The following is a 72089-nucleotide window of genomic DNA, read 5'->3' as shown; positions in this document are numbered from 1 at the left end:
ACAGGGTAGTTGGGGTGATTAAACGAGGCCATATACAGGGAGAACCGGTACTGAGTCAGTGTTCCGGGGTACAGGGTAGTTGGGGTGATGAAACTAGGCCATATACAGGGAGAACCGGTACTGAGTCAGTGTTCCGGGGTACAGGGTAGTTGGGGTGATTAAACGAGGCCATATACAGGGAGAACCGGTACTGAGTCAGTGTTCCCGGGTACGGGGAAGTCGGGGTGATGAAACGAGGCCATATACAGGGAGATCCGGTACTGAGTCAGTGTTCCGGGGTACGAGGTAGTCGGGGTGATGAAACTAGGCCATATACAGGGAGAACCGGTACTGAGTCAGTGTTCCGGGGTACAGGGTAGTTGGGGTGATTAAACGAGGCCATATACAGGGAGAACCGGTACTGAGTCAGTGTTCCGGGGTACGAGGTAGTTGGGGTGATTAAACGAGTCCATATACAGGGAGAACCGGTACTGAGTCAGTGTTCCAGGGTACGAGGTAGTTGGGGTGATTAAACGAGGCCATATACAGGGAGAATCGGTACTGAGTCAGTGTTCCGGGGTACAGGGTAGTTGGGGTGATTAAACGAGGCCATATACAGGGAGAACCGGTACTGAGTCAGTGTTCCGGGGTACGAGGTAGTTGGGGTGATTAAACGAGGCCATATACAGGGAGAACCGGTACTGAGTCAGTGTTCCGGGGTACAGGGAAGTTGGGGTGATGAATCGAGGCCATATACAGGGAGAACCGGTACTGAGTCAGTGTTCCGGGGTACGAGGTAGTCGGGGTGATTAAACGAGGCCATATACAGGGAGAACCGGTAATGAGTCAGTGTTCCGGGGTACGAGGTAGTCGGGGTGATTAAACGAGGCCATATACAGGGAGAACCGGTAATGAGTCAGTGTCCCGGGGTACAGGGTAGTTAGGGTGATGAAACGAGGCCATATACAGGGAGATCCGGTACTGAGTCAGTGTTCCGGGGTACGAGGTAGTCGGGGTGATTAAACAAGGCCATATACAGGGAGAACCGGTAATGACTCAGTGTTCCGGGGTACGAGGTAGTCGGGGTGATTAAACGAGGCCATATACAGGGAGAACCGGTAATAAGTCAGTGTCCCGGGGTACAGGGTAGTTGGGGTGATTAAACGAGGCCATATACAGGGAGAACCGGTACTAAGTCAGTGTTCCGGGGTACAGGGTAGTTGGGGTGATTAAACGAGGCCGTATACAGGGAGAACCGGTACTGAGTCAGTGTTCCGGGGTACAGGGTAGTTGGGGTGATTAAACGAGGCCATATACAGGGAGAACCGGTACTGAGTCAGTGTTCCGGGGTACAGGGTAGTTGGGGTGATTAAACGAGGCCATATACAGGGAGAACCGGTACTGAGTCAGTTTTCCGGGGTACGAGGTAGTTGGGGTGATTAAACGAGTCCATATACAGGGAGAACCGGTACTGAGTCAGTGTTCCAGGGTACGAGGTAGTTGGGGTGATTAAACGAGGCCATATACAGGGAGAATCGGTACTGAGTCAGTGTTCCGGGGTACAGGGTAGTTGGGGTGATTAAACGAGGCCATATACAGGGAGAACCGGTACTGAGTCAGTGTTCCGGGGTACGAGGTAGTTGGGGTGATTAAACGAGGCCATATACAGGGAGAACCGGTACTGAGTCAGTGTTCCGGGGTACAGGGAAGTTGGGGTGATTAAACAAGGCCATATACAGGGAGAACCGGTACCGAGTCAGTGTTCCAGGGTACGAGGTAGTTGGGGTGATTAAACGAGGCCATATACAGGGAGAACCGGTACTGAGTCAGTGTTCCGGGGTACAGGGTAGTTGGGGTGATTAAACGAGGCCATATACAGGGAGAACCGGTACTGAGTCAGTGTTCCGGGGTATGAGGTAGTTGGGGTGATTAAACGAGGACATATACAGGGAGAACCGGTAATGAGTCAGTGTCCCGGGGTACAGGGTAGTTGGGGTGATGAAACGAGGCCATATACAGGGAGAACCGGTACTGAGTCAGTGTTCCGGGGTACGAGGTAGTTGGGGTGATTAAACGAGGCCATATACAGGGAGAACCGGTACTGAGTCAGTGTTCCGGGGTACAGAGTAGTTGGGGTGATTAAACAAGGCCATATACAGGGAGAACCGGTAATGAGTCAGTGTTCCAGGGTACAGGGTAGTTGGGGTGATTAAACGAGGCCATATACAGGGAGAACCGGTACTGAGTCAGTGTTCCGGGGTACGAGGTAGTTGGGGTGATTAAACGAGGCCATATACAGGGAGAACCGGTACTGAGTCAGTGTTCCGGGGTACAGGGTAGTTGGGGTGATTAAACGAGGCCATATACAGGGAGAACCGGTACTGAGTCAGTGTTCCGGGGTATGAGGTAGTTGGGGTGATTAAACGAGGCCATATACAGGGAGAACCGGTACTGAGTCAGTGTTCCGGGGTACGGGGTAGTTGGGGTGATGAAACGAGGCCATATGCAGGGAGATCCGGTACTGAGTCAGTGTTCCGGGGTACGAGGTAGTCGGGGTGATTAAACGAGGCCATATACAGGGAGAACCGGTAATAAGTCAGTGTTCCGGGGTACAGGGTAGTTGGGGTGATTAAACGAGGCCATATACAGGGAGAACCGGTACTGAGTCAGTGTTCCGGGGTACAGGGTAGTTGGGGTGATGAAACTAGGCCATATACAGGGAGAACCGGTACTGAGTCAGTGTTCCGGGGTACAGGGTAGTTGGGGTGATTAAACGAGGCCATATACAGGGAGAACCGGTACTGAGTCAGTGTTCCCGGGTACGGGGAAGTCGGGGTGATGAAACGAGGCCATATACAGGGAGATCCGGTACTGAGTCAGTGTTCCGGGGTACGAGGTAGTCGGGGTGATGAAACTAGGCCATATACAGGGAGAACCGGTACTGAGTCAGTGTTCCGGGGTACAGGGTAGTTGGGGTGATTAAACGAGGCCATATACAGGGAGAACCGGTACTGAGTCAGTGTTCCGGGGTACGAGGTAGTTGGGGTGATTAAACGAGTCCATATACAGGGAGAACCGGTACTGAGTCAGTGTTCCAGGGTACGAGGTAGTTGGGGTGATTAAACGAGGCCATATACAGGGAGAATCGGTACTGAGTCAGTGTTCCGGGGTACAGGGTAGTTGGGGTGATTAAACGAGGCCATATACAGGGAGAACCGGTACTGAGTCAGTGTTCCGGGGTACGAGGTAGTTGGGGTGATTAAACGAGGCCATATACAGGGAGAACCGGTACTGAGTCAGTGTTCCGGGGTACAGGGAAGTTGGGGTGATGAATCGAGGCCATATACAGGGAGAACCGGTACTGAGTCAGTGTTCCGGGGTACGAGGTAGTCGGGGTGATTAAACGAGGCCATATACAGGGAGAACCGGTAATGAGTCAGTGTTCCGGGGTACGAGGTAGTCGGGGTGATTAAACGAGGCCATATACAGGGAGAACCGGTAATGAGTCAGTGTCCCGGGGTACAGGGTAGTTAGGGTGATGAAACGAGGCCATATACAGGGAGATCCGGTACTGAGTCAGTGTTCCGGGGTACGAGGTAGTCGGGGTGATTAAACAAGGCCATATACAGGGAGAACCGGTAATGACTCAGTGTTCCGGGGTACGAGGTAGTCGGGGTGATTAAACGAGGCCATATACAGGGAGAACCGGTAATAAGTCAGTGTCCCGGGGTACAGGGTAGTTGGGGTGATTAAACGAGGCCATATACAGGGAGAACCGGTACTAAGTCAGTGTTCCGGGGTACAGGGTAGTTGGGGTGATTAAACGAGGCCGTATACAGGGAGAACCGGTACTGAGTCAGTGTTCCGGGGTACAGGGTAGTTGGGGTGATTAAACGAGGCCATATACAGGGAGAACCGGTACTGAGTCAGTGTTCCGGGGTACAGGGTAGTTGGGGTGATTAAACGAGGCCATATACAGGGAGAACCGGTACTGAGTCAGTTTTCCGGGGTACGAGGTAGTTGGGGTGATTAAACGAGTCCATATACAGGGAGAACCGGTACTGAGTCAGTGTTCCAGGGTACGAGGTAGTTGGGGTGATTAAACGAGGCCATATACAGGGAGAATCGGTACTGAGTCAGTGTTCCGGGGTACAGGGTAGTTGGGGTGATTAAACGAGGCCATATACAGGGAGAACCGGTACTGAGTCAGTGTTCCGGGGTACGAGGTAGTTGGGGTGATTAAACGAGGCCATATACAGGGAGAACCGGTACTGAGTCAGTGTTCCGGGGTACAGGGAAGTTGGGGTGATGAATCGAGGCCATATACAGGGAGAACCGGTACTGAGTCAGTGTTCCGGGGTACGAGGTAGTCGGGGTGATTAAACGAGGCCATATACAGGGAGAACCGGTAATGAGTCAGTGTTCCGGGGTACGAGGTAGTCGGGGTGATTAAACGAGGCCATATACAGGGAGAACCGGTAATGAGTCAGTGTCCCGGGGTACAGGGTAGTTAGGGTGATGAAACGAGGCCATATACAGGGAGATCCGGTACTGAGTCAGTGTTCCGGGGTACGAGGTAGTCGGGGTGATTAAACAAGGCCATATACAGGGAGAACCGGTAATGAGTAAGTGTTCCGGGGTACGAGGTAGTAAGGGTGATTAAACGAGGCCATATACAGGGAGAACCGGTAATGAGTCAGTGTCCCGGGGTACAGGGTAGTTGGGGTGATTAAACGAGGCCATATACAGGGCGAACCGGTACTGAGTCAGTGTTCCGCGGTAGTTGGGGTGATTAAACGAGGCCATATACAGGGAGAACCGGTACTGAGTCAGTGTTCCAGGGTACGAGGTAGTTGGGGTGATTAAACGAGGCCATATACAGGGAGAATCGGTACTGAGTCAGTGTTCCGGGTACAGGGTAGTTGGGGTGATTAAACGAGGCCATATACAGGGAGAACCGGTACTGAGTCAGTGTTCCGGGGTACGAGGTAGTTGGGGTGATTAAACGAGGCCATATACAGGGAGAACCGGTACCGAGTCAGTGTTCCGGGGTACAGGGAAGTTGGGGTGATGAAACGAGGCCATATACAGGGAGAACCGGTACTGAGTCAGTGTTCCGGGGTACGAGGTAGTCGGGGTGATTAAACGAGGCCATATACAGGGAGAACCGGTAATGAGTCAGTGTTCCGGGGTACGAGGTAGTCGGGGTGATTAAACGAGGCCATATACAGGGAGAACCGGTAATGAGTCAGTGTCCCGGGGTACAGGGTAGTTGGGGTGATGAAACGAGGCCATATACAGGGAGAACCGGTACTGAGTCAGTGTTCCGGGGTACGAGGTAGTTGGGGTGATTAAACGAGGCCATATACAGGGAGAACCGGTACTGAGTCAGTGTTCCGGGGTACAGGGTAGTTGGGGTGATTAAACAAGGCCATATACAGGGAGAACCGGTAATGAGTCAGTGTTCCAGGGTACAGGGTAGTTGGGGTGATTAAACGAGGCCATATACAGGGAGAACCGGTACTGAGTCAGTGTTCCGGGGTACGAGGTAGTTGGGGTGATTAAACGAGGCCATATACAGGGAGAACCGGTACTGAGTCAGTGTTCCGGGGTACAGGGTAGTTGGGGTGATTAAACGAGGCCATATACAGGGAGAACCGGTACTGAGTCAGTGTTCCGGGGTACGAGGTAGTTGGGGTGATTAAACGAGGCCATATACAGGGAGAACCGGTACTGAGTCAGTGTTCCGGGGTACGGGGTAGTTGGGGTGATGAAACGAGGCCATATGCAGGGAGATCCGGTACTGAGTCAGTGTTCCGGGGTACGAGGTAGTCGGGGTGATTAAACGAGGCCATATACAGGGAGAACCGGTAATGAGTCAGTGTTCCGGGGTACAGGGTAGTTGGGGTGATTAAACGAGGCCATATACAGGGAGAACCGGTACTGAGTCAGTGTTCCGGGGTACAGGGTAGTTGGGGTGATGAAACTAGGCCATATACAGGGAGAACCGGTACTGAGTCAGTGTTCCGGGGTACAGGGTAGTTGGGGTGATTAAACGAGGCCATATACAGGGAGAACCGGTACTGAGTCAGTGTTCCCGGGTACGGGGAAGTCGGGGTGATGAAACGAGGCCATATACAGGGAGATCCGGTACTGAGTCAGTGTTCCGGGGTACGAGGTAGTCGGGGTGATGAAACTAGGCCATATACAGGGAGAACCGGTACTGAGTCAGTGTTCCGGGGTACGAGGTAGTTGGGGTGATTAAACGAGGCCATATACAGGGAGAACCGGTACTGAGTCAGTGTTCCGGGGAACAGGGAAGTTGGGGTGATGAAACGAGGCCATATACAGGGAGATCCAGTACTGAGTCAGTGTTCCGGGGTACGAGGTAGTCGGGGTGATTAAACGAGGCCATATACAGGGAGAACCGGTACTAAGTCAGTGTCCCGGGGTACGAGGTAGTTGGGGTGATTAAACGAGGCCATATACAGGGAGAACCGGTACTGAGTCAGTGTTCCGGGGTACGAGGTAGTTGGGGTGATTAAACGAGGCCATATACAGCGAAAACCGGTAATGAGTCAGTGTTCCGGGGTACGAGGTAGTTGGGGTGATTAAACGAGGCCATATACAGGGAGAACCGGTACTGAGTCAGTGTTCCGGGGTACGGGGTAGTTGGGGTGATTAAACGAGGCCATATACAGGGAGAACCGGTACTGAATCAGTGTTCCGGGGTACAGGGTAGTTGGGGTGATGAAACGAGGCCATATACAGGGAGAACCGGTACTGAGTCTGTGTTCCGGGGTACAGGGTAGTTGGGGTGATTAAACGAGGCCATATACAGGGAGAACCGGTACTGAGTCAGTGTCCCGGGGTACAGGGTAGTTGGGGTGATTAAACGAGGCCATATACAGGGCGAACCGGTACTGAGTCAGTGTTCCGCGGTAGTTGGGGTGATTAAACGAGGCCATATACAGGGAGAACCGGTACTGAGTCAGTGTTCCAGGGTACGAGGTAGTTGGGGTGATTAAACGAGGCCATATACAGGGAGAATCGGTACTGAGTCAGTGTTCCGGGTACAGGGTAGTTGGGGTGATTAAACGAGGCCATATACAGGGAGAACCGGTACTGAGTCAGTGTTCCGGGGTACAGGGAAGTTGGGGTGATGAAACGAGGCCATATACAGGGAGAACCGGTACTGAGTCAGTGTTCCGGGGTACGAGGTAGTCGGGGTGATTAAACGAGGCCATATACAGGGAGAACCGGTAATGAGTCAGTGTTCCGGGGTACGAGGTAGTCGGGGTGATTAAACGAGGCCATATACAGGGAGAACCGGTAATGAGTCAGTGTCCCGGGGTACAGGGTAGTTGGGGTGATGAAACGAGGCCATATACAGGGAGAACCGGTACTGAGTCAGTGTTCCGGGGTACGAGGTAGTTGGGGTGATTAAACGAGGCCATATACAGGGAGAACCGGTACTGAGTCAGTGTTCCGGGGTACAGGGTAGTTGGGGTGATTAAACAAGGCCATATACAGGGAGAACCGGTAATGAGTCAGTGTTCCAGGGTACAGGGTAGTTGGGGTGATTAAACGAGGCCATATACAGGGAGAACCGGTACTGAGTCAGTGTTCCGGGGTACGAGGTAGTTGGGGTGATTAAACGAGGCCATATACAGGGAGAACCGGTACTGAGTCAGTGTTCCGGGGTACAGGGTAGTTGGGGTGATTAAACGAGGCCATATACAGGGAGAACCGGTACTGAGTCAGTGTTCCGGGGTACAGGGTAGTTGGGGTGATTAAACGAGGCCATATACAGGGAGAACCGGTACTGAGTCAGTGTTCCGGGGTACGAGGTAGTTGGGGTGATTAAACAAGGCCATATACAGGGAGAACCGGTACTGAGTCAGTGTTCCGGGGTACGGGGTAGTTGGGGTGATGAAACGAGGCCATATGCAGGGAGATCCGGTACTGAGTCAGTGTTCCGGGGTACGAGGTAGTCGGGGTGATTAAACGAGGCCATATACAGGGAGAACCGGTAATGAGTCAGTGTTCCGGGGTACAGGGTAGTTGGGGTGATTAAACGAGGCCATATACAGGGAGAACAGGTACTGAGTCAGTGTTCCGGGGTACAGGGTAGTTGGGGTGATGAAACTAGGCCATATACAGGGAGAACCGGTACTGAGTCAGTGTTCCGGGGTACAGGGTAGTTGGGGTGATTAAACGAGGCCATATACAGGGAGAACCGGTACTGAGTCAGTGTTCCCGGGTACGGGGAAGTCGGGGTGATGAAACGAGGCCATATACAGGGAGATCCGGTACTGAGTCAGTGTTCCGGGGTACGAGGTAGTCGGGGTGATGAAACTAGGCCATATACAGGGAGAACCGGTACTGAGTCAGTGTTCCGGGGTACGAGGTAGTTGGGGTGTTTAAACGAGGCCATATACAGGGAGAACCGGTACTGAGTCAGTGTTCCGGGGAACAGGGAAGTTGGGGTGATGAAACGAGGCCATATACAGGGAGATCCAGTACTGAGTCAGTGTTCCGGGGTACGAGGTAGTCGGGGTGATTAAACGAGGCCATATACAGGGAGAACCGGTACTAAGTCAGTGTCCCGGGGTACGAGGTAGTTGGGGTGATTAAACGAGGCCATATACAGGGAGAACCGGTACTGAGTCAGTGTTCCGGGGTACGAGGTAGTTGGGGTGATTAAACGAGGCCATATACAGCGAAAACCGGTAATGAGTCAGTGTTCCGGGGTACGAGGTAGTTGGGGTGATTAAACGAGGCCATATACAGGGAGAACCGGTACTGAGTCAGTGTTCCGGGGTACGGGGTAGTTGGGGTGATTAAACGAGGCCATATACAGGGAGAACCGGTACTGAATCAGTGTTCCGGGGTACAGTGTAGTTGGGGTGATTAAACGAGGCCATATACAGGGAGAACCGGTACTGAGTCTGTGTTCCGGGGTACAGGGTAGTTGGGGTGATTAAACGAGGCCATATACAGGGAGAACCGGTACTGAGTCAGTGTTCCGGGGTACGAGGTAGTTGGGGTGATTAAACGAGGCCATATACAGGGAGAACCGGTACTGAGTCAGTGTTCTGGGGAACAGGGTAGTTGGGGTGATTAAACGAGGCCATATACAGGGAGAACCGGTACTGAGTCAGTGTTCCGGGGTACGAGGTAGTTGGGGTGATTAAACGAGGCCATATACAGGGAGAACCGGTACTGAGTCAGTGTTCCGGGGAACAGGGTAGTTGGGGTGATTAAACAAGGCCATATACAGGGAGAACCGGTACTGAGTCAGTGTTCTGGGGTACGAGGTAGTTGGGGTGATTAAATGAGGCCATATACAGGGAGAACCGGTACTGAGTCAGTGTTCCGGGGTACAGGGTAGTTGGGGTGATTAAACGAGGCCATATACAGGGAGAACCGGTACTGAGTCAGTGTTCCGGGGTACAGGGTAGTTGGGGTGATTAAACGAGGCCATATACAGGGAGAACCGGTACTGAGTGGGTTTTCCGGGGTACAGGGTAGTTGGGGTGATTAAACGAGGCCATATACAGGGAGAACCGGTACTGAGTCAGTGTTCCGGGGTACAGGGTAGTTGGGGTGATTAAACGAGGCCATATACAGGGAGAACCGGTAGTGAGTCTGTGTTCTGGGGAACAGGGTAGGTGGGGTGATTAAACGAGGCCATATACAGGGAGAACCGGTACTGAGTCAGTGTTCCGGGGTACAGGGTAGTTGGGGTGATTAAATGAGGCCATATACAGCGAAAACCGGTAATGAGTCAGTGTTCCGGGGTACGAGGTAGTTGGGGTGATTAAACGAGGCCATATACAGGGAGAACCGGTACTGAGTCAGTGTTCCGGGGTACGGGGTAGTTGGGGTGATTAAACGAGGCCATATACAGGGAGAACCGGTACTGAGTCAGTGTTCCGGGGAACAGGGTAGTTGGGGTGATTAAACGAGGCCATATACAGGGAGAACCGGTACTGAGTCAGTGTTCTGGGGTACGAGGTAGTTGGGGTGATTAAACGAGGCCATATACAGGGAGAACCGGTACTGAGTCAGTGTTCCGGGGTACAGGGTAGTTGGGGTGATTAAACGAGGCCATATACAGGGAGAACCGATACTGAGTCAGTGTTCCGGGGTACAGGGTAGTTGGGGTGATTAAACGAGGCCATATACAGGGAGAACCGGTACTGAGTGGGTGTTCCGGGGTACAGGGTAGTTGGGGTGATTAAACGAGGCCATATACAGGGAGAACCGGTACTGAGTTAGTGTTCCGGGGAACAGGGAAGTTGGGGTGATGAAACGAGGCCATATACAGGGAGATCCAGTACTGAGTCAGTGTTCCGGGGTACGAGGTAGTCGGGGTGATTAAACGAGGCCATATACAGGGAGAACCGGTACTAAGTCAGTGTCCCGGGGTACGAGGTAGTTGGGGTGATTAAACGAGGCCATATACAGGGAGAACCGGTACTGAGTCAGTGTTCCGGGGTACGAGGTAGTTGGGGTGATTAAACGAGGCCATATACAGGGAGAACCGGTACTGAGTCAGTGTTCCGGGGTACGAGGTAGTTGGGGTGATTAAACGAGGCCATATACAGGGAGAACCGGTACTGAGTCAGTGTTCCGGGGTACGAGGTAGTTGGGGTGATTAAACGAGGCCATATTCAGGGAGAACCGGTACTGAGTCAGTGTTCCGGGGTACAGGGTAGTTGGGGTGATTAAACGAGGCCATATACAGGGAGAACCGGTACTGAGTCAGTGTTCCGGGGTACGAGGTAGTTGGGGTGATTAAACGAGGCCATATTCAGGGAGAACCGGTACTGAGTCAGTGTTCCGGGGTACAGGGTAGTTGGGGTGATTAAACGAGGCCATATACAGGGAGAACCGGTACTGAGTCAGTGTTCCGGGGTACGGGGTAGTTGGGGTGATTAAACGAGGCCATATACAGGGAGAACCGGTACTGAGTCAGTGTTCCGGGGTACAGGGTAGTTGGGGTGATTAAACGAGGCCATATACAGCGAAAACCGGTAATGAGTCAGTGTTCCGGGGTACGAGGTAGTTGGGGTGATTAAACGAGGCCATATACAGGGAGAACCGGTACTGAGTCAGTGTTCCGGGGTACGGGGTAGTTGGGGTGATTAAACGAGGCCATAGACAGGGAGAACCGGTACTGAATCAGTGTTCCGGGGTACAGGGTAGTTGGGGTGATTAAACGAGGCCATATACAGGGAGAACCGGTACTGAGTCTGTGTTCCGGGGTACAGGGTAGTTGGGGTGATTAAACGAGGCCATATACAGCGAAAACCGGTAATGAGTCAGTGTTCCGGGGTACGAGGTAGTTGGGGTGATTAAACGAGGCCATATACAGGGAGAACCGGTACTGAGTCAGTGTTCCGGGGTACGGGGTAGTTGGGGTGATTAAACGAGGCCATATACAGGGAGAACCGGTACTGAATCAGTGTTCCGGGGTACAGGGTAGTTGGGGTGATTAAACGAGGCCATATACAGGGAGAACCGGTACTGAGTCTGTGTTCCGGGGTACAGGGTAGTTGGGGTGATTAAACGAGGCCATATACAGGGAGAACCGGTACTGAGTCAGTGTTCCGGGGTACGAGGTAGTTGGGGTGATTAAACGAGGCCATATACAGGGAGAACCGGTACTGAGTCAGTGTTCTGGGGAACAGGGTAGTTGGGGTGATTAAACGAGGCCATATACAGGGAGAACCGGTACTGAGTCAGTGTTCCGGGGTACGAGGTAGTTGGGGTGATTAAACGAGGCCATATACAGGGAGAACCGGTACTGAGTCAGTGTTCCGGGGAACAGGGTAGTTGGGGTGATTAAACGAGGCCATATACAGGGAGAACCGGCACTGAGTCAGTGTTCTGGGGTACGAGGTAGTTGGGGTGATTAAACGAGGCCATATACAGGGAGAACCGGTACTGAGTCAGTGTTCCGGGGTACAGGGTAGTTGGGGTGATTAAACGAGGCCATATACAGGGAGAACCGGTACTGAGTCAGTGTTCCGGGGTACAGGGTAGTTGGGGTGATTAAACGAGGCCATATACAGGGAGAACCGGTACTGAGTGGGTGTTCCGGGGTACAGGGTAGTTGGGGTGATTAAACGAGGCCATATACAGGGAGAACCGGTACTGAGTCAGTGTTCCGGGGTACAGGGTAGTTGGGGTGATTAAACGAGGCCATATACAGGGAGAACCGATACTGAGTCAGTGTTCCGGGGTACGAGGTAGTTGGGGTGATTAAACGAGGCCATATACAGGGAGAACCGGTAGTGAGTCTGTGTTCTGGGGAACAGGGTAGGTGGGGTGATTAAACGAGGCCATATACAGGGAGAACCGGTACTGAGTCAGTGTTCCGGGGTACAGGGTAGTTGGGGTGATTAAACGAGGCCATATACAGCGAAAACCGGTAATGAGTCAGTGTTCCGGGGTACGAGGTAGTTGGGGTGATTAAACGAGGCCATATACAGGGAGAACCGGTACTGAGTCAGTGTTCCGGGGTACGGGGTAGTTGGGGTGATTAAACGAGGCCATATACAGGGAGAACCGGTACTGAGTCAGTGTTCCGGGGAACAGGGTAGTTGGGGTGATTAAACGAGGCCATATACAGGGAGAACCGGTACTGAGTCAGTGTTCTGGGGTACGAGGTAGTTGGGGTGATTAAACGAGGCCATATACAGGGAGAACCGGTACTGAGTCAGTGTTCCGGGGTACAGGGTAGTTGGGGTGATTAAACGAGGCCATATACAGGGAGAACCGGTACTGAGTCAGTGTTCCGGGGTACAGGGTAGTTGGGGTGATTAAACGAGGCCATATACAGGGAGAACCGGTACTGAGTGGGTGTTCCGGGGTACAGGGTAGTTGGGGTGATTAAACGAGGCCATATACAGGGAGAACCGGTACTGAGTCAGTGTTCAGGGGTACAGGGTAGTTGGGGTGATTAAACGAGGCCATATACAGGGAGAACCGGTACTGAGTCAGTGTTCCGGGGTACGAGGTAGTTGGGGTGATTAAACGAGGCCATATACAGGGAGAACCGGTAGTGAGTCTGTGTTCTGGGGAACAGGGTAGGTGGGGTGATTAAACGAGGCCATATACAGGGAGAACCGGTACTGAGTCAGTGTTCCGGGGTACAGGGTAGTTGGGGTGATTAAACGAGGCCATATACAGCGAAAACCGGTAATGAGTCAGTGTTCCGGGGTACGAGGTAGTTGGGGTGATTAAACGAGGCCATATACAGGGAGAACCGGTACTGAGTCAGTGTTCCGGGGTACGGGGTAGTTGGGGTGATTAAACAAGGCCATATACAGCGAAAACCGGTAATGAGTCAGTGTTCCGGGGTACGAGGTAGTTGGGGTGATTAAACGAGGCCATATACAGGGAGAACCGGTACTGAGTCAGTGTTCCGGGGTACGGGGTAGTTGGGGTGATTAAACAAGGCCATATACAGGGAGAACCGGTACTGAGTCAGTGTTCCGGGGTACAGGGTAGTTGGGGTGATTAAACGAGGCCATATACAGGGAGAACCGGTACTGAGTGGGTGTTCCGGGGTACAGGGTAGTTGGGGTGATTAAACGAGGCCATATACAGGGAGAACCGGTACTGAGTCAGTGTTCCGGGGTACAGGGTAGTTGGGGTGATTAAACAAGGCCATATACAGGGAGAACTGGTACTGAGTCAGTGTTCCGGGGTACAGGGTAGTTGGGGTGATTAAACGAGGCCATATACAGGGAGAACCGGTACTGAGTCAGTGTTCTGGGGAACAGGGTAGTTGGGGTGATTAAACGAGGCCATATACAGGGAGAACCGGTACTGAGTCAGTGTTCCGGGGTACGAGGTAGTTGGGGTGATTAAACGAGGCCATATACAGGGAGAACCGGTACTGAGTCAGTGTTCCGGGGAACAGGGTAGTTGGGGTGATTAAGCGAGGCCATATACAGGGAGAACCGGTACTGAGTCAGTGTTCTGGGGTACGAGGTAGTTGGGGTGATTAAACGAGGCCATATTCAGGGAGAACCGGTACTGAGTCAGTGTTCCGGGGTACAGGGTAGTTGGGGTGATTAAACGAGGCCATATACAGGGAGAACCGGTACTGAGTCAGTGTTCCGGGGTACGAGGTAGTTGGGGTGATTAAACGAGGCCATATTCAGGGAGAACCGGTACTGAGTCAGTGTTCCGGGGTACAGGGTAGTTGGGGTGATTAAACAAGGCCATATACAGGGAGAACCGGTACTGAGTCAGTGTTCCGGGGTACGGGGTAGTTGGGGTGATTAAACGAGGCCATATACAGGGAGAACCGGTACTGAGTCAGTGTTCCGGGGTACAGGGTAGTTGGGGTGATTAAACGAGGCCATATACAGCGAAAACCGGTAATGAGTCAGTGTTCCGGGGTACGAGGTAGTTGGGGTGATTAAACGAGGCCATATACAGGGAGAACCGGTACTGAGTCAGTGTTCCGGGGTACGGGGTAGTTGGGGTGATTAAACGAGGCCATATACAGGGAGAACCGGTACTGAATCAGTGTTCCGGGGTACAGGGTAGTTGGGGTGATTAAACGAGGCCATATACAGGGAGAACCGGTACTGAGTCAGTGTTCCGGGGAACAGGGTAGTTGGGGTGATTAAGCGAGGCCATATACAGGGAGAACCGGTACTGAGTCAGTGTTCTGGGGTACGAGGTAGTTGGGGTGATTAAACGAGGCCATATTCAGGGAGAACCGGTACTGAGTCAGTGTTCCGGGGTACAGGGTAGTTGGGGTGATTAAACGAGGCCATATACAGGGAGAACCGGTACTGAGTCAGTGTTCCGGGGTACGAGGTAGTTGGGGTGATTAAACGAGGCCATATTCAGGGAGAACCGGTACTGAGTCAGTGTTCCGGGGTACAGGGTAGTTGGGGTGATTAAACAAGGCCATATACAGGGAGAACCGGTACTGAGTCAGTGTTCCGGGGTACGGGGTAGTTGGGGTGATTAAACGAGGCCATATACAGGGAGAACCGGTACTGAGTCAGTGTTCCGGGGTACAGGGTAGTTGGGGTGATTAAACGAGGCCATATACAGCGAAAACCGGTAATGAGTCAGTGTTCCGGGGTACGAGGTAGTTGGGGTGATTAAACGAGGCCATATACAGGGAGAACCGGTACTGAGTCAGTGTTCCGGGGTACGGGGTAGTTGGGGTGATTAAACGAGGCCATATACAGGGAGAACCGGTACTGAATCAGTGTTCCGGGGTACAGGGTAGTTGGGGTGATTAAACGAGGCCATATACAGGGAGAACCGGTACTGAGTCTGTGTTCCGGGGTACAGGGTAGTTGGGGTGATTAAACGAGGCCATATACAGGGAGAACCGGTACTGAGTCAGTGTTCCGGGGTACAGGGTAGTTGGGGTGATTAAACGAGGCCATATACAGGGAGAACCGGTACTGAGTCAGTGTTCCGGGGTACGAGGTAGTTGGGATGATTAAACGAGGCCATATACAGGGAGAACCGGTACTGAGTCAGTGTTCTGGGGAACAGGGTAGTTGGGGTGATTAAACGAGGCCATATACAGGGAGAACCGGTACTGAGTCAGTGTTCCGGGGTACGAGGTAGTTGGGGTGATTAAACGAGGCCATATACAGGGAGAACCGGTACTGAGTCAGTGTTCCGGGGAACAGGGTAGTTGGGGTGATTAAACGAGGCCATATACAGGGAGAACCGGTACTGAGTCAGTGTTCTGGGGTACGAGGTAGTTGGGGTGATTAAACGAGGCCATATACAGGGAGAACCGGTACTGAGTCAGTGTTCCGGGGTACAGGGTAGTTGGGGTGATTAAACGAGGCCATATACAGGGAGAACCGGTACTGAGTCAGTGTTCCGGGGTACAGGGTAGTTGGGGTGATTAAACGAGGCCATATACAGGGAGAACCGGTACTGAGTGGGTGTTCCGGGGTACAGGGTAGTTGGGGTGATTAAACGAGGCCATATACAGGGAGAACCGGTACTGAGTCAGTGTTCCGGGGTACAGGGTAGTTGGGGTGATTAAACGAGGCCATATACAGGGAGAACCGATACTGAGTCAGTGTTCCGGGGTACCAGGTAGTTGGGGTGATTAAACGAGGCCATATACAGGGAGAACCGGTAGTGAGTCTGTGTTCTGGGGCACAGGGTAGGTGGGGTGATTAAACGAGGCCATATACAGGGAGAACCGGTACTGAGTCAGTGTTCCGGGGTACAGGGTAGTTGGGGTGATTAAACGAGGCCATATACAGCGAAAACCGGTAATGAGTCAGTGTTCCGGGGTACGAGGTAGTTGGGGTGATTAAACGAGGCCATATACAGGGAGAACCGGTACTGAGTCAGTGTTCCGGGGTACGGGGTAGTTGGGGTGATTAAACGAGGCCATATACAGGGAGAACCGGTACTGAGTCAGTGTTCCGGGGAACAGGGTAGTTGGGGTGATTAAACGAGGCCATATACAGGGAGAACCGGTACTGAGTCAGTGTTCTGGGGTACGAGGTAGTTGGGGTGATTAAACGAGGCCATATACAGGGAGAACCGGTACTGAGTCAGTGTTCCGGGGTACAGGGTAGTTGGGGTGATTAAACGAGGCCATATACAGGGAGAACCGGTACTGAGTCAGTGTTCCGGGGTACAGGGTAGTTGGGGTGATTAAACGAGGCCATATACAGGGAGAACCGGTACTGAGTGGGTGTTCCGGGGTACAGGGTAGTTGGGGTGATTAAACGAGGCCATATACAGGGAGAACCGGTACTGAGTCAGTGTTCAGGGGTACAGGGTAGTTGGGGTGATTAAACGAGGCCATATACAGGGAGAACCGGTACTGAGTCAGTGTTCCGGGGTACGAGGTAGTTGGGGTGATTAAACGAGGCCATATACAGGGAGAACCGGTAGTGAGTCTGTGTTCTGGGGAACAGGGTAGGTGGGGTGATTAAACGAGGCCATATACAGGGAGAACCGGTACTGAGTCAGTGTTCCGGGGTACAGGGTAGTTGGGGTGATTAAACGAGGCCATATACAGCGAAAACCGGTAATGAGTCAGTGTTCCGGGGTACGAGGTAGTTGGGGTGATTAAACGAGGCCATATACAGGGAGAACCGGTACTGAGTCAGTGTTCCGGGGTACGGGGTAGTTGGGGTGATTAAACAAGGCCATATACAGGGAGAACCGGTACTGAGTCAGTGTTCCGGGGTACAGGGTAGTTGGGGTGATTAAACGAGGCCATATACAGGGAGAACCGGTACTGAGTCAGTGTTCCGGGGTACAGGGTAGTTGGGGTGATTAAACGAGGCCATATACAGGGAGAACCGGTACTGAGTCAGTGTTCCGGGGTACAGGGTAGTTGGGGTGATTAAACGAGGCCATATACAGGGAGAACCGGTACTGAGTCAGTGTTCCGGGGTACAGGGTAGTTGGGGTGATTAAACGAGGCCATATACAGGGAGAACCGGTACTGAGTCAGTGTTCTGGGGAACAGGGTAGTTGGGGTGATTAAACGAGGCCATATACAGGGAGAACCGGTACTGAGTCAGTGTTCCGGGGTACGAGGTAGTTGGGGTGATTAAACAAGGCCATATACAGGGAGAACCGGTACTGAGTCAGTGTTCCGGGGTACAGGGTAGTTGGGGTGATTAAACGAGGCCATATACAGGGAGAACCGGTACTGAGTCAGTGTTCCGGGGTACAGGGTAGTTGGGGTGATTAAACGAGGCCATATACAGGGAGAACCGGTACTGAGTCAGTGTTCCGGGGTACAGGGTAGTTGGGGTGATTAAACGAGGCCATATACAGGGAGAACCGGTACTGAGTCAGTGTTCCGGGGTACAGGGTAGTTGGGGTGATTAAACGAGGCCATATACAGGGAGAACCGGTACTGAGTCAGTGTTCTGGGGAACAGGGTAGTTGGGGTGATTAAACGAGGCCATATACAGGGAGAACCGGTACTGAGTCAGTGTTCCGGGGTACGAGGTAGTTGGGGTGATTAAACGAGGCCATATACAGGGAGAACCGGTAGTGAGTCTGTGTTCTGGGGAACAGGGTAGGTGGGGTGATTAAACGAGGCCATATACAGGGAGAACCGGTACTGAGTCAGTGTTCCGGGGTACAGGGTAGTTGGGGTGATTAAACGAGGCCATATACAGCGAAAACCGGTAATGAGTCAGTGTTCCGGGGTACGAGGTAGTTGGGGTGATTAAACGAGGCCATATACAGGGAGAACCGGTACTGAGTCAGTGTTCCGGGGTACGGGGTAGTTGGGGTGATTAAACAAGGCCATATACAGGGAGAACCGGTACTGAGTCAGTGTTCCGGGGTACAGGGTAGTTGGGGTGATTAAACGAGGCCATATACAGGGAGAACCGGTAGTGAGTCTGTGTTCTGGGGAACAGGGTAGGTGGGGTGATTAAACGAGGCCATATACAGGGAGAACCGGTACTGAGTCAGTGTTCCGGGGTACAGGGTAGTTGGGGTGATTAAACGAGGCCATATACAGCGAAAACCGGTAATGAGTCAGTGTTCCGGGGTACGAGGTAGTTGGGGTGATTAAACGAGGCCATATACAGGGAGAACCGGTACTGAGTCAGTGTTCCGGGGTACGGGGTAGTTGGGGTGATTAAACAAGGCCATATACAGGGAGAACCGGTACTGAGTCAGTGTTCCGGGGTACAGGGTAGTTGGGGTGATTAAACGAGGCCATATACAGGGAGAACCGGTACTGAGTCAGTGTTCCGGGGTACAGGGTAGTTGGGGTGATTAAACGAGGCCATATACAGGGAGAACCGGTACTGAGTCAGTGTTCCGGGGTACAGGGTAGTTGGGGTGATTAAACGAGGCCATATACAGGGAGAACCGGTACTGAGTCAGTGTTCCGGGGTACAGGGTAGTTGGGGTGATTAAACGAGGCCATATACAGGGAGAACCGGTACTGAGTCAGTGTTCTGGGGAACAGGGTAGTTGGGGTGATTAAACGAGGCCATATACAGGGAGAACCGGTACTGAGTCAGTGTTCCGGGGTACGAGGTAGTTGGGGTGATTAAACGAGGCCATATACAGGGAGAACCGGTACTGAGTCAGTGTTCCGGGGAACAGGGTAGTTGGGGTGATTAAGCGAGGCCATATACAGGGAGAACCGGTACTGAGTCAGTGTTCTGGGGTACGAGGTAGTTGGGGTGATTAAACGAGGCCATATACAGGGAGAACCGGTACTGAGTCAGTGTTCTGGGGAACAGGGTAGGTGGGGTGATTAAACGAGGCCATATACAGGGAGAACCGGTACTGAGTCAGTGTTCCGGGGTACGAGGTAGTTGGGGTGATTAAACGAGGCCATATACAGGGAGAACCGGTACTGAGTCAGTGTTCCGGGGTACGAGGTAGTTGGGGTGATTAAACGAGGCCATATACAGGGAGAACCGGTACTGAGTCAGTGTTCCGGGGTACGAGGTAGTTGGGGTGATTAAACGAGGCCATATACAGGGAGAAACGGTACTGAGTCAGTGTTCTGGGGTACGGGGTAGTTGGGGTGATTAAACGAGGCCATATACAGGGAGAACCGGTACTGAGTCAGTGTCCCGGGGTACGAGGTAGTTGGGGTGATTAAACGAGGCCATATACAGGGAGAACCGGTACTGAGTCAGTGTTCCGGGGTACGGGGTAGTTGGGGTGATTAAACGAGGCCATATACAGGGAGAACCGGTACTGAGTCAGTGTTCCGGGGTACAGGGTAGTTGGGGTGATTAAACGAGGCCATATACAGGGAGAACCGATACTGAGTCAGTGTCCCGGGGTACGAGGTAGTTGGGGTGATTAAACGAGGCCATATACAGGGAGAACCGGTACTGAGTCAGTGTTCCGGGGTACGAGGTAGTTGGGGTGATTAAACGAGGCCATATACAGGGAGAACCGGTACTGAGTCAGTGTTCCGGGGTACGAGGTAGTTGGGGTGATTAAACGAGGCCATATACAGGGAGAACCGGTACTGAGTCAGTGTTCCGGGGTACGAGGTAGTTGGGGTGATTAAACGAGGCCATATACAGGGAGAACCGGTACTGAGTCAGTGTTCCGGGGTACAGTGTAGTTTGGGTGATTAAACGAGGCCATATACAGGGAGAACCGGTACTGAGTCAGTGTTCTGTGGTACGAGGTAGTTGGGGTGATTAAACGAGGCCATATACAGGGAGAACCGGTACTGAGTCAGTGTTCCGGGGTACAGGGTAGTTGGGGTGATTAAACGAGGCCATATACAGGGAGAACCGATACTGAGTCAGTGTCCCGGGGTACGAGGTAGTTGGGGTGATTAAACGAGGCCATATACAGGGAGAACCGGTACTGAGTCAGTGTTCCGGGGTACGAGGTAGTTGGGGTGATTAAACGAGGCCATATACAGGGAGAACCGGTACTGAGTCAGTGTTCCGGGGTACGAGGTAGTTGGGGTGATTAAACGAGGCCATATACAGGGAGAACCGGTACTGAGTCAGTGTTCCGGGGTACGAGGTAGTTGGGGTGATTAAACGAGGCCATATACAGGGAGAACCGGTACTGAGTCAGTGTTCCGGGGTACAGTGTAGTTTGGGTGATTAAACGAGGCCATATACAGGGAGAACCGGTACTGAGTCAGTGTTCTGTGGTACGAGGTAGTTGGGGTAATTGATTGAGGTTTGTTTAGGTGATTGACTGAAATTCTATGTACATGTAGGTAGAGGGTGAATAGGAGAAAGTCTGGATAGTCCTGTGGCTTTGGGTTAGAAACTGTTCAGGAACCTTTTGGTCCCATAGGTGGCGCTCCGGTACCGCTTGACTTGCGGAAGCAGAGAGAACAGACAATGACTTGGGTGGCAGAAGTCTTTTAAAATTGTTAGGGCATTCCTCTAAACACAATCACTGATTAAATCACAGAGAGAACATGTCATACAGTCAGGCCTAAAAGGAGAGGACCTGGTATTAAAGGAGAGGACCTGGTATTAAAGGAGAGGACCTGGTATTAAAGGAGAGGACCTGGTATTAAAGGAGAGGACCTGGGATTAAAGGAGAGGACCTGGTATTAAAGGAGAGGACCTGGTGTTATAGGAGAGGACCTGGTATTAAAGGAGAGGACCTGGTATTAAAGGAGAGGACCTGGTGTTATAGGAGAGGACCTGGTATTAAAGGAGAGGACCTGGTATTAAAGGAGAGGACCTGGTATTAAAGGAGAGGACCTGGTATTAAAGGAGAGGACCTGGTATTAAAGGAGAGGACCTGTTATTAAAGGAGAGGACCTGGTATTAAAGGAGAGGACCTGGAATTAAAGGAGAGGATCTGGTATTATAGGAGAGGACCTGGTTTAAAGGAGAGGACCTGGTGTTAAAGGAGAGGACCTGGTTTAAAGGAGAGAACCTGGTGTTAAAGGAGAGGACCTGGTATTAAAGGAGAGGACCTGGTGTTAAAGGAGAGGACCTGGTGTTATAGGAGAGGACCTGGTATTAAAGGAGAGGACCTGGTATTATAGGAGAGGACCTGGTATTAATGGAGAGGACCTGGTATTAAAGGAGAGGACCTGGTGTTAAAGGAGAGGACCTGGTGTGAAAGGAGAGGACCTGGTATTATATGAGAGGACCTGGTATTAAAGTAGAGGACCTGGTATTAAAGGAGAGAACCTGGTATTAAAGGAGAGGACCTGGTGTTAAAGGAGAGGACCTGGTGTTAAAGGAGAGGACCTGGTGTTAAAGGAGAGGACCTGGTGTTAACCTCTTGAATCTAGGGGGCACTATTTTTATGTTTGGAAAAATAGTAAACGGCCTATTTCTCAGGACCAGATGCTAGAATATGCATATAATTGACAGATTATAAAGTTTCCAAAACTGTCAAAATATTGTCTGTGAGTATAACAGAACTGATATTGCAGGCGAAACCCTGAGGAAAATCAAACCAGGAAGTGGCTCCTATTTTGAAACCTCCATGTTCCATAGCCTGCCTTTGCTCCATTTAAAGGGATATCAACCAGATTCCTTTTCCTATCGCTTCCTCAAGGTGTCAACAGTTGTTAGACATCGTTTCAGGCTTTTATTTTGAAAAATGTGCAAGAACAATAACATCACATCATTGTTTGGCTGGGTGCCAGCAGCGTTTTGTTTGCGCAACAGAGTTTGGGCAGCCATTGCCTTTCCCTCTCCTACTGAAAAAGACCGTTGCGGTTGATATATTATCGATTATATATTTTAAAAACAACCCGAGGATTGATTATAAAACACGTTTGACATGTTTCTTTCGACATTACTGATACTATTTGGAATTTCCGTCTGCGTTGTCGTGACCGCTCTTTCCGGTGGATTTCTGAACATAACGCGCCAAACAAACTGAGGTATTTTGGATATAAAATAATCTTTATGGAACAAAAGGAACATTTATTGTGTAACTGGGAGTCTCGTGAGTGAAAACATCCGAAGATCATCAAAGGTAAACGATTAATTTTATTGCTTTTCTGATTTTTGTGACCAAGCTACTTTGATGTAAACTTACACAAAGGCTTGGATCGCTTTCGCTGTAAAGCATATTTTCAAAATCTGACACAACAGGTGGATTAACAAAAGGCTAAGCTGTGTTTTGCTATATTGCACTTGTGATTTCATGAATATAAATAGTGGATGTTGATGACAATTATCCCGCTAAAGGGATGGGTAGGGTCAAGAAGTTAATCCAGCCACCGTGTCAGATTTCAAAAAGGCTTTACGGCAAAAGCAAACCATGCAATTATCTGAGGACGGTGCCCAGCACACAAATGCATAACAAATCATTTTCAACCAGGGAGTTGCGACACAAAAGTCAGAAATAGCTATATAATATATGCCTTACCTTTGAAGATCTTCTTCTGTTGGCACTCCAAAAGGCCCCAGTTACATCACAAATGGTCCTTTTGTTCGATAAAATCCTTTATATCCATAAAAACTCAGTTTAGCTGGCACGCTTCAGTCAACAATCCACTCGTTTTACCTCCTTCAAAATGCATACAAAATGAATCCCAAGTCCATCAATATTTATAATCAAACCTTAGGTACCCTAATACGCAAATAAATGATCCAATTTAAGACGGAGAATCCTTATTGTCTTTACTGTTGATGAATGGCTGTAAACAGACATGAGCGATGAGGGCCATTTCTATATACTGGAGCTAGTTCCCAATGAGGTATCTGTAAATTAGCTAGCTAGGTACTAGGTTGAAAAATGATTCACACCACAAGGTAAATAGCTTGCTAGCTAATAGTGGTAAATAATAAACTTGTTGGACACTGGATTAAATAGTTAGCTAGCTGTTGTTATGTGAGCAGACACGTTAGACAGATTACTTAACAGGCAAGAATCTCAATGTCATCCATTGGACGTAGCTAGCTAAGGTTAAAAAAAAAAGTCTGTGTAAACTAAGCTTATTGACGTTGTGATTCTCATTCAAAATGTAATTCACCAACTCAGAACTGACTCAACTACGAAAAGTTGCAATGTGGGTCGTCCCTAGTTACCACAGCCACAAAGTCATAAACCACATTTCTGCAATTTCTCTTTAAAGGAAATGTTGTTTTAAAACCTTAAACAAAACTATCGATGGAGTTTAGACTCTGATGGAGTTTAGAATCTGATGGAGTTTAGAATCTGATGGAGTTTAGAATCTGATAGAGTTTAGAATCTGATAGAGTTTAGAATCTGATAGAGTTTAGAATCTGATAGAGTTTAGAATCTGATAGAGTTTAGAATCTGATGGAGTTTAGAATCTGATAGAGTTTAGAATCTGATAGAGTTTAGAATCTGATAGAGTTTAGAATCTGATAGAGTTTAGAATCTGATAGAGTTTAGAATCCGATAGCTTTATAGTACAATAGCTTTGGTCCAGTCTTTCCCATGTACTAATAATTGTTGCTAGTGGTTGTACTAAAAGAGCGGCAATACATCTTAGTAAAATAACAATGGTGTATTGTCGAGGACATATGCAACCAAAATCTACTTCGTCTTCATTTCAAATCATACCATAGAATGAAGTGTATGGCTAGACGGTGCACTGCCCTTCTCTCAGCACATATCAAATCTGCAGGCTAAAGTTAAATCTAGACTTGGGTTTCCTGTATCGTAATCGCTCCTCTTTCACCCCAGCTGCCAAACTAACCCTGATTCAGATGACCATCCTACCCATGCTAAATTACGAAGAAGTCATTTATAGATCAGCAGGTAAGGGTGCTCTGGAGCGGCTAGATGTTCTTTACCATTCGGCCATCAGATTTGCCACCAATGCTCCTTATAGGACACATCACTGCACTCTATACTTCTCTGTAAACTGGTCATCTCTGTGACCTGTCGCAAGACCCACTGGTTGATGCTTATTTATAAAAAACTCTTAGGCCTCCCTCCCCCTGAGATACCTACTCACCTTCTGTTAAAGGTCCCCGAAGCACACACATCCCTGGGTCACTCCTCTTTTCAGTTCGCTGCAGCTAGGGACTGGGCCGAGCTGCAACAGACACTCATTCATTCAAAGACTCTATCATGGACACTCTTACTGACAGTTGTGGCTGCTTTGAGTGATGTATTGTTGGCTCTACCTTCTTGCCCTTTGTGCTGTTGTCTGGGCCCAATAATGTTTGTACCCTGTTTTGTGCTGCTACCATGTTGTGCTGCTGCCATGTGTTGCTACCATGTTGTTGTCATATGTTGCTGCTATGTTATTGTCTTAGGTCTTTCTTTATGTAGTTGTCTCTGTTGTCATGATGTGTGTTTTGTCCTATATTTCTATTTTTATTTATTTTTATTTAAATCTATTTATATTGTATTTATTTTAATCCCAGGCCCCCGTCCCGGCAGGAGGCCTTTTGGTAGGCCATCATTGTAAATAAGAATTTGTTTTTTAACTGACTTGCCTAGTTAAATAAAATTGTAATTTAAAAAAAATTACGCGTCAGCCATCGAGAATTGAACCTTTGAGGTTATTGATCTTGGTCGCTTCCACTGGAGGCGGAATGACAGCGTTCCCTCGACGTAGTGTAGCCGTTACAATGTAGCCAAACGCAGTTGTATTCGAGTGACAAGTAGCACCAACATGATGCTACCTACATGTTCATTAGCAACAGTGTATAACTCCGCTGATAGGCTGCGTTGTAACTAGCTACATTTTTATATGTGTCTTGCTAAAGTCTAACTTCTGTCACTTTTTGTGGCAGCAGTCAACTCGTTTCACCACTGCAAACCAAATGAATATATGGACATAACGCCCAACAGTAAAGAGCTATTACACATGTACACAATAAATACATATCAAACCCGGCCCAGGTACTACCTGGCCGTAGTGGAAACCCTTTTCAAAAACAACTTCGGTAGCGGCACAGAATATAATTAAACCCGCCTTCTGTAAGCGGATTGGCACATTTTACTTGTCAGTCAAAACCACACCAACGTAAAATGCGTCTGGTTGGTCGAGAGAGTGAATCAAACGATGACGGAGGAAGTAATGAGGGTGTTCAAAACAAAAGTAAGCACGTGACGTGTTGAGTAGGATTCAGTAATTTCACATGCAAAAGCGATTGCTATTGATACAAACGCTTCACCTGAATCCCCAATGAAAACTAGTTTGAAAAATTCAAACATTTATTTTATTTAAAAGATATGTATGCGTGTGGACGACGTACAATGCGTCGTTGTTGACAACATGACCGAGCAGATCAGATTACCGTTTGATTTGATATAGTGCTCCTCCCTCCCCGCTTTCGCCGAAGATTGACGACCATGTCCAGGTTCAACCCGGGCAAGCGTAATATAACTCCCTCGTTGAGTCACATCCATAAATCACCGAAACTCTGTGAACATATCAATCAGTCATCATTACACACACACACACAAATCAAATCAAAGTTTATCAGAGTCGCCTACAGGGAGGAGAGAAGATTGAGGATTACAGACAAAAGCATAAAGCATCATCGTTAAAACACCTTTAAAGAGACCAGTTCAAATGGTTTCATTCAGATCTATTCATTGAGATGAGTTAAATTCCATTCGACTCCTGTTGTAATAACCAGAAGTAGAGATTGAGATTACACTATAGAAGAGACCAGACAGCAAAAAACAGGTTAAGGCTATTTAAAAAAAAAAACTATGTATTTAGTTGTATTCACAAGCATTTCGCTTTAGCAGGAGTTGCCATTTGACTCCTAAAATACTGTAGGCAGTATTAAAGTATAAACAGGTTGTGGTAAAGTCTCCATGTAGAACGTCGTAGGCTACCGTTGAGCTTTAATTAGAACCTATACATTGACTCATATTGTAGGTACATAATCTCTGTCTCTCTCTTTCTCTCATCCCCTCTCTCTATCTTTCTTCCTCTCTCTCTCTCCTTGAGCATGACCTCTGATAAACACCAAATAAAAGACTGACAAACTTTTTTTTAGACTTCAAAAACATTATATATAAAACAACACATAGGAAATAAAACCAAATAATAAGTACTATGAAGTAGTCTGTTTGGAAGAACTACATGTGATAATTAACTAAGGGTCATTTAACAGATCAATCCATTGGTTTGATGGTCAGTGCTCTTGGGGATGTGTTGTTTCCTTGGGGATGTGTTGTTTCCTTGGGGATGTGTTGTGTCCTTGGGGATGTGTTGTGTCCTTGGGGATGTGTTGTGTCCTTGGGGATGTGTTGTGTCCTCGGGGATGTGTTGTGTCCTTGGGGATGTGTTGTGTCCTTGGGGATGTGTTGTGTCCTTGGGGATGTGTTGTGTCCTTGGGGAGTGCAAATGGGAAAAAGATATCCAAAGTTCTATTCATAATAATCACAGCATTTTAATCTGAGTTTTGCATTGTTGCATAACACCAATATTTCCTGACCTCCATGAACTAATAGGTATTCTTTGATCAACAGCATTGTTCCTTCATAGCTTGTTCTCCATCTTGTTTATAAAATAAAGAGACAATATGTTTTTCAGTACTTTTATTTCCATGACTGATCAAAACAAATTTCTCTCTCTCTCTCTCTCTCTCTCTCTCTCTCTCTCTCTCTCTCTCTCTCTCTCTCTCTCTCTCTCTCTCTCTCTCTCTCTCTCTCTCTCTCTCTCTCTCTCTCTCTCTCTCTCTCTCTCTCTCTCTCTCTCTCTCTCTCTCTCTCTCTCTCTCTCTCTCTCTCTCTCTCTCTCTCTCTCTCTCTCTCTCTCTCTCTCTCCTTAGCAGACATACAGTACAGTGAACAATATGTTTGGAACATCGAATCACAATAAAATCACAGCATCGAATCGCAATACATATCTTAATCGGCACCTGAGTATCGTAATCACATCGTATCGTGAGATCACTGGCAATTCCCAGTCCTACTATCCAGGGACTAGGGCTCCATTTGGGATGCAAGCAGTGAGTGCTGAGCAAAACATGACTGATAATGTATAAATCATAACGCAGTAACATATAACAGATATGTACATGGCAGTGATGTCACACCAGCTCTGTCAGGAGGAATGGGCCAAAATTCACCCAATTTATTGTGGAAAGCTTGTGGAAGGCTACCTGAAACGTTTGACCCAAGTTAAACTATTTAAAGGCAATGCTGCCAAATACTAATTATGTGTATGTAAACTTCTGACCCACTGGGAATGTGATGAAATAAATAAAAACAGAAATAGATCATTCTCTCTACCATTTCACATTCTTAAAGTAAAGTGCTGAACCTTTTAACTAGGATTAAATGTCAGGAATTGTGAAAAACTGAGTTTTAATGTATTTGGCTAAGGTGTATGTAAACTTCCGACTTCAACTGTAGGTAGTTGGATGGGCTATTTACAGATGGACTGTGCACTGCAGTGATCGGTAAGCTGCTCAGACAGCTGACGCTTAAAGTTAGTGATATTAGTCTCCAACTTCAGTAATTTTTGCAATTTGTTAGTCATTGGCAGCAGAGAACTGGAAGGAAAGGCGGCCAAAAAGGTGTTGACTTTGGAGATGACCAGTGAAATATACCTGCTGGAGCGAGTGCTACGGGTGGGTGTTGCTATGGTGACCAGTGAAATATACCTGCTGGAGCGAGTGCTACGGGTGGGTGTTGCTATGGTGACCAGTGAAATATACCTGCTGGAGCGAGTGCTACGGGTGGGTGTTGCTATGGTGACCAGTGAAATATACCTGCTGGAGCGAGTGCTACGGGTGGGTGTTGCTATGGTGACCAGTGAAATATACCTGCTGGAGCGAGTGCTACGGGTGGGTGTTGCTATGGTGACCAGTGAAATATACCTGCTGGAGCGCGTGCTACGGGTGGGTGTTGCTATGGTGACCAGTGAGCTGAGATAAGGCGGGGCTTTACCTAGCAAAGACCTATAGATGACCTGGAGCCAGTGGGTTTGGAGACGAATATGTAGCGAGGACCAGCCAACGAGAGCATACAGGTCACAGTGGTGGGTAGCACATGGGGCTTTGATGACAAAACGGATGGAGCTGTGATAGACTGCATCCAATTTGCTGAGTAGAGTGTTAGAGGCTATTTTGTAATTGACGTGGCCAAAGTCAAGGATTGGTAGGATAGTCAGTTTTACGAGGATATGTTTGGCTGCGTGAGTGAAGGAGGCTTTGTTGCGAAATAGGAAGCCAATTCTATATTTAATTTTTGATTGGAGATGCTTAATAAGAGTCTGGAAGGAGAGTTTACAGTCTAGCCAGACACCCAGGTATTTGTGGTTGTCCACGTATTCTAAGTCAAAACAATCCAGAGTAGTGATGCTAGTCAGACGGGCGGGTGCGGGCAGCGATCGGTTGAAGAGCATGCACTTCCTATTGTTTGTGTCACATCACACACATGCAATCAATTAAGGCCAATCAGAAATCAGTGAATAGGTCTCTCTTTATGCAGTGTTGTGTTGTGAGTTTTGTCCAATATTTTATTTATTATAAAAAAAAAATAATCCCAGCCCCCGCACCCGCAGGAGGCCTTTTTCCTTCTGGTAGGCTGTCATTGTAAATACGAATTTGTCCTTTAACTGACTTGCCTAGTTAAATAAAGGTTCAATAAAAGTGAATGTCAATCATTAGTGAAAGCATGCATAGTTCAGTGACAATTCTGTTATAGTCCACCCTACGACATATGCTATCTCCTGACTTTATAATCCACCCTACGACATATGCTATCTCCTGACCTTAGACTTTATAATCCACCCTACGACATATGCTATCTCCTGACCTTAGACTTTATAATCCACCCTACGACATATGCTATCTCCTGACCTTAGACTTTATAATCCACCCTACGACATATGCTATCTCCTGACCTTAGACTTTATAGTCCACCCTACGACATATGCTATCTCCTGACCTTAGACTTTATAATCCACCCTACGACATATGCTATCTCCTGACCTTAGACTTTATAATCCACCCTACGACATATGCTATCTCCTGACCTTAGACTTTATAATCCACCCTACGACATATGCTATCTCCTGACTTTAGACCTTATAGTCCACCCTACGACATATGCTATCTCCTGACCTTAGACTTTATAATCCACCCTACGACATATGCTATCTCCTGACCTTAGACTTTATAATCCACCCTACGACATATGCTATCTCCTGACCTTAGACTTTATAATCCACCCTACGACATATGCTATCTCCTGACCTTAGACTTTATAATCCACCCTACGACATATGCTATCTCCTGACTTTAGACCTTATAGTCCACCCTACGACATATGCTATCTCCTGACTTTATAATCCACCCTACAACATATGCTATCTCCTGACTTTAGACCTTATAGTCCACCCTACGACATATGCTATCTCCTGACTTTAGACCTTATAGTCCACCCTACGACATATGCTATCTCCTGACCTTAGACTTTATAATCCACCCTACGACATATGCTATCTCCTGATTTTAGACCTTATAGTCCACCCTACGACATATGCTATCTCCTGACCTTATAATCCACCCTACGACATATGCTATCTCCTGACCTTAGACGGTCAAACTCCTCCCACTCCCATTTTACCCCCCCCCCCCCCCATTCCAGCTTCACTGCGTCATGTGACCTATTATTTCTTCTTCTCTGACGGCGCCGCCTCCGTCATGACATTACTGAGGTTCTGAATGGAGGCTGTGTTGGTGGGGTCCTCCCTGACAGACAACTTGGATCTCGTAGACTTGGATCTCGACCTCCGCGCCGTCAACGACGTCGTCTCATGACTCTCTACCACCTTCTTCCTGACGAGCTTCTGGATCCTCTTGTAGATGAGGTAGACCATCTCACAGATACAAATGAGGATGCAGACGGCTGAGGAGACCACCATGAAGATGGTGAAAATCTTCTTCTCGGTGGGACGGGAGATGTAGCAGTCGACGGTGTTGGGGCAGGGCTCCAGGGAGCACTTGGAGAGACGAGGCATGTCATATCCCTCGTAGACGTAGAAGAGGATGTAGAGGAAGCCGGCGTCGAAGCCCGCCTTGAAGATCAGACTCGCCTACGGGGAGGATTAGAGATAAATAAAGAATCGTCATTAAAACATCTTTAAAGAGACCACACAGGAAATATGGGTGTCCGGTTGACTAGTTAAAATAGTTTCATTCAGATCAAATCATTGAGAGGAGTGAGTTCCATTCGACTCATGTTGTAATAACCAGAAGTAGAGATTGAGTAGAATTAGATATCGAGAAAATAGTATTTTTGTAATTTCACTTTTATTTAACCAGGTAGGCCAGTTGAGAACAAGTTCTCATTTACAACTGCGACCTGGCCAAGATAAAGCAAAGCAGTGTGACACGGACAACAACACAGAGTTACACATGGGATTAACATGGAATAAACAATAAACAAGTCAATGACACAGAAGAAAAAAATATATAGAAGAGACCAGACAGGAAATACAGGTTACAGCAATTATTTTTAGTTTCATTTAGTTGTATTCTCAAGCATTTCGCTACACCCACAATAACATCTGCTAAATATGTGTATGTGACCAATACAATTTGATTTGATTTAGGCAGGAGTTGCCATTTGACTCCTAAAATACTGTAGGCAGTGAAACGGCCTTTTTGTTCTCAGTGTTAAAGTAGCCTGTCATTTTGATAGTTTGTGCTGCATTAAAACAGGTTGTGGTAAAGTCTCCAGTCATGTAGAATGACATGTTAGCCCGTGTGTGCTTGTCCTCTCCTTGTTTCCTCTTCACTACATTTGAGGCCTGTCGGTGCATTGGTCGTAGGCTACCGTTGAGCTTTAAATATAACCTATACATTGACTCATATTGTAGGTACATCATTTCTGTCTCTCTCTTTCTTTCTCTCTCTCACTTTCTCTTTCATTATCTTCCTCTTTCTTTCTCTGTCTCTCTCTTTCTCTTTCTGTCTCTGTCTCTCTCTTCCTCTTTCATTCTCTGTCTCTTTCTTTTTCTGTCTCTCTCTTTATCTTTCATTCTTTGTCTCTCTCTTTCTCATTCTGTCTCTGTCTCTCTCTTTCTCATTCTGTCTCTGTCTCTCTCTTTGTCTTTCTTTTTCTGTCTCTCTCTCTTCCTCTTTCATTCTGTCTCTCTCTTTCTCTTTCATTCTCTGTGTCTCTGTCTTTCATTCTATTTCTCTCTTTCTCTTTCATTCTCTGTCTCTCTTCCTCTTTCATTCTCTGTCTCTCTCTTTCTCTTTCATTCTCTGTCTCTGTCTTTCATTCTCTGTCTCTCTCTTTCTCTTTCATTCTCTGTCTCTCTGTCTTTCATTCTCTGTCTCTCTCTTTGTCTTTCATTCTCTGTCTCTCTCTTTGTCTTTCATTCTCTGTCTCTCTCTGTCTTTCATTCTATGTCTCTCTTTGTCTTTCATTCTCTGTCTCTCTCTTTCTCTTTCATTCTCTGTCTCTCTGTCTTTCATTCTCTGTCTCTCTCTTTGTCTTTCATTCTCTGTCTCTCTCTCTGTCTTTCATTCTCTGTCTCTCTCTTTGTCTTTCATTCTCTGTCTCTCTCTTTCTCTTTCTTTCTCTCTCTCTTTCTCATTCTGTCTCTGTCTCTCTCTTTGTCTTTCGTTCTCTGCCTCTCTTTCTCTAGTTTTCTATATCTCTCTTTCTCTTTCTTTCTCTATGTCTCCCTTTCTCATTCTTTCTCTGTCTCTATCTTTAAAAAAAGGACATTCTACTCCTAAATGAATGGAAATTAAATTATGTTGACACCTTCTGAAATATAATTTTCCCTTTTAAAAGCATTATAACCTGTAGCCTGTTGTGGTGGTCTGTACAGTATGTTGGTGTTGTCTGGTGTTGTGGTGTTGTGTACAGTATGTTAGTGTTGTCTGGTGTTGTGGTGTTGTGTACAGTATGTTAGTGTTGTGGTGGTGTTGTGTACAGTATGTTAGTGTTGCTGTGTTGTGATGTTCTGTACAGTATGTTGGTGTTGTCTGGTGTTGTGGTGTTGTGTACAGTATGTTAGTGTTGTCTGGTGTTGTGGTGTTGTGTACAGTATGTTAGTGTTGTGGTGTTGTGTACAGTATGTTAGTGTTGTCTGGTGGTGTTGTGTACAGTATGTTAGTGTTGTCTGGTGTTGTGGTGTTCTGTACAGTATGTTGGTGTTGTCTGGTGTTGTGGTGTTGTGTACAGTATGTTAGTGTTGTCTGGTGTTGTGGTGTTCTGTACAGTATGTTGGTGTTGTCTGGTGTTGTGGTGTTGTGTACAGTATGTTAGTGTTGTGGTGTTGTGTACAGTAGGTTAGTGTTGTCTGGTGTTGTGGTGTTGTGTTGTGTACAGTATGCTAGTGTTGTCTGGTGTTGTGGTTTTGTGTACAGTATGTTAGTGTTGTCTGGTGTTGTGGTGTTGTGTACAGTATGCTAGTGTTGTCTGGTGTTGTGGTGTTGTGTACAGTATGCTAGTATCTCACCAGATAGGTCCACCACAGGCCTCCTCTCTTCTTCCCTGGATTAGCGTACAAATGCGACCCTTCATGCATTGCGGAGTACTTGGAATCCTTCTCCTCACGCAACGTGACGTGCGCCACAACCATCAGAGATGGACAGGTGACGAAGATGAGCTGCAGGGCCCACAGGCGGATGTGTGAGATGGGGAAGATGTGGTCGTAGCAGACGTTGACGCAGCCTGGCTGGGCCGTGTTACAGACAAAGTCCTTACTCTCGTCTACCCAGACGCGCTGAGCGGCCACCACAAACACCAAGAAGCGGAACACGAAGACCATGGAGAGCCAGACGCGTCCGAACACTGTGGAGTATTTATTCACCCCGCTGAGGAGGGACTGCAGCCCACCCCAGTTCATCTTGGAAGAGGAGGAGGAGGAGGAGGAGGAAGAGGTGGAGGGATGTGGGGGGGCGACAACCAGTCACTGAAAATCAGAAAACAGAATGGACAGGGTTTCATGGTTTATTATTGTCATGCTGCAAGGTCTCTTCTTCTTTATATCTCACAGAAATAACAGTAAATACTCAAGAGACTAGAGTGTGTGATGCTGTGCAAGACTCTCACTAACACTGTCTCTGATGTCATCATTAGGCGCACACAGCACAGCCCACCGAACAGCATGGGAGCATCATTTACCCACAACCCAACCTCCCCCCAGCTGATCACTATTCCCTCTGATTTAGTTTTTTATTATCCCTCATGACAACCAGAAGAAAACGTATTATATTTAACATAAATCCATTTAGTAGGATATTTGACTTTACGTTAGCTTATATTACAATGGCCTATCATCGTACAATACAATATGAATTGTAGGACGTATAGTATTCTACGTTTTGATTGTTTAAGTATGATATATTATGGTCAATTGCTTTAGTATCACTGTATATGCTATGTTAGAGTAAGGGTTAGGGCTAGGTTTAGGGGAGGGTAGGCTAACATGCTAAATAGTTGCAAAGTAGCTAAAAAGTAGTAAGTATTTTGTAAATTTGCTGATTAGCTAAAATACTTAAGTTACTCATGATGAGATTCAAATATGCAACCTTTGCCTTAGAGGGATGCCCTTTATCTACTTCCTCATAGTCAGATGAACTTGTAGATGCCATTGTTATGGTGTCTGTGTCCAGTATAAAGGAAGTTAGAGGTAGTTTTGTGAGCCAATGCTAACTAACGTTAGCACAATGACTGTGAAGTCATGCTAATAGGTACCCATAGACTTAGTAGATACCCATAAATGGTGTTCGAATACCCACACTAATATACCGTATACTATATACAGTGGCAAGAAAAAGTATGTGAACCCTTTGGAATTACCTGGATTTCTGCATAACTTGGTCTTGGCTAGGGGGCAGTATTTTCATTTTTGGAAAAATAACGTTCCCGTAGTAAACGGGATATTTTGTCAGGACAAGATGCTAGAATATGCATATAATTGACAGCTTAGGATAGAAAACACTCTAAAGTTTCCAAAACTGTAAAGATATTGTCTGTGAGTATAACAGAACTGATGTTGCAGGCGAAAGCCTGAGAAAAAATCCAATCCGGAAGTGCCTCATGTTTTGAAAGCGCTGCGTTCCAATGTGTCCCTATTGAGCAGTGAATGGGCTATCAACCAGATTACTCTTTCTCCGTATTCCCCAAGGTGTCTACAGCATTGTGACGTAGTTTTACGCATTTATGTTGAAGAATAAGCGGCTACATTGCGCAACTGGTCACCTGATGGCTCCCGGAGTGATTCTCGAGTAAAGTACAGAGAAAGCCATTATTCCAATCGGTCCTACTGAAAAACCAATTGTCCCGGTGGATATATTATCGAACAGATATTTGAAAAACACCTTGAGGATTGATTATAAACAACGTTTGCCATGTTTCTGTCGACATTATGGAGCTAATTTGGAATATTTTTCAGTGATTTCGTGACTGCAATTTCCGGGTGATTTCTCAGCCAAACGTGAAGAACAAACGGGAGCTATTTCACCTACAAAAATAATATTTTTGGTAAAAAGGAACATTTGCTATCTAACTGGGAGTCTCGTGAGTGAAAACATCCGAAGCTCATCAAAGGTAAACAATTTAATTTGATTGCTTTTCTGATTTCCGTGACCAAGTTACCTGCTGCTAGCTGGACCAAATGCTATGCTAGGCTATCGATAAACTTACACAAATGCTTGTCTAACTTAGGCTGTAAAGCATATTTTGAAAATCTGAGATGACAGGGTGATTAACAAAAGGCTAAGCTGTGTCTCAATATATTTCACTTGTGATTTTCATGAATAGGAATATTTTCTAGGAATATTTATGTCCGTTGCGTTATGCTAATTAGTGTCAGTCGATTATTACGCTCTCTCATGCGGGATGGGGAGTCATTAGAGGTTAATGACTGATCTTCATCTAAGTCACAGCAATAGACAAACACAGTCAGCTTAAACTAATAACACACAAGCAATTATACATTTTCATGTCTTTATTGAACATACCGTGTTCATTCACAGTTTAGGGTGGTAAAGATATGTGAACTTGGATTTAACCAGTTGACCTTTGGCAGCAAGAACCACAACCAAACATGTTCTTGCGGATCAGACCTGCACAACATTCAAGAGGAATTCTGGACCATTCATCTTTACGAAACTGTTTCAGTTCAGCAATATTCTGATGTCTGCTGTGAACTTGTATGAAAATGCTCTTGAGGTCCTGTCACAGCATTTCAAATCGGGTTGAGGTCGGGACTCTGATTGGGCCACGCAAAAGACGTATTTTCTTCTGTTGAAGCCATTATGTCGTTGATTTACTTCTGTGTTTTGGGTCGTTGTCCTGTTGCATCACCTAACTTCTTTTTTTGAGCTTTAATTGGCGGACAGATAGCCTTACATTCTCCTGCAAAATGTCTTGATAAACTTGGGAATTCATTTTTCCGTCGATGATAGCAAGCTGTCCAGGCCCTGAGGCAGCAAAGCAGCCCCAAACCATGATGCTCCCGCCACCGTACTTTACAGTTGGGAGGTTTTGATGTTGGTGTGCTGTGCCTTTATTTCTCCACACAGTATTGTCTGTTCCTTCCAAACAACTCAACTGTAGTTTCATCTGTCCACAGTATATTTTGCCAGTAGCGCTGTGGAACATCCAGGTGCACTTTTGCGAACTTCAGATGTGGAGCAATGTTTTTTTTTGGACAGCAGTAGCTTCTTCCGTGGTGTCCTCCCAGGTTTCCCTCAAATCAGGGATTGATTTAGACCTGGGACATCAATTAATGATCAGGTAGAACAGAAAATCAGCAGTACTCCAGACCTCATAGGGTCAAAGTTGAGTACTCATGCCCTATGTAGTGCTCTACTTTTCCCAGGTCCAATATGTAGGGGATAGAGCACAATTTGGGACTCATTACACATCATTACAGTTTAAAAAAAATGGAACTAGGCAAGTACGTTAAGAACATATTCTTATTTTCAATGGCGGCCTACCCCAGCCAAACCCTCCCCTAACCCGGACGACGCTGGGCCAATTGTGAGTCGCCCTATAGGATTCCCGATCATGGCCAGTTGTGATACAGCCCAGGATCAAACCGGGGTCTGTAGTGACTCGTCTAGCACGGAGATGCAGTGCCTTAGACCGCTGCGCCACTCGTGTGTGAGTCATCCTCTGGACGCACCCTACTCTGTTAGATGGATGTGTGGTGTGGTGTGTGTGTGTGTGTGTGTGTGCTCAGCCAGCCATAGTCATTCCTTTATGCCATCTGCTCTCTGTTCATCAAAGGGCGGTTAGTGAGGTCGGGGAGGGTCATTTGATTGAGGAATACAAAGATGGAGCCAAATATACCATGGGAACTGGACCTGAGCCACACACATAACCATATACCATGGGAACCTGACTGGGACTGACTGAGACAGAGAGGGAGGGGAAGGAAGTCTAACTGTGCCAAAATAACAACAACCTGTAGATTCAATTGTCTGAAAGAGCAAAAAGGGCAAGTAGAGAGAAACTGTTACACAGTTTGTCAGAGGAGTGTGTGTTTGTGTGCGTTTGTGTGTGCAAATGTGCTTGCTTGTGAGTGTTTGTGTGTGTGTGTGGGTGTGCCCTTCTACTTAAAAGTGAAAATGCAATGCTGCTTTCAGTCTGAGTATGAAAGCCATCCTGTGTGTGTCCATGTAGTTTTCTTGGACAACTTGTTTCCACATCAGGTGGCTTTCATAAAGCAGCATTGCATTTTCACTTTTAAATTCTCTAGGGTAGCGGGCAGCATTGGGAATTTTGGATGAAAAGCGTGCCCAAATTAAACTGCCTGCTACTCAGCCAAAAAAACTAGAATATGCATGTAATTAGTAGATGTGGATAGAAAACACTCTAAAGTTTCCAAAACCGTTTGAATGATGTCTGTGAGTATAACAGAACTTATATGGCAGGCAAAAACCTGGGAAAAAATCCAACCAGGAGGGGGACATCTGAGGTTTGTAGTTTTTCAACTCTTGGCCTATCAAATACACAGTGTCTATGGGGTCATATTGCACTTCCTAAGGCTTCCACTATATGTCAACAGTCTTCAGAACCTTGTTTGCTGCTTCTACTGTAGAGTGGGGGCAAATGAGAGGGGAATGAGTCAGAGGTCTTCCAGAGATCCACGAGCTCAGTCTCGCTCGTTCACGTGAGAGTGAGCTGTTCCATTGCTTTTCTACAGACAAAGGAATTCTCTGGTTGGAACATTATTGAAGATTTATGTTAAAACCATCCTAAAGATTGATTCTATACATCGTTTGACATGTTTCTACGGACTGTAACATAACTTTTTGGACTTTTCGTCTGCACCTAGTGATCGCGCCTCATGAATTTTGATTACTGGGCTAAACGCGCTAACAAAAAGAAGGTATTTGGAAATAAATGATGGACATTATTGAACAAAACAATAATTTATTGTGCAACTGGGATTCCTGGGAGTGCATTCTGATGAAGATCATCAAAGGTAAGTGAATAGTTAAAATGCTATTTCTGACTTCTGTTGACTGCACAACATGGTGAATATCTGTTTGGGTTGTTTTGGTCTCTGAGCGCCGTACTCCGATTATTGCATGGTGTGCTTTTTCCATAAAGTTGTTTGGAAATCTGATACAGCGGTTGCATTAAGGAGAAGTGGATCTAAAATTCCTTGCATAACAGGTGTATCTTTTAGCAATAATTATTATAAGTATTTCTGTAAATTGATGTGGCTCTCTGCAAAATCACCGGATGTTTTGGAACTACTGAACATAACGCATCAATGTAAACTCAGATTTTTCGATATAAATATGAACTTTACCGAACAAAACATACATGTATTGTGTAACATGAAGTGCTATGAGTGTCATCTGATGAAGATCATCAAAGGTTAGTGATTAATTTTATCTATATTTCTGCTTTTTTGTGACTCCTCTCTTTGGCTGGAAAAATGGCTGTGTTTTATTGTGACCAGGTGCTGACATAATCGTTTGTGGTTCTTTCGCTGTAAATCCTATTTGAAATCGGACACTGTGGTGAAAATAACAACAAGAATACCCATACATGTATGTTTGAGTAATTTTGATTATGAGATTTGTGTTGTTTTGAATTTGGCACTTTCAGTGGCTGTTGTCATATCATGCCGGTAACGGGATTGCAGCCCAAAGTTAACAAACCTCCAAACGAGTTTCAATGCCACACAACACTCCTTCCCTGACCTCCAACTGCTCTTAAATGCTAGTAAAACTAAATGCATGCTCTACAACCGATCGCTGCCTGCACCTGCCCGCCCGACTAGCATCACTACTCTGGACGGCTATGAAATAGAATATGTAGACAACTACAAATACCTAGGTGTCTGTTTAGACTGTAAACTCTCCTTCCAGACTCACATTAAGCATCTTCAATCCAATCTTAAATTTAAAATCGGCTTCCTATTTCGCAAACAAAGCCTCCTTCACTCATGCTGCTAAACATACCCTTGTAAAACGGACTATCCTACCGATCCTTGACTTCGGCGATGTCGTTTACAAAATAGCCTCCAACACTATACTCAGCAATTTGGATGTAGTTTGTCACAGTGCCATCAGTTTTGTCACCAAAGCCCCATATACTTCCCACCACTGCGACCTGTATGCTCTCGTTGGCTGGCCCTCGCTACATATTCGTCGCCAAACCCACTGGCTCCAGGGCATCGATAAGTCTTTGCTAGGTAAAGCCCCGCCTTATCTCAGCTCACTGGTCACCATAGCAACATCCACCCGTAGCACGCGCTCCAGCAGGTATATTTCACTGGTCATTCCCAAAGCCAAAGCCTCCTTTGGCTGCCTTTCCTTTCAGTTCTCTGCTGCCAATGACTGGAACAAATTGCAAAAATCACTGAAGCTGGAGACTCATACCTCCCTCTATAACTTTAAGTATCACCTGTCAGAGCAGCTTACCGATCGCTGCACCTGTACACAGCCAATCTGTAAATAGCTCATCCAACTACCTCATCCTCACATTATATGTTTCTGCTCTTTTTCACCCCAGTTGCACATCATCATCTGCACATCTATCACTCCAGTGTTAATGCTAAATTGTAATTATTTTGCCAGCATGGCCTATTTATTGCCTTAACTCCCTAATATTACCTCATTTGCACACACTGTATATATTGTTTCTATTGTGTTATTGACTGTATGGTTTGTTTATTCCATGTGTAACTCTGTGTTGTTTTTGTCACACTACTTTGCTTTATCTTGGCCAGGTTGCAGTTGTAAATAAGAACTTGTTGTCAACTTTAAGCACCAACTGTCAGAGCAGCTCACAGATTACTGCACCTGTACATAGCCCACCTATAATTTAGCCCAAACCTCTTTCCCAACTGTATTTAATTTATTTATTTATTTTGCTCCTTTGCACCCCATTATTTTTATTTCTACTTTGCACATTCTTCCATTGCAAAACTACCATTCCAGTGTTTTACTTGCTATATTGTATTTACCTTGCCACCATGGCCTTTTTTGCCTTTACCTCCCTTCTCACCTCATTTGCTCACATTGTATATAGACTTGTTTATACTGTATTTTTGACTGTATGTTTGTTTTACTCCATGTGTAACTCTGTGTCGTTGTATCTGTCGAACTGCTTTGCTTTATCTTGGCCAGGTCGCAATTGTAAATGAGAACTTGTTCTGAACTTGCCTACCTGGTTAAATAAAGGTAAAATAAAAAAATAAAAAATAAATGAACTGGCCTACCTGGTTAAATAAAGGTGAAATAAATAATACTTAATATAATTTTGCACGCCCAATTTTTCAGTTTTTGATTTGTTAAAAAAGTTTGAAATATCCAATAAATGTCGTTCCACTTCATGATTGTGTCCCACTTGTTGTTAATTCTTCACAAAAAATACAGTTTTATATCTTTATGTTTGAAGCCTGAAATGTGGCAAAAGGTCGCAAAGTTCAAGGGGTCCGAATACTTTCTCAAGGCACTGTATATATACAGTTGAAGTTGGAGGTTTACCTCTTAGCCAAATACATTTAAACTCAGTTTTTCACAATTCCTGACATTTAATCCTAGTAAAAATTCCCTGTCTTAGGTCAGATAGGATCACAACTTTATTTTAAGAATGTGAAATGTCAGAATAATAGTAGAGAGAATGATTTATTTCAGCTATTATTTCTTTCATCACATTCCCAGAGGGTCAGGAGTTTACATACACTCAAGTAGTATTTGGTAGCATTGCCTTTAAATTGTTTAACTTGGGTCAAACATTTTGGGTAGCCTTCCACAAGCTTCCTACAATAAAATGAGTGAATTTTGGCCCATTCCTCCTGACAGAGCTGGTGTAACTGAGTCAGGTTTGTAGGCCTCCTTGCTCACACACACTTTTTCAGCTCTGCCCACAAATGTTCTATGGGATTGAGGTCAGGACTTTGTGATGGTCACTCCAATACGTTGACTTTGATGTCTTTAAGTACTTTTGCCACAACTTTGGAAGCATGCTTGGGGTCATTGTCCATTTGGAAGACCCATTTGCGACCAAGCTTTAACTGACGTCATGAGATGTTGCTTCAATATATCCACATAATTTTCCTGCCTCATGATGCCATCTATTTTATGAAGTGCACCAGTCCCTCCTGCAGCAAAGCACCCCTTGCTCGCAATTTGCTTTTTCAGTTCTGCCCATACATTTTCTATAGGATTGAGGACAGGGCTTTGTGATGGCCACACTAATACATTAACTTTGTTGTACTTAAGCCATTTTTCTAGAACTTTGGAAGTATGCTTGGGGTCATTGTCCATTTGGAAGACCCCTTTGCGTCCAAGCTTTAACTTTCTGACTGATGTCTTAAGACGTTGCTTCATTATATCCACATCATTTTCCTGCCTCGTGATGTCATCTATTTTGTGAAGTGCACCAGTCCCTCCTGCAGCAAAGCACCCCCACAACATGATGCTGCCACCCCCGTGCTTCACGGTTGGGAGGGTGTTCTTTGGCTTGCAAGCCTCCCCCTTTTTCCTCCAAACATAACAGTGGTCATTATGACTAAACAGTTATATTTTTGTTTCATCAGACCAGAGGACATTTCTCCAAAAAGTACAATCTTTAATGCCGTAGTCTGGCTTTTTTATGGCGGTTTTGGAGAAGTGGCTTATTCCTTGCTGAGCGGCCTTTCAGGTTATGTCGACCTGTTTCATCCAGCATCTTCACAAGGTCCTTTGATGTTGTTCTGGGATTGATTTGCACTTTTCGCAACAAAGTACGTTCATCTCTAGCAGACAGAATGCGTCTCCTTCCTGAGTGGTATGATGGCTGTGTGGTCCCATGTTGTTTATACTTGTGCACTATTGTTTGTAGAGACGCACGTGGTACCTTGAGGCATTTGGAAATTGCTCCCAAGGATGAACCAGACTTGTGGAGGTCTACAATTCTTCTTGGCTGATTTATTCTGATTTTCCCATGATCTCAAGCAAATAGGCACTGGGTTTGAAGGTAGGCCTTGAAATACATCCACAGGTACACCTCCAACTGACTCAAATTATGTCAATTAGCCTATCAGATGCTTCTAAAGCCATGACATCATTTTCTGGTATTTTCCAAGCTGTTTAAAGGCATATTCAACTTAGTGTATGTAAACTTCTGACCCACTGGAATTGTGATACAGTGATAAGTGAAATAATCTGTCTGTAAACAATTGTTGGAAAAATTACTTGTGTCATGCACAAAGTAGCTGTCCTAACCGACTTGACAAAACTATAGTTTGTAAACAAGACATTTTTGGAGTGGTTGAAAAACTAGTTTCAATGACTCCAACCTAAATGTATGTAATCTTCCTACTTCAACTGTATATATATAATTCATTACAGTTATGCACAAACATCTAGTACCATTGTGTAATGCTGAATGCTGATTGGTTAAAACCACATTCAAGCCGGTGTCTTTTCCACAAGTTACCACCGGCTTGTGGAATAGACACCGGAATAGACATCTGACTGCTCAATCCACTGTCTCATCAGCCCAGCCAGGCAATTTATCAATCCACTGTCTCATCAGCCCAGCCAGGCAATTTATAAACTCCACTGTCTCATAAGCCCAGCCAGGCAATTTATAAAATCCACTGTCTCATCAGCCCAGCCAGGAAATTTATAAACTACACTGTCTCATCAGCCCAGCCAGGCAATTTATCAATCCACTGTCTCATCAGCCCAGCCAGGCAATTTATCAATCCACTGTCTCATCAGCCCAGCCAGGCAATTTATCAATCCACTGTCTCATCAGCCCAGCCAGGCAAGTTATCAATCCACTGTCTCATCAGCCCAGCCAGGCAATTTATGAATCCACTGTCTCATCAGCCCAGCCAGGCAATTTATCGATCCACTGTCTCATCAGCTCAGCCAGGCAATTTATCAATCCACTGTCTCATCAGCCCAGCCAGGCAATTTATAAACGCCACTGTCTCATCAGCCCAGCCAGGCAATTTATAAACGCCATTGTCTCATCAGCCCAGCCAGGCAATTTATCAATCCACTGTCTCATCAGCCCAGCCAGGCAATTTATAAACTCCACTGTCTCATCAGCCCAGCCAGGCAATTTATCAATCCACTGTCTCATCAGCCCAGCCAGGCAATTTATAAACTCCACTATAAAAAGCATTTAGACATTATCTCACATTTCCTTTAGACTAACATTTCGTTTTTGGAGATTTGTGTAAACCTTGCTGTCGGTCTCTCTGACATTTTGCAAATTTGTTCTCCAACTGTCCCAATAGTAATGATTGAGTCGAGACGAGACTGACAGGCAGGCAGCTTTTCTTAGCCAGTCGAAATCATGAATCGGCAGGCATCATTTTTATGGATATATACTAAGAAATGTCAATTGAAAAATGGTAAAATGAAATGAAGTGTTATCTAGTTTGATCTAGTGGGAGAATGTCAGCTATGTGTGTGTCATGATTCCATTTACATGTTAGGTATTTAACTGAGTTAAACTGACTAATGGAACAGCCACCCCTCCAATATGCATGCCTTCCTCATCAGATAATGGAACAGCCACCCCTCCAATATGCCTGACGTCCTCGTCAGATAATGGAACAGACACAACAGATAATGGGACAGACACATCAGATAATGGGACAGAAACCCCTCCAATATGCCTGACTTCCTCATCAGATAATGGCACAGCCACCCCTCCAATATGCGTGACATCCTCATCAGATAATGGAACAGCCACCCCTCCAATATACCTGACTTCCTCATCAGATAATGGAACAGCCACCCCTCCAATATACCTGACTTCCTCATCAGATAATGGGACACCCCTCCAATATACCTGGCTTCCTCATCAGATAATGGAACAGACAGCCCTCCAATATGCCTGACTTCCTCATCAGATAATGGGACACCCCTCCAATATACCTGGCTTCCTCATCAGACAATGGAACAGACAGCCCTCCAATATGTCTGACTTCCTCATCAGATAATGGAACACCCCTCCAATATGCCTGACTTCCTCATCAGATAATGAGACAGACAGCCCTCCGATATGCATGGATAGTTAGACCAGGCTCTATAACGTGTTAGGGCCCATATAGAACTTGGTTGGTGATGCAACAATGGGACAGAACTTCCTACAGTTCCCTGTGAAATGACCTGCTGTAAACCAGCAAAACAGAGAAGCTAATTTAACACCTACAGTTCCCTGTGAAATGGCCTGCTGTAAACCAGCAAAACAGAGCAGCTAATTTAACAGATGTTTTTATAGATTAGCATTCAGGACATTGTGCGACAGGTTTCCTGTCCAACAGACAATCGTGAATACTAAAGATCCACATGCTGCCCTTGGTTCCCATCTTGTCTGTCTGCATGGAAGGATGTGCTTATTGTTCACACATAGCTCTTACTGTATATCTGTGTCTGTCCTATTGGTTGAGCTAGCTAGCTCTCTCTCATACCTTTGTTACTGCACCAAGCCACACTTCGGTAGTCCCATGAGTCAACAAACTATTTACATCAGCTTTGTGTGTGTGTGTGTGTGTGTGTGTGTGTGTGTGTGTGTGTGTGTGTGTGTGTGTGTGTGTGTGTGTGTGTGTGTGTGTGTGTGTGGCATTGCAACACGAGCAAGATACAGTCAGAGAGTTATGTAATTGTCCTTACGTGTATGACCCTCTCTGAACCCGCCTTCACACTGAGACAGTGGAATGCTTCCTAAATGACTCCCTATCCCAAATGGGTTCTGGTCTAAAGTAGTGCACTACTACCCTATAGTGGTCTAAAGTAGTGCCCTACTACCCTATAGACCCTGGTCTAAAGTAGTGCACTACTACCCTATAGTGGTCTAAAGTAGTGCCCTACTACCCTATAGACCCTGGTCTAAAGTAGTGCACTACTACCCTATAGTGGTCTAAAGTAGTGCACTACTACCCTATAGTGGTCTAAAGTAGTGCACTACTACCCTATAGACCCTGGTCTAAAGTAGTGCACTACTACCCTATAGGCCCTGGTCTAAAGTAGTGCACTACTACCCTATAGACTCTGATATAAAGTAGTGCACTACTACCCTATAGACCCTGGTCTATAGACCCCTCCCCCCTCCCCCTAGCTTGTAGCTCCTCACTAGCTTGTAGCTCCTCACTAGCTTGTAGCTCCTCACTAGCTTGTAGCTCCTCACTAGCTTGTAGCTCCTCACTAGCTTGTAGCTCCTCACTAGCTTGTAGCTCCTCACTAGCTTGTAGCTCCTCACTATGGTTCAACGAATCATCCTTACAAACGTTAAAAATCAAAGACACAAATGAACTAAAATAATAATAATAATAATAATAATAATAATAATAATAACGTGTCTTACCTGGTTGAGAGGAACAGACGAATGGGTCAAATAGATGTGTTTTTAATGCAAAGACGAGAAGCTCACTATGTGGTTGTCGGCTCTGACAGATTGGAAGGAAGCAGAGTTCCACCTGGTTGGATGGGGGGGGGGGGAGGGGCTAGGATGTACAGACGAATAGAAGTGGGAAGAGAGGTAAGGTGTCACACACACACACGCAAACACACACACACTCACGCACACACACACACACACACACACACACACACACACACTCACACACGCAAACACACACACACACTCACACACGCAAACATACACACACACTCACACACACTCACACACACAAACACACACACACTCACACACACACACACACACACACTCACACACACAAACACAAGCAAAAACACACACACACGCAAACACACATGCAAACGCACACGTGCAAACACACACACACACACACAGCTCTGCCACCCCCCCACTAGACCGGTTTGTCAACCTCTTGTTGAAAGCACAGACAGACTTATTACAAGGAATTAAGAGGGAGAGAGGAAGTGAGGGAGGGAGGGAGGGAGGGGTAGCATACCGTCAGAGAGGAGGAGGAAGAGGAGGAGGAGGAGGAGGAGGAGGGAGTAGCATACCATCAGAGAGAGAGGAGGAGGAGGAGGTGTAGCATACCATCAGAGAGAGAGGAGGAGGAGGAGGAGGAGGAGGGAGTAGCATACCATCAGAGAGAGAGGAGGAGGAGGAGGAGGAGGAGGAGGGAGTAGCATACCATCAGAGAGAGAGGAGGAGGAGGAGGAGGAGGAGGGCGTAGCATACCATCAGAAAGAGAGGAGGGGGAGGAGGAGGAGGAGGAGGAGGGAGTAGCATACCATCAAAGAGAGAGGAGGAGGAGGAGGGAGTAGCATACCATCAGAGAGAAGAGGAGGAGGAGGAGGGAGTAGCATACCATCAGAGAGAGAGAAGGAGGAGGAGGAGGGAGTAGCATACCATCAGAGAGAAGAGGAGGAGGAGGAGGGAGTAGCATACCATCAGAGAGAGAGAAGGAGGAGGAGGAGGGAGTAGCATACCATCAGAGAGAGAGAAGGAGGAGGAGGAGGGAGTAGCATACCATCAGAGATAGAGGAGGAGGAGGAGGGAGTAGCATACCATCAGAGAGAAGAGGAGGAGGAGGGTGAGTAGGAGGAGGAGGAGGGAGTAGCATACCATCAGAGAGAGAGGAGGAGGAGGAGGGGGTAGCATACCATCAGAGAGAGAGGAGGAGGAGGAGGAGGGAGTAGCATACCATCAGAGAGAGAGGAGGAGGAGGAGGAGGGAGTAGCATACCATCAGAGAGAGAGAAGGAGGAGGAGGAGGGAGTAGTATACCATCAGAGATAGAGGAGGAGGAGGAGGAGGGAGTAGCATACCATCAGAGAGAGAGGAGGAGGAGGAGGAGGGAGGAGCATACCATCAGAGAGAGAGGAGGAGGAGGAGGAGGGAGTAGCATACCATCAGAGAGAGAGTAGTACTGTCTCAGAGGTTGACCACTAGAGGGTGGTAGTGCAGACTACTCTGGGCACGCTTTCATCTGGACGTGAAATTACTGCCCCTTATCACAAAGAAGTTAAAACCTGTTATGGATGATGCGAATTTTCGCAGCTTTTTGTTAAAAATCGCGCAACATTTCAAAGTCCTGCAACTCATGCCAGGAATATTGTATATGCATATGTATAAGTATGTGTGGATAGAAAACACTCTGAAGTTTCTAAAACTGGTTAAATCGGGTCTGTGGCTATAACAGAACGTGTTTAGGAGTAAAAATCCCTGGTAAAACTGTTTACCAAAAACAAAACAAAAATATTCATCCGCCATTCAATCATTTGTTTAAGACGAGAGAAAATATATGCGAATCCCCTGTACACGCCTACAGCTTCCACACGAAGCTGTTTGCTATCGCCATTGCTATCAATATCAGAATCATTTATCCTTGGTTACAACACGAATAGACCCCTCCTTTCTTGAGGTGCACCACAGTATGTTGTGAAACTGAAAAAATGGACGATGATTTCCAGACTTGCTGCTATCGAATACAGATCGCCCCGTGATCAATTTGATACATCATTAACGTTTATTAATACCTAAAGTTGGTTTAGAAAAGTCGTTTGAAGTGATTTGTAAAAGTTTATAGGCGACTTTTGTAATTTTAAAAAGTGACGTTGCGTCTTGTAAATGGACTTTTTGCAGCATCAGACTGGTCTTCAGCAAATGACATTTTGCGTATACAATGACGGATTTAATCGGGAAAAAGACCCAATTGTGATGTTTATGGGACATATAGGAGTGCCAACAAAGAAGCTCGTCCAAGGTAATGAATGTTTTATTATTTTATTTCTGCGTTTTGGGTAGCGCCGGCTACCGCAAAATCTGTTGTTTACGTGTCGTGCTGGTATTTTGGGGGGTGCAAGTGTAACGGATGTGAAACGGCTAGCTTAGTTAGCGTGGGCGCTAAATAACGTTTCAATCAGTGACGTCACTTGCTCTGAGACCTTGAAGTAGTAGTTCCCCTTGCTCTGCAAGGGCCGTGGCTTTTGTGGCGCGATGGGTAACGATGCTTCGAGGGTGACTGTTGATGTGTGCAGAAGGTCCCTGGTTCGCGCCCGGGTATGGGCGAGGGACGGTCTAAATTTGTACTGTTACATTGATGCTGTTGACCCGGATTACTGGTTGCTGCGGAAAAAAGGAGGAAGGTCAAAAGGGGGGTGAGTGTAACGGATGTGAAACGGCTAGCTTAGTTAGCGTGGGTGCTAAATAGCGTTTCAATCAGTGACGTCACTTCCTCTGAGACCTTGAAGTAGTAGTTCCCCTTGCTCTGCAAGGGCCGCGGCTTTTGTGGAGCGATGGGTAACTTCGAGGGTGACTGTTGATGTGTGCAGAAGGTCCCTGGTTCGCGCCCGGGTATGGGCGAGGGACGGTCTAAATTTGTACTGTTACACATGCTATCAGATAATAGCTTCTCATGCTTTCGCCGAAAAGCATTTTAACAAATCTGACTTGGTGGCTAGATTCACAACGAGTGTAGCTTTAATTCAGTACCTTGCATGTGTATTTTAATGAAAGTTTGAGTTTTATCGAGTACTTTACTCAAGTACTATAGGTGGCGCTCTGAAATTTCTGCTGAGCTATCCCTGTGCAGGGACCACCTCCATAAGAATTTTAACTAACCTCGAAACGAGCTTCAATGCCATGCAACACTACTTCCGTGGCCTCCAACTGCTCTTAAATACTAGCAAAACCAAATGCATGCTCTTCAACCATTCGCTGCCTGCACCCGCCCGCCCGACTAGCATCACTACTCTGGACGGATCTGACCTAGAATACGTGGACGACTACAATTACCTAGGTGTCTGGCTAGACTGTAAACTCTCCTTCCAGACTCATATCAAACATCTCCAATCCAAAATTAAATCTAGATTTGGCTTCCTATTTCACAACAAAGCCTCCTTCACTCACTCCGCTAAACTTACCCTAGTAAAACTGACTATCCTACCGATCCTCGACTTCGACGATGTCATCTACAAAATAACTTCTAATACTCTACTCAGCTAATTGGATGCAGTTTATCACAGTGCCATATGTTTTGTTACCAAAGCGCCTTATACCACCCACCACTGCGAACTGTATGCTCTAGTCGGCTGGCCCTCGCTAAATATTCATACATATTCGTCGCCAGACCCACTGGCTCCAGGTCATCTACAAGTTTATGCTAAGTAAAGCTCCTTATCTCAGCTCAATGGTCACAATAACAACACCCGACCGTAGCACGTGCTCCAGCAGGTATATCTCACTGGTCATCCCCAAAGCCAACACCTCCTTTGGCCGCCTTTCCTTCCAGTACTCTGCTGCCAGTGACTGGAACAAATTTCAAAAATCGCTGAACCTGGAGACATTGCCTCACTAACTTAAACATCAGCTATCTGAGCAGCTAACCGATCGCTGCAGCTGTACATAGCCCATCTGTAAATAGCCCATCCAATCTACCTACCTCATCCCCATATTGTTTTTATTTACTTTTCTGCTCTTTTGCACACCAGTATCACTACTTGCACATCATCATCTGCTCATCTATCACTCCAGTGTTAATCTGCTAAATTGTAATTACTTTGGTATTATGGCCGATTTATTGCAATACCTCCTCACTCCATTTGCACACACTGTATATATACTTTATTTTTGTCTACTGTATTATTGACTGTATGTTTGTTTATCCCATGTGTATCTCTGTGTAGTTTTTGTCGCACTGCTTTGCTTTATCTTGGCCAGGTCGCAGTTGTAAATGAGAACTTGTTCTCAACTGGCCTACCTGGTTAAATAAAGGTGAAATAAATCAAATTAAATGAAATCATTACCCTGTTGTAGTCCTCTAGTACTGTCTCAGAGGTTGACCACTTGAGGGTGGTAGTGCTCCATCACATTACCCTGCTGTAGTCCTCTAGTACTGTCTCAGAGGTTGACCACTAGAGGGTGGTAGTGCTCCATCACATTACCCTGCTGTAGTCCTCTAGTACTGTCTCAGAGGTTGACCACTAGAGGGTGGTAGTGCTCCATCACATTACCCTGCTGTAGTCCTCTAGTACTGTCTCAGAGGTTGACCACTAGAGGGTGGTAGTGCTCCATCACATTACCCTGCTGTAGTCCTCTAGTACAGTCTCAGGAAGATTGTGGAGAGAGAGCTGGGCAAGAGCTGTAAGGGAACATCTTGGGTACACTAGGGTACAACATCTAGGGTACACTAGGGCACATATAGGGAACATCTAGGGTACAACACCTATAGTACATCATCTAGGGTACATCTAGGGAACATCTAGGGTACACTAGGGTAAAAGATCTAGGGAACATCTAGGGTACAACATCTATGGTACATCATCTGGGGTACATCTAGGGAACATCTAGGGTACACTAGGGTACAACATCTAGGGTACAACATCTAGGGTACAACATCTAGGGTACAAAAGGGTACATCTAGGGTACATCTAGGGAATAATCCAAATCACTAATCCAAATCTAGGGTACATCTAGGGAATACGATCTAGGGTACAAGATCTAGGGTACAAGATCTAGGGTACAAGATCTAGGGTACAAGATCTTAAACAAAATAAGTGTCTTCCTCTCCTGGTCTCTTCATCTGAACTGATATGAAAGGGGGTTGAAATCTGAACTGATATGAAAGGGGATTGATATCTGAACTGATATGAAAGGGGATTAATATCTGAACTGATATGAAAGGGGATTGATATCTGAACTGATCTGAAAGGGGATTGATATCTGGACTGATATGAAAGGGGATTGATATCTGAACTGATATGAAAGGGGATTGATATCTGAACTGATCTGAAAGGGGATTGATATCTGGGCTGATATGAAAGGGGAATGATATCTGAATTCATCTGAAAGGGGTTTGATATCTGGGCTGATCTGAAAGGGGATTGATATCTGAACTGATATGAAAGGGGATTGATATCTGAACTGATATGAAAGGGGATTGATATCTGAACTGATATGAAAGGGGATTGATATCTGAACTGATATGATAGGGGATTAATATCTGGGCTGATATGAAAGGGGATTGATATCTGAACTGATATGAAAGGAGATTAATATCTGGGCTGATATGAAAGGGGACTGCTATCTGAATTTATCTGAAAGGGGATTGGTATCTTTGTTCAAATGTTGCTGTTTTTGGTTTGGAAATCAGATTTTCTCCTCTTTTTCCTGTACATCCATCCCCCCTTTTGACCTCCCCTCCTTTCCCTTTGAACTATAGTTTTGAACTATAGATGGAATCAGTCAGATTATTTGTTAAATTATTATTAATTTTTAAAAAATTGGTCCAGTTGGTTTCACATTGCCAAAAGTCAAACAAACTAAAATTCATAAAGAAAACCATGTGCCCATGCAAGTGAATTGTTTATTGGACAAAAATCTACACGTTAAATCCATTCATGATTATCATGAAGCGTCACTTGTTTGTCCCAGTCTACATATTACTTTCGCTTTAGTCTTTCAATAACATACGGGAAGAAACAGCGCAATAGTCGCTCCAACTGCAACTTGAATAGTCTATTCAGTAGCCTACAGTATCTCCCTGAGGTAGCCCCCTGGCGTGACCCCTGGCGTGGCCCCCTGGTGTAGCCCCCTGGCATGTCCCCCTGGCGTAGGCCCCTGGCATGGCTCCCTGGCGTAGCCCTCTGGTATGGCCCCCTGGAGTAGCCCCCTGGCATGTCCCCCTGGCGTAGCCCCCTGGTGTAGTCCCCGGGCATGTCCCCCTGGAGTAGCCCCCTGGCATGGCCCCCTGGCATGGTCCCCTGGAGTAGCCCCCTGGCATGTCCCCCTGGCGTAGCCCCCTGGCATGGCCCCCTGGCGTAGCCCCATTGGCATGGCCCCCTGGCGTGGCCCCCTGGCATCGCCACCTGGCGTAGCCCCATTGGCGAAGCCCCCTGGCGTGGCCCCCTGGCGTAGCCCCATTGGAATGGCCCCCTGGCGTGGCCCCCTGGCGTGGCCCCCTGGCGTGGCCCCCTGGCGAAGTCTCCTGGCGTGGCCCCCTGGCGAAGTCTCCTGGCATCGCCACCTGGCGTAGCCCCATTGGCATGGCCCCCTGGCGTGGCCCCCTGGCGTAGCCCCATTGGCATGGCCCCTTGGCGTGGCCCCCTGGCATGGCCCCCTGGAGGAGCCCCCTGGCATGTCCCCCTGGCGTAGCCCCCTGGTGTAGCCCCCTGGCATGTCCCCCTGGAGTAGCCCCCTGGCATGGCCCCCTGGCGTAGCCCCCTGGCATGGCCCCCTGGTGTAGCCCCATTGGCATGGCCCCCTGGCGTGGCCCCCTGGCATCGCCACCTGGCGTAGCCCCATTGGCATGGCCCCCTGGAGTGGCCCCCTGGCATAGCCCCCTGGCGTGGCCCCCTGGCGTGGACCCCTGGCGAAGCCCCCTGGCATCGCCACCTGGCGTAGCCCCATTGGCATGGCCCCCTGAAGTGGCCCCCTGGCATGGCCCCCTGGCGTAGCCCCCTGGCATGGCCCCCTGGCGTGGCCCCCTGGCGTAGCCCCCTGGCATAGCCCCCTGGCATGAACACGTGGCTTTGCCCATTCTCCCCTAATCTGCATGGGATGCACTCAAAAATGCTACTCTCAGAGATCTCAAGATCTGATGTAGTGTGTACGACGGTAACAGCAGACTGATACCATCAGACTGAGACCACCCAGTATAATTGTCCTTCTCCTGTACATGTCCACCCCGCCTCTACTGTCCCCTTCTCCTGTACATGTCCAGCCCCCCTCTACCGTCCCCTTCTCCTGAACATGTCCACCCCCCCTCTACCGTCCCCTTCTCCTGAACATGTCCACCCCCCCTCTACCTTCCCCTTCTCTTGTACATGTCCACCTCTACCGTCCCCTTCTCCTGTACATGTCCACCTCAACCTTCCCCTTCTCCTGTACATGTCCACCTCTACCTTCCCCCTCTCCTGTACATGTCCACCCCCCACCTTCCTCTTGTCCTGTACATGTCCACCCCGCCTCTACCTTCCCCTTCTCCTGAACATGTCCACCCCCCACCTTCCTCTTCACCTGTCCATGTCCACCCCCACCTTCCTCTTCTCCTGTACATGTCCACCCCCACCTTCCTCTTCTCCTGTTCATGTCCACCTCTACCGTCCTCTTCTCCTGTACATGTCCACCCCCCCTTCCTCTTCTCCTGTACATGTCCACCCCCCACCTTCCTCTTCTCCTGTACATGTCCACCTCAACCTTCCCCTTCTCCTGTACATGTCCACCTCTACCTTCCCCCTCTCCTGTACATGTCCACCCCCCACCTTCCTCTTGTCCTGTACATGTCCACCCCGCCTCTTCCTTCCCCTTCTCCTGAACATGTCCACCCCCCACCTTCCTCTTCACCTGTACATGTCCACCCCCACCTTCCTCTTCTCCTGTACATGTCCACCCCCACCTTCCTCTTCTCCTGTTCATGTCCACCTCTACCGTCCTCTTCTCCTGTACATGTCCACCCCCCCTTCCTCTTCTCCTGTACATGTCCACCCCCCACCTTCCTCTTCTCCTGTACATGTCCACCCCCCACCTTCCTCTTCTCCTGTACATGTCCACCCCCCACCTTCCTCTTCTCCTGTACATGTCCACCTCTACCGTCCTCTTCTCCTGTACATGTCCAACCCCCCCTTCCTCTTGTCCTGTACATGTCCACCCCCCACCTTCCTCTTCTCCTGTACATGTTCACCTCCCACGTTCCTCTTCTCCTGTACATGTCCACCCCCACTTCCTCTTCTCCTGTACATGTCCACCCCCTTCTTCTTCTCCTGTACATGTCCACCCCCCCTCTACCGTCCTCTTCTCCTGTACATGACCACCCCCCACCTTCCCCTTCTCCTGTACATGTCCACCCCCCCTCTACTGTCCCCTTCTCCTGTACTTGTTCACCCCCCCTCTACCGTCCTCTTCTCCTGTACATGTCCACCCCCCCTCTACTGTCCCTTTCTGCTGTACATGTCCACCCCCTCTACCGTCCCCTTCTCCTGAACATGTCCACCCCCCACCTTCCCCTTCTCCTGTACATGTCCACCCCCACTTCCTCTTCTCCTGTACATGTCCACCCCCCTTCCTCTTCTCCTGTACATGTCCACCCCGCCCCTACCGTCCTATTCTCCTGTACATGTCCTCCTCTACCGTCCTCTTCTCCTGTACATGTCCACCCCCCCTCTACTGTCCCATTCTCCTGTACAAGTCCACCCCCCCTCTACTGTCCCCTTCTCCTGTACATGTCCACTCCCCCTCTACTGTCCCCTTCTCCTGTACATGTCCACCCCCCCTCTACTGTCCCCTTCTCCTGTACATGTCCACCCCCCCACCTTCCCCTTCTCCTGTACATGTCCACCCCTCCACCTTCCCCTTCTCCTGTACATGTCCACCCCCCACCTTCCCCTTCTCCTGTACATGTCCACCCCCACTTCCTCTTCTCCTGTACATGTCCACCCCCCTTCCTCTTCTCCTGTACATGTCCACCCCGCCCCTACCGTCCTATTCTCCTGTACATGTCCTCCTCTACCGTCCTCTTCTCCTGTACATGTCCACCCCCCCTCTACTGTCCCATTCTCCTGTACAAGTCCACCCCCCCTCTACTGTCCCCTTCTCCTGTACATGTCCACTCCCCCTCTACTGTCCCCTTCTCCTGTACATGTCCACCCCCCCTCTACTGTCCCCTTCTCCTATACATGTCCACCCCCCCTCTACCGTCTCCTTCTCCTGTACATGTCCTCCTCTACCGTCCTCTTCTCCTGTACATGTCCACCCCCCCTCTACTGTCCCATTCTCCTGTACATGTCCACCCCCCCTCTACTGTCCCCTTCTCCTGTACATGTCCACCCCCCCTCTACTGTCCCCTTCTCCTGTACATGTCCACCCCCCCTCTACCGTCTCCTTCTCCTGTACATGTCCTCCTCTACTGTCCCCTTCTCCTGTACATGTCCACCCCCCCACCTTCCCCTTCTCCTGTACATGTCCACCCCTCCACCTTCCCCTTCTCCTGTACATGTCAACCCCCCCACCTTCCCCTTCTCCTGTAAATGTCCACCCCCACCTTCCCCTTCTCCTGTACATGTCCACCCCCCCACCTTCCCCTTCTCCTGTACATGTCCACCCCCCCACCTTCCCCTTCTCCTGTACATGTCCACCCCCCCACCTTCCCCTTCTCCTGTACATGTCCACCCCCCCACCTTACCCTTCTCCTGTACATGTCCACCCCCCCACCTTCCCCTTCTCCTGTACATGTTCACCCCCCCACCTTCCCCTTCTCCTGTACATGTCCACCCCCCACCTTCCCCTTCTCCTGTTCATGTCCACCCCCCCACCTTCCCCTTCTCCTGTACATGTCCACCCCCCACCTTCCCCTTCTCCTGTTCATGTCCACCCCCCCACCTTCCCCTTCTCCTGTACATGTCCACCCCTCCACCTTCCCCTTCTCCTGTACATGTCCACCCCCCCACCTTCCCCTTCTCCTGTACATGTCCACCTCTACCGTCCTCTTCTCCTGTACATGTCCACCCCCTCCCCGCCCACCGTCCGCTTCTCCTGTACATGTCCACCCCCCTCCCACCTTCCTCTTCTCCTGTACATGTCCACCTCAACCTTCCCCTTCTCCTGTACATGTCCACCTCTACCTTCCCCCTCTCCTGTACATGTCCACCCCCCACCTTCCTCTTGTCCTGTACATGTCCACCCCGCCTCTTCCTTCCCCTTCTCCTGAACATGTCCACCCCCCACCTTCCTCTTCACCTGTACATGTCCACCCCCACCTTCCTCTTCTCCTGTACATGTCCACCCCCACCTTCCTCTTCTCCTGTTCATGTCCACCTCTACCGTCCTCTTCTCCTGTACATGTCCACCCCCCCTTCCTCTTCTCCTGTACATGTCCACCCCCCACCTTCCTCTTCTCCTGTACATGTCCACCCCCCACCTTCCTCTTCTCCTGTACATGTCCACCCCCCACCTTCCTCTTCTCCTGTACATGTCCACCTCTACCGTCCTCTTCTCCTGTACATGTCCAACCCCCCCTTCCTCTTGTCCTGTACATGTCCACCCCCCACCTTCCTCTTCTCCTGTACATGTTCACCTCCCACGTTCCTCTTCTCCTGTACATGTCCACCCCCACTTCCTCTTCTCCTGTACATGTCCACCCCCTTCTTCTTCTCCTGTACATGTCCACCCCCCCTCTACCGTCCTCTTCTCCTGTACATGTCCACCCCCCACCTTCCCCTTCTCCTGTACATGTCCACCCCCCCTCTACTGTCCCCTTCTCCTGTACTTGTTCACCCCCCCTCTACCGTCCTCTTCTCCTGTACATGTCCACCCCCCCTCTACTGTCCCTTTCTGCTGTACATGTCCACCCCCTCTACCGTCCCCTTCTCCTGAACATGTCCACCCCCCACCTTCCCCTTCTCCTGTACATGTCCACCCCCACTTCCTCTTCTCCTGTACATGTCCACCCCCCTTCCTCTTCTCCTGTACATGTCCACCCCGCCCCTACCGTCCTATTCTCCTGTACATTTCCTCCTCTACCGTCCTCTTCTCCTGTACATGTCCACCCCCCCTCTACTGTCCCATTCTCCTGTACAAGTCCACCCCCCCTCTACTGTCCCCTTCTCCTGTACATGTCCACTCCCCCTCTACTGTCCCCTTCTCCTGTACATGTCCACCCCCCCTCTACTGTCCCCTTCTCCTGTACATGTCCACGCCCCCACCTTCCCCTTCTCCTGTACATGTCCACCCCTCCACCTTCCCCTTCTCCTGTACATGTCCACCCCCCACCTTCCCCTTCTCCTGTACATGTCCACCCCCACTTCCTCTTCTCCTGTACATGTCCACCCCCCTTCCTCTTCTCCTGTACATGTCCACCCCGCCCCTACCGTCCTATTCTCCTGTACATGTCCTCCTCTACCGTCCTCTTCTCCTGTACATGTCCACCCCCCCTCTACTGTCCCATTCTCCTGTACAAGTCCACCCCCCCTCTACTGTCCCCTTCTCCTGTACATGTCCACTCCCCCTCTACTGTCCCCTTCTCCTGTACATGTCCACCCCCCCTCTACTGTCCCCTTCTCCTATACATGTCCACCCCCCCTCTCCCGTCTCCTTCTCCTGTACATGTCCTCCTCTACCGTCCTCTTCTCCTGTACATGTCCACCCCCCCTCTACTGTCCCATTCTCCTGTACAAGTCCACCCCCCCTCTACTGTCCCCTTCTCCTGTACATGTCCACTCCCCCTCTACTGTCCCCTTCTCCTGTACATGTCCACCCCCCCTCTACTGTCCCCTTCTCCTGTACATGTCCACGCCCCCACCTTCCCCTTCTCCTGTACATGTCCACCCCTCCACCTTCCCCTTCTCCTGTACATGTCCACCCCCCACCTTCCCCTTCTCCTGTACATGTCCACCCCCACTTCCTCTTCTCCTGTACATGTCCACCCCCCTTCCTCTTCTCCTGTACATGTCCACCCCGCCCCTACCGTCCTATTCTCCTGTACATGTCCTCCTCTACCGTCCTCTTCTCCTGTACATGTCCACCCCCCCTCTACTGTCCCATTCTCCTGTACAAGTCCACCCCCCCTCTACTGTCCCCTTCTCCTGTACATGTCCACTCCCCCTCTACTGTCCCCTTCTCCTGTACATGTCCACCCCCCCTCTACTGTCCCCTTCTCCTATACATGTCCACCCCCCCTCTACCGTCTCCTTCTCCTGTACATGTCCTCCTCTACCGTCCTCTTCTCCTGTACATGTCCACCCCCCCTCTACTGTCCCATTCTCCTGTACATGTCCACCCCCCCTCTACTGTCCCCTTCTCCTGTACATGTCCACCCCCCCTCTACTGTCCCCTTCTCCTGTACATGTCCACCCCCCCTCTACCGTCTCCTTCTCCTGTACATGTCCTCCTCTACTGTCCCCTTCTCCTGTACATGTCCACCCCCCCACCTTCCCCTTCTCCTGTACATGTCCACCCCTCCACCTTCCCCTTCTCCTGTACATGTCAACCCCCCCACCTTCCCCTTCTCCTGTACATGTCCACCCCCACCTTCCCCTTCTCCTGTACATGTCCACCCCCCCACCTTCCCCTTCTCCTGTACATGTCCACCCCCCCACCTTCCCCTTCTCCTGTACATGTCCACCCCCCCACCTTCCCCTTCTCCTGTACATGTCCACCCCCCCACCTTACCCTTCTCCTGTACATGTCCACCCCCCCACCTTCCCCTTCTCCTGTACATGTTCACCCCCCCACCTTCCCCTTCTCCTGTACATGTCCACCCCCCACCTTCCCCTTCTCCTGTTCATGTCCACCCCCCCACCTTCCCCTTCTCCTGTACATGTCCACCTCTACCGTCCTCTTCTCCTGTACATGTCCACCCCCTCCCCGCCCACCGTCCGCTTCTCCTGTACATGTCCACCCCCCTCCCACCTTCCCCTTCTCCTGTACATGTCCACCTCTACCGTCCTCTTCTCCTGTACATGTCCACCCCCCCACCTTCCCCTTCTCCTGTACATGTCCACCCCCCCACCTTCCCCTTCTCCTGTACATGTTCACCCCCCCACCATCCCCTTCTCCTGTACATGTTCACCCCCCCCACCTTCCCCTTCTCCTGTACATGTCCACCCCCCACCTTCCCCTTCTCCTGTACATGTCCACCCCCCCACCTTCCCCTTCTCCTGTACATGTCCACCCCCCCACCTTCCCCTTCTCCTGTACATGTCCACCCCCCCACCTTCCCCTTCTCCTGTACATGTCCACCCCCCCACCTTCCCCTTCTCCTGTACATGTCCACCCCCCCACCTTCCCCTTCTCCTGTACATGTCCACCCCCCCACCTTCCCCTTCTCCTGTACATGTCCACCCCCCCACCTTACCCTTCTCCTGTACATGTCCACCCCCCCACCTTCCCCTTCTCCTGTACATGTTCACCCCCCCACCTTCCCCTTCTCCTGTACATGTCCACCCCCCACCTTCCCCTTCTCCTGTACATGTCCACCCCCCCACCTTCCCCTTCTCCTGTATATGTCCACCTCTACCGTCCTCTTCTCCTGTACATGTCCACCCCCTCCCCGCCCACCGTCCGCTTCTCCTGTACATGTCCACCCCCCTCCCACCTTCCCAATCTTCTGTACATGTCCACCCCCTCCCCGCCCACCGTCCGCTTCTCCTGTACATGTCCACCCCCCCACCTTCCCCTTCTCCTGTACATGTCCACCCCCCCACCTTCCCCTTCTCCTGTACATGTCCACCCCCTCCCCGCCCACCGTCCACTTCTGCTGTAGATGTCCACCCCCCCACCTTCCCCTTCTCCTGTACATGTCCACCCCCCCACCTTCCCCTTCTCCTGTACATGTCCACCCCCCCACCTTCCCCTTCTCCTGTACATGTCCACCCCCCCACCTTCCCCTTCTCCTGTACATGTTCACCCCCCCACCTTCCCCTTCTCCTGTACATGTCCACCCCCCCACCTTCCCCTTCTCCTGTACATGTCCACCCCCCCACCTTCCCCTTCTCCTGTACATGTTCACCCCCCCACCTTCCCCTTCTCCTGTACATGTCCACCCCCCACCTTCCCCTTCTCCTGTACATGTCCACCCCCCCACCTTCCCCTTCTCCTGTACATGTCCACCTCTACCGTCCTCTTCTCCTGTACATGTCCATCCCCTCCCCGCCCACCGTCCTCTTCTCCTGTACATGTCCACCCCCCCACCTTCCCCTTCTCCTGTACATGTCCACCCCCCCACCTTCCCCTTCTCCTGTACATGTTCACCCCCCCACCTTCCCCTTCTCCTGTACATGTCCACCCCCCTCCCACCTTCCCCTTCTCCTGTACATGTCCACCCCCCCACCTTCCCCTTCTCCTGTACATGTCCACCTCTACCGTCCTCTTCTCCTGTACACGTCCACCCCCTCCCCGCCCACCGTCCGCTTCTCCTGTACATGTCCACCCCCCTCCCACCTTCCCCTTCTCCTGTACATGTCCACCTCTACCGTCCTCTTCTCCTGTACATGTTCACCCCTCCACCTTCCCCTTCTCCTGTACATTTCCACCCCCCCACCTTCCCCTTCTCCTGTACATGTCCACCCCCCCACCTTCCCCTTCTCCTGTACATGTCCACCCCCCCTCTACTGTCCCCTTCTCCTGTACATGTCCACCCCCCCACCTTCCCCTTCTCCTGTACATGTTCACCCCCCCACCTTCCCCTTCTCCTGTACATGTCCACCCCCCTCCCACCTTCCCCTTCTCCTGTACATGTCCACCTCTACCGTCCTCTTCTCCTGTACATGTCCACCCACCCCCCCGACCACCGTCCGCTTCTCCTGTACATGTCCACCCCCCTCCCACCTTCCCGTTCTTCTGTACATGTCCACCTCTACCGTCCTCTTCTCCTATACATTTCCACCCCTCTCTCCCCCTCTTCCCCCTCTCTACCCCTCCCTCCCCCTCTTCCCCCTCTCTACCCCTCCCTCCCCCTCTACCCCTCCCTCCCCCTCTTTACCCCTCCCTCCCTCTCTTCCCCCTCTCTACCCCTCCCTCCCCCTCTTCCCCCTCTCTACCCCTCCCTCCCCCTCTTCCCCCTCTCTACCCCTCTGTCTCCCTCAGACATGTTCCAGAGTCTGTTGTGACAGCCCAATGTCTCTCCTGCCACACAGCATGATGTCACTGCGTCCCCTGCAGGAGGTCACTGCCACGTCCAATCCCGTTCCACCTCACTCCCGATCAGACTCCGGGCCAATGACACGAGGCTGTATCCCTATGAAGTGTACCTCTTTCCGACCAGGGCCTATAGGGGTCCATATACCAGTAGTGAACTGTATAGGGAATAGGGTGCTATTTGGAACAGACAGACAAGAGATGGCTGATTACAGTCACACTCATTATCACCACTATCTCCGGCCCTGGAAAGCATCTGAAACAGCTGGTTGGAAAGTGGCTCTGAACATGGCTTGGAAAAATGACTCTGAACAGCGCTGAGAGGCAGAAAATGAGAGCTCTCTCTATTCTCGCTACTACAGACAAACACAAATGCATGTACCCACACGCGCAATGAAAAATTGTTTTGCAGAGGGGGAATTTGCTATTTGCCCTGTGAAATATTTATTGCTCGTTTTATGTCGGTATCTCTCTCCTATCCTCTATCTTACACTCCTCTTACTTTCTCGCACTTACTCTCCCCCTCTCTCTCTATGACCCTCTTACTGTCTGTCTCTTTCTTTTTCATTGAAAAATATATATATCAATATATACAGTATGAGTCAAAAGTATGTAGAATAATAGTGAAGACATCAAAATTATGAAAGTACACATATGGAATCATGTAGTAACCAAAAAAGGTTGAACAAATCAAAATATATTTCATATTTAAAATTCTTCAAAGTAGCCACTCTTTGCCTTGATGACAGCTTTGCACACTCTTGGCATTCTCTCAACCAGCTTCATGAGGTAGTTACCTGGAATGCATTTCAATTAACAGGTGTGCGCTGTTAAAAGTTCATTTGTGGAATTTTTTTCTTTCTTAATGCATTTGAGCCAATCAGTTGTGTTGTGACAAGGTAGGGGTGGTATACAGAACGAGTCCATATTATGGCAAGAACAGCTCAAATAAGCAAAGAGAAAAGACAGTCCATCATTGATGATGATGATGAGCTACCTCTCATGTGAATGCGCGTGACCAGCTCGTGATTGCTGGCAGACTTCTGACTCATTCCCCTCTCATTCAGCCCCCCTTCATAGTAGAAGCCCGAAACAAGTTCCTGAGGATGGTAATAGCTCCATTCGTTTCTAACAAGGAACAGACAGTCCTTCTAATTCTGGACGAAAACTACACACATTACATTCGGTATTAATGATTATAATAAGATTCATACATCCATACAGTAACATAGTAGTATTCAGGATGTTGTTATCATAAATCTTTAATAAAGTTCCAACCGGAGAATTCCTTTGTCTGTAGAGAAGCAATGGAACGCAGGTCGCTCTCATGTGAATTGCGCGTGACCAGCCCTTGGCACTCTGACAGACACCTGGCTCATTCAGCTCTCATACAGCCCCACATCACAGTAGAAGCCTCATTCACGTTTCTAAAGACGGTTGACATCTAGGGGAAGCCTTAGGAAGTGCAAGATGACCAATATCCCACTGTATCTTCAATAGAGTCTGAGTTGAAAAATGACCGACCTCAGATGTCCCACATCCTGGTCGGATTGTTTCTCAGGTTTCTGCCTGCCATATGAGTTCTGTTATACTCACAGACATCATTCAAACAGTTTTAGAAACTTCAGAGTGTTTTCTATCCAAATATACTAATAATATGCATATATTAGCAACTGGGACTGAGGAGCAGGTTGTTTACTCTGGGCACCTGTAGTCACCTTATTCATCCAAGCTACTCAATACTGCCCCCAGCCATAAGACGTTTTAATGAAATAACTACCTGTAATAACTTTTAATGTAATAACTACCGGTAATAATGTTTATGTAATAACTACCTGTATTAATGGTTATGTAATTATGGTTATATAATAACTACCTATAATAACGGTTATGTAATAACTAACGGTAATAATGTTTATGTAATAACTACCTGTATTAATGGTTATGTAATTATGGTTATATAATAACTACCTATAATAACGGTTATGTAATAACTACCTGTAATAATGTTTATGTAATAACTACCTGTATTAATGGTTATGTAATAATGGTTACGTAATAACTACCTATAATAACGGTTATGTAATAACTACCGGTAATAATGTTTATGTAATAACTACCTGTATTAATGGTTATGTAATAATGTTTATGTAATAATGGTTATGTAATAATGGTTATGTAATAATGTTTATGTAATAATGGTTATGTAATCATGGTTATGTAATAACTACCTATAATAAAGGTAATGTAATAACCACCTGTAATAATGGTTATGTATTAATGGTTATGTAATAACCACCTGTAATAATGGTTATGTATTAATGGTTACTACATGTAACACTACAGAGTGTTACATTAACTCTGGCAGGGGTAATACCGTTTATAAGTTTAACACTACAGAGTGTTACATTAACACGCATACTGTAACACCTTAATCAGAGTAGTTTTTACAATCTGTAGAGTTGGACCATGTGTTATCTGAGGTTAGTGGCAAAATGAAGTCTTTAAATGTTGATTTAACACTTCAAAATGTAATCTGTGTGCACTATATATTGAGTAACCAACCTAGATCCTTAGGACTGTCACACCCTCTGCTATTATAAACCAGGTGTAAAAAATGTTGAAATGTCCCACTGAGCTCTCAATTATCAGTTATCTGCCGTGACACTGATCTCCCAGATCAGTACCCCCTGCCTACCCCTCCCCGTCAGTCCCTGCCAATCAGAGACCGAGCATGTAATTACCATGGCGATGGGAGCGCCACGGTCAGTAGTCAGGTGATTAGGGTGAGACTGGGAGTCCTGCACTCTGACAGCTAGGGTGGGAGGGATAGGACACGGACACACGGACACACACACACACACACACACACACACGGACACACACACACACACACACACACAATCACACACACAGGTGTGAACAACACTCCTCAGCCTCAGTCACGATGACTCACTGGCCTGGCATTCACAATTCTCTGTAATGAGCAGCTCAGATAACCTATCTAGGAAAATACTTGATTGTAGGATTTTTACATCCATTTTATAATGCAGAAAGTTATGCAGTACCAGTCAACAGTTTGGACACACTCTACTCATTCAAGGGTTTATCTTTATTTAGATAATTTTCTGCGTTGTAGAAAAATAGTGACGACATCATCTCAATTGGGTTGAGGTCAGGTGATTATGGAGGCTAGGTCATCTGATGCAGCACTCCATCACTCTCCTTCTTGTTCAAATAGCCCTTACACAGCCTGGAGGTGTGTTGGGTCATTGTCCTGTTGAAAAACAAATGATAATCCCACTAAGTGCAAACCAGATGGGATGGCGTATCGCTGCAGAATGCTGAGGTAGACATGCTGGTTAAGTTTGCCTTGAATTGTAAATAAATCACTGACAGTGTCAACAGCAAAGCACCCCCACGCCATCACACCTCTTCCTCCATGCTTCACGATGGGAATCACACATGCAGAGATCATCCGTTCACCTACTCTGAGGCTCACAAATATACGGCAGTTGGAACCAAAAATCTCTCATTTGGACTCATCAGACCAAAGGACAGATTTCCACCGGTCTAATGTCCTTTTGCTCGTGTTTCTTGGCCCAATTAAGTGTCTTCACAAGTCTCTTCTCATTGGTGTCCTTTAGTAGTGATTTGTTTGCAGCAATTTGACCATGAAGGCCTGATTCACACATTCTCCTCTGAACAGTTGATGTTGATGTATCTGTTACTTGAACTCTGTGATGCATTTATTTGGGCTGCAATCTGAGATGCAGTTAACTCTAATGAACTTGTCCTCTGCAGCAGAGGTAACTCTGGGTCTTCCTTTCCTGTAGCGGTCCTCATGAGAGCAAGTTTCATCATAGCGCTTGATGGTTTTTGCGACTGCACTTGACTAAATTTTAAAAGTTCTTCGCGTTTTCAGGATTGACTGACCTGCGTGTCCTGGGGCGGCAGGTAGCCTAGTGGTTAGAGAGTTGGGCCAGCAACCAAAAGGTTGCTGGATCAAATCCCAGAGCTGACAAGGTAAAAATCTGTAATTTTGCCCCTGGACAAGGCACTGTTCCCGATAGGTTGTCATTGTAAATTTGACTTTACAATCCCCCTTAATCCCCCTTAACGTTACATAAATACAACATTAACAAGTTGTTCTTGCCTGTTGTGTCGTTGACTATCATTAAATGTGAAGTCTGTATATTATCAAATCAATTCTATATGTGTAATTTAATTACGCGATTAAACTAATCATGTAACTTTAACTAGGAAGTCGGGGCACCACGGGAACATGTTGTTTATAGAGTTTCAATTTCTCAAGTATAACTCTTCAGATATTTTATTATCTTATCAGAACAGTTGCTTATTTAATGAATTGTTATTATTACCTCATCAGTTCTCATTACTGAGTGTTCCTTGGATATCTGCACAAACCCTAGCATAAATTATGAATCAGCGATATACAAATTAGTTCAATTATTTATTTACTAACTGACTTAATCACATAATTACATAATCACACACAATTAGTTCACACATGGGTTACTACATGATACAAAGAAAAAGTCCCTAGCGGACAGTACTGATATGATGGCTTGGTAGACTGTCACTCCCTATTCTGTTGATTGTCTCCACCCACTCCTGGTGACACTTATTTTCCTCAGTGTATTTATCCCAGTGTTTCCTGTCTCTCTGTGCCAGTTTGTCTTGTATGTTTAGTCAAGTCAACTAGAGTGACTCCTTTTCTATTCTGTTTTTGATTGTCTTCCTGACTCTGGACTACTTTCCCACCTGACTGATCATTCTGCCCTGACCTTGAACCTGCCTGCCCTGACCTTGAATCTGCCTGCCCTGACCTTGAATCTGCCTGCCCTGACCTTGAATCTGCCTGCCCTGACCTTGAATCTGCCTGCCCTTCGGTAACTATAGGACTGTGAAATGGTTTTGACCTTTTGCCTGTACATGACCATTCTCTTGCCTACCCCTTTTTGTATTAATAAATGTTGTAAGACTTCAACCATCTGTGTCTGAATCTGGGTCTTGCACTGTGCCTTGATAAGACAAAGGAAAGGGATGTGGACCTCTCAAGAGTGGAAACTCATAGCTAATAACTACACTCATAGAAATTGCTAACACTTTACGTGAACGACCGCTCATTCAAAAATAAATTGCAATTTACATATTTACTAGTGTTTGTCTTGTTGTCTCTCTTTGTGGTCGCTGGTCTGCCAGAGAGTCAATCGACAGAAAGTCTCTGGTTGTGTTCATAATGGATACGTCAGGTGAAGTTGTTATAATGGATACTTCAGAGTACCATTTGGAACTGTTCTTAGAAGAGATGTGTTTACCAGACTAATGTTTTTAAACAGCTGCAGTCTGAATAATTATTCTTTAGTTTGTAGATTTCTTCGCCTTTTCAACGTGGGAATGATCTCCATGTTCTCTGGACTTGTCCTTTGGTAGAATTGTATTTTAAACCACTTCACACACCAGCATCACCCGCCACTTGTTTTTGTCTTAGAAATTCAACCATTTTTCAACCTTAGTTTACACTGTGGTTTGTGTGGTCTGGTGTGAATTGCGTCACGGGGGGCTTTTATACTTGAGTACGAAAAAGGGGCAGGTCTCATCATGTTTTGTTCCCACCTGGGCGTGGCAACTGACTATGAATAAATTACCATAAAAAAAAACAATTCTCATTTAGAAGACTAAGTCACGTTATCTTTTTCAAATGTATTCTTATACTTAGTCAACCATCTTATTCAACATTCAGAAGTAAACCTGACAGCTGGGACTTCAAGATATGGAATTATTAGGCATGCAACGGTACACAGTATGTTGTCAAACCGTTTGGTACGACCCCTACGGTTCAATGAACCAGGGAATTACGATATGTCATTTTCCTACAATTTCCAAAACTTGCTTATTGCGCTGCAGACTACATGCACGTTGTACATTCAGATCCACAGAACCAGACGAGTAGCTTGTGAACAGGCTTGGTAACTGCTTGGGTCCACAGGCCGTTAGGGAGCTCCTGAGGGCTGATAGACTTTACTCCACAGCAATGTCTCCAAATGTGGCAACCGCAGTGACCGCAACCCTCCCCCTTAGACAACCAATGGACGATTTGCAATGACATCTGAGTAGGAAACCTCCCTAAAGGGGCCCATTGAAGAGAGGAGAAACAAAAAAAGCAAATATTCTCTCAGCTCCAACGTGACAGCGAGCGCTAGCGAGACAGAGAGAAGAATGTTTGAAGAGGCAGCGCCGTCTTTCAAATACACTTCTAACATGATGTGTCATTCACGTGGCCGTCACCCGGCCGGATCCCTTGCAGGTGGAGCTGGAGCGGGAGAGAGTCCACTCCGTTTGCAAAAAAACACAACAATCTCTCGCTGCTGATTTCCAACAACATTTTGTGACAAATTCAGAAAAACATGAAGAAAAAATGAAAGCAGTGGGATTATACTAAGTCAAAGATTTGATTGTCTATACAAGTATGTACCCTGTTAATTTAAAATAGAGAAGGCCGACAGGTTGCCAAAGCTAAGAAGTACTTTTAATTTCAATGTTTATCTCCCCTTGATTTCATACAGTGGAGAAAGAAACCAGGCCTAGGTCAGTCATGCTGCCATTTTTCTAAATGGAACGTTTTATTTGTCTTTCGGTAAAATAAAGAGTTCATTGTTTAAAGGGTGATGTGTTTTGATTTTTTGTTCTTAAATATAAAGATACCGAAACCGTACCAGTCCCCAGGCCCACTGTATCGTGATACATACTGAACCGTTGGACCACTGTATCGTGATACATACTGAACCGTGGGACCACTGTATCGTGATACATACTGAACCGTGGGACCACTGTATCGTGATACATAATGAACCGTGGGACCACTGTATCGTGATACATACTGAACCGTGGGACCACTGTATCGTGATACATACTGAACCGTGGGACCACTGTATCGTGATACATACTGAACCGTGGGACCACTGTATCGTGATACATACTGAACCGTGGTACCACTATACCGTTGCATCCCTTAAAGTTATGTGTGTTAGTATTTGGTACAATTTATTTAATTTGTTTAACTTGAGTCAAATGTTTTGGGTATTCGTCCACAAGCTCCCCACAATAAGTTGGGTGAATTTTGACCCATTCCTCCTGACAGAGCTGGTGTAACTGAGTCAGGTTTGTAGGCCTCCTTGCACGCAGACGATTTTTCAGTTCTGCCCACACATTTTCCATAGGATGAGGTCAGGGCGTTGTCTTTGTTGTCCTTAAGCCATTTTGCCACAACTTTGGAAGTATGCTTGGGGTCATTTTCCATTTGGAATACCGATTTGCGACCTAATTTTAACTTACAGACTGATGTCTTGAGATGTTGCTTCAATAAATCCACATATTTTTCCTTCCTCATGGTGCCGTCTATTTTGTGAAGTGCACCGGTCCATCCGGTAGCAAAGCACCCCCACAACATGATGCCTCCACCCCTGAGCTTCGCGGTTGGGATGGTGTTCTTCGGCTTGCAAGCCTCCCCCTTTTTCTTCTAAACATAACGATGGTCATTATGGCCAAACAGTTCCATTTTTGTTTCATCAGACCAGAGGACATTTCTCCAAAAAGTACAATCTTTGTCCACATGTGCAGTTGCAAACCGTTGTCTGGCTTTTTTATGGCGGTTTTGGAGCAGTGCCTTCTTCCTTGCTTAGCGGCCTTTCAGGTTATGTCAATATAGGACTTGTTCTACTGTGGATATAGATACTTTTTTACCTGTTTTCTCCAGCATCTTCACAAGGTCATTTGCTGTGTTTCTGGGATTGATTTGCACTTTTCGCACCAAAGTACGTTAATCTCTTGGAGACAGAACACGTCTCCTTCCTGAGCGGTATGATGGCTGTGTGGTCCCATTTTGTTTATACTTGCATACAATTGTTTGTACAGATGAACGTGGTACAATCAGGTGTTTGGAAATTGTTCCCAAGGATGAACCAGACTTGTGGAGGTCTACAACAAAACAAATTGAGGTCTTGGCAGATTTATTTTGATTTTCCCATGATGTCAAGCAAAAAGGCACTGAGTTTGAAGGTAGGCTTTGAAATAGATCCACAGGTACACCTCTAATTGACTCAAATTATGTCAATTAGCCTATCAGAAGCTTCTAAAGCCATGACAATATTTTCTAGACTTTTCCAAGCTGTTTAAAGATAATTGTCATGCACAAAGTAGATGTCCAAACCAAATTGCCAAAACTATAGTTTGTTATTAACAAGAAATTTGTGGAGTGGTTGAAAAACAAGTTTTAATGACTCCAACCTAAGTGTATGTAAACTTCCAACTTCAACGGTATACCCCAAAGGCCTCGTGACATGTCATAATATAGATTATGTACATTTTACATATTGATTGACCTTCATGCCTTAAAGTAATGATGGACTGTTGTTTCTCTTTGATTATTTGAGCTGTTCTTGCCATAATGTGCACTTGGTCTTTTACCAAATAGGACTATGTTCTGCACCCCTATCTTGTCACAACACAACTGATTGGCTCAAATGCATTAAGAAAGAAACAAATTCCACAAATGTAACTTTTTAACAAGGCACACCTGTTAATTGAAATGCATTCCAGGTGACTACCTCATGACGCTGGTTGAGAGAATGCCACTGTCGTGTGCAAAGCTATCATCATGGTAAAAGAGTGGCTACTTTGAAAAATCTCAGATATAAAATATATTTTGATTAGTTGAAGATTTTTTGTTGTTGCTTACTGCATGATTCCATAGGTGTTATTTCATTGTGTCAAACACACCATATTTGGCATTTTCAACTGGTTAAAGAATCAGGGTCATTAGTTGACCTTTCTTATGACATCACTAAGGTGGGGGGGGGGTGTAAATATTTGAATTGTGTCCTTAAAAACGTGCATCAATGTGCCAATTTTCAAGCAGCGCTACTGATGGTATTTAAGACTTGCCTTAGCGGTAATGCAATGGCATTGATATGCCAGCTCAGGGGGACAGTAGCTTAATCGGCAACATAATCAGTAGCCTTGTCAGTAGCCTAGTCAGTAGCCTAATCAGTAGCTTAATCGGTAGCCTAGTCAGTAGCCTAATCAGTAGCGTAATCAGTAGGCTGGTCAGTAGCATAATCGGTAGCCTAGTGAGTAACCTAGTCAGTAGCTTAATCAGTAGCCTAGTCAGTAGCTTAATCCGCAGCCTAATCAGTAGCGTAATCAGTAGCCTGGTCAGAAGCGTGATCAGTAGCGTAATCAGTAGCCTGGTCAGTAGCGTAATCAGTAGCCTGGTCAGTAGCATAATCGGTAGCCTAGTCAGTAGCCTAGTCAGTAACCTAATTGGTAGCCTAATCAGTAGACTAGTCAGTAGCTTAATCAGTAGCCTAGTCAGTAGCTTAATCCGCAGCCTAGTCAGTAGCCTTGTCAGTAGCATATTCGGTAGCCTAGTCAGTAGCCTAGTCAGTAACCTAGTCAGTAGCATAATCGGTAGCCTAGTCAGTAGCCTAGTCAGTAGCCTTGTCAGTAACATTTTCAGTAGCCTAGTGAGTAGCCTACTCAGTAGTCTAGTCAGTAGCCTAGTCAGTAGCCTTGTCAGTAGCATTTTCGGTAGCCTAGTGAGTAGCGTAGTCAGTAGCCTAATCGGTAACCTAATTGGTAGCCTAATCAGTAGACTAGTCAGTAGCCTAATCAGTAGCCTAGTCAGTAGCATTGTCAGTAGCATATTCGGTAGCCTAGTCAGTAGCCTAGTCGCGGTAGCCTAGTCGGTAACCTAGTCGGTAGGCTAGTCAGTAAGCTAGTCGGTAGCCTAGTCGGTAGCCTAGTCGGTAACCTAGTCGGTAACCTAGTCGGTAGGCTAGTCGGTAACCTAGTCGGTAGCCTAGTCGGTAGCCTAGTCGGTAACCTAGTCGGTAGGCTAGTCGGTAGCCTAATCGGTAGCCTAGTCGGTAACCTAGTAGGTAGGCTAGTCGGTACCCTAGTCGGTAACCTAGTCGGTAGGCTAGTCGGTAGCCTAGTTGGTAGCCTAGTTGGTAACCTAGTCAGTAGCTTAGTCAGTAGCATTTTCGGTAGCCTAGTGAGTAGCCTAGTCAGTAGCCTAATCGGAAACCTAATTGGTAGCCTAATCAGTAGACTAGTCAGTAGCCTAATCAGTAGCCTAGTCAGTATCCTTGTCGGTAGCCTAGTCGGTAGCCTAGTCGGTAGCCTAGTCGGTAACCTAGTCGGTAGGCTAGTCGGTAGGCTAGTCGGTAGGCTAGTCGGTAGCCTAGTCGGTAGCCTAGTCGGTAACCTAGTCGGTAACCTAGTCGGTAGCCTAGTCGGTAACCTAGTCGGTAGGCTAGTCGGTAGCCTAGTCGGTAACCTAGTCTGTAGGCTAGTCGGTAGCCTAGTCGGTAGCCTAATCGGAAACCTAATTGGTAGCCTAATCAGTAGACTAGTCAGTAGCCTAATCAGTAGCCTAGTCAGTATCCTTGTCGGTAGCCTAGTCGGTAGCCTAGTCGGTAGCCTAGTCGGTAACCTAGTCGGTAGGCTAGTCAGTAGCCTAGTCGGTAGGCTAGTCAGTAGCCTAGTCGGTAGGCTAGTCAGTAGCCTAGTCGGTAGGCTAGTCAGTAGCCTAGTCAGTCGTCTATAACCAATGTTTTATTACGGTATCAGGAGCAACAAAACATTCAACAGATATTCCTATTTTCTCTTTATGTTGACGTTATTTTTGTCTTTGCCGCTTCTGTGAAACTTTTGGAGTCATTAGGCCAATGTGGAGGTGCCCATTGCATTACAGGTGTCAGTGATTGCAGGAAGTCTGTCTTGGAATGTCATTACAACAGACTGCTTATTGTTTTCCCTGTGTCTATTTGATCCAAAAAATTGACCCAACTGTCAAATTGCGGGACTTTCAATCGCTGTCCAGGCTATTAGCCTGTTTGTTTGTTTACCTTTCAGGTGGAAAAGTTACTAACAGGCCATATCAAAGGCGATTGTAAACTAATCTCATTATAACGTTTTGGGCAATGTCCAATTGTCCATGGCTCAAACATGCGGTGCCTTTTCAAAATGCCAATTTAATGTGTGTAGACAAATATGTCCATGTTGAAGCCAATAAAAAGCAACTGTTTGTTATCACTAGGTGTATTGTAGGGTATATCTACTGTATACCGTTTAACTAACTATCTGCAAATCCTCCTGCCGCAGATCCCCTTGTGGCCAACGTGTGGACACAGTGCCTTATGCTCACGGAACGAGACACGTGATTAATGATACCCATCCTATTGAGACATATTGTTGTTTAAAAACAAACAAACACGTGGATTGTTTTTTGTTTGTTTCATTTGATTAAAAGCCTAACTTATTAGAAAGGCTCACTGTCCGTGGGTTTTCTGTTGAGAACTTTTAATGCAATGCAATGCCATTTTGTTTGCTATTTCTGCAGAAGTGAAAATATATCTGTGAGACCGTTGCACAATGTTTATAAGACGTTACAGTTGGAAACAGTATAACGGTGAGTGGGACGTTCCCCCTTCTCTTTATGGCGGAGCTTTGTCCAGCTCCTGCAAAAAGGTTGGGTGTGTGTAAAACCCTCTACAGTCTAAGTTAAGTCTTGTCACTATTATACGCCCACAGGGAGCGATTATGGTTCCCGGAACTGTGTTCCGACAGCCTTTTAAAGTTCTTTCATTTTTATTAGACTCTCCTTCTCAACTCCCTGTCATCTCCTTCTCATCTCTC

The 72089-nt window shown here is 47.4% G+C and overlaps 1 protein-coding gene across 2 annotated transcripts; it reads right to left on the bottom strand.

The window, feature by feature from the left end:
• Nucleotides 1-28894: 28894 nt before the first annotated feature.
• LOC118941219 (gap junction beta-4 protein-like) lies at nt 28895-45274 on the bottom strand. 2 transcript variants are annotated; one of them, XR_005037549.1, is made up of 4 exons: nt 45169-45274; nt 32840-33295; nt 29745-30454; nt 28895-29612 (listed from the first exon to the last, which is right to left on the bottom strand). XR_005037549.1 is itself a non-coding variant. In XM_036953654.1 (3 exons), exons 2-3 carry the CDS (start codon nt 33227-33229, stop codon nt 30029-30031), a joined length of 816 nt encoding a protein of 271 aa, XP_036809549.1. In that variant the 5' UTR covers nt 33230-33295; nt 45169-45274; the 3' UTR covers nt 28895-30028. The 2 variants fall into 2 exon arrangements, 1 of the variants encoding a protein (XP_036809549.1); XM_036953654.1 differs by having other exon boundaries at nt 28895-30454.
• Nucleotides 45275-72089: the final 26815 nt, after the last annotated feature.

This window comes from Oncorhynchus mykiss, chromosome 18 (genome assembly GCF_013265735.2).
Source record: "Oncorhynchus mykiss isolate Arlee chromosome 18, USDA_OmykA_1.1, whole genome shotgun sequence".
NCBI classification, from domain to species: domain Eukaryota; kingdom Metazoa; phylum Chordata; class Actinopteri; order Salmoniformes; family Salmonidae; genus Oncorhynchus; species Oncorhynchus mykiss.
The sequence above is the reverse complement of the archived record's forward strand: the minus strand, read 5'-3'. Positions and strand labels throughout refer to the sequence as shown.

Bases quoted from the DNA above. Each gene is read 5' to 3' on its own strand.
- LOC118941219 (XM_036953654.1), bottom strand. From the start codon at position 33,229: ATGAACTGGGGTGGGCTGCAGTCCCTCCTCAGCGGGGTGAATAAATAC. The intron at 30,455-32,839 runs GTGAGATACTAG...TCCTCCCCGTAG, and splicing joins GCCTGTGGTGGACCTATCTG to GCGAGTCTGATCTTCAAGGC.